This window comes from Mya arenaria, chromosome 5 (genome assembly GCF_026914265.1).
Source record: "Mya arenaria isolate MELC-2E11 chromosome 5, ASM2691426v1".
NCBI lineage: Eukaryota > Metazoa > Mollusca > Bivalvia > Myida > Myidae > Mya > Mya arenaria.
This window is the reverse complement of record NC_069126.1, coordinates 70,722,817-70,794,905: the sequence shown is the minus strand read 5'-3', so window position 1 is coordinate 70,794,905 and position 72,089 is coordinate 70,722,817. Positions and strand designations below refer to the sequence as shown.

The following is a 72,089-nucleotide window of genomic DNA, read 5'->3' as shown; positions in this document are numbered from 1 at the left end:
TCTTTTTCTGACTTTTGAGCAATACCATGTTGCAAAATATATTTTCAAAGCCGATTAGCTAAAGAACGATGGTCGATTGTTGACCGTTAATGTTTAAGGTCACAGGTACGTGATTACATAATCAGTATATATATATAGTATATATATTATTATTATATTACATTTATTTAACCTTTAAGTGGTATTATTGTTATATTAACATTATATATATATATATATATGTACTATATATATATATATATATATATATATATATATATATATATATATATATATATATATATATATATATATATATATATATATATATATATATATATATATATATATATATATAGTACATATATATATATTACATTTATTTAACCTTTAAGTGGTATAGACAAATTATGGTCAGGTTGACGTATCATTGAGTGTTGTTATCTTGATCCTTCAAGTCTTGCTGCCATAAGCAAGTGGCTCTACCGACTCTTCCAATATCATGGTGTATAAAGTTATCCTTTGTATGATTTTTCAACTTTTCCTTATATGACCTGATTTATATAAATGCAGAGCGTCTACGATTAACTAAAAACATAAAAAAATAATTAAGAATGATGAAAACATGTGTGCTTTAAAATGCTTGTTATAAATTATTTGAATTTAGAAACGCGACGTTATGGTTGACTACAGGCACTGTTAATACTCTTTATTTCGACACACATACGAGTCAATCAAATATTGTAATGATAACAGTGCGCAATGGTTTACATGTTTAGCAAGAACATCGGTAAAAATGCTATTGCTTATTACGAATAACAAGAAGAATATAAATGAAAACAAATAAATATGCATTTAGTATCAGCACACTTTACGTTGGCGTTGTCAGCTTACTTCCCTTTAAAAGCGAAAAGAAAAATATATAAGGTACGAAACATTTGGACATGTGTGTGATTTAACCTTTTTTGATTGTTTGCACAGAAACCTTTGGCCAGATTTCAAAATAAGTTAACAGAAATATTCATAAGGTGGCATTTTATTAAATTATTTCAAACCATGTTGGTTCGTAAAATACTTGGCCGACTGGGTGCGAGGCTAGTTTAATAAAATGGCTATATGGACAACTTTCAAATTCGACTCCTCAGAAGCCGCTGGCGGGATTGAAAAAAAAATCACAGCAATGCCCCTTGGGAGCCCTTGTTCCTCTTGATTTTAGTTATTGAAATACACAGACAAACACAGTTTCTAGATAGTCACTTTTCGACACTTCAAATTTATTTCTTTTGCTGGATGTTCTCAAAATGGTATGCCAGACATTAACCTAGATAGAAGTGTTTTACAGTTGATGGAATTTTGAATAACATGTTTGTTTCTTTTTCCTAATACAAGTTATGTTTAGAGGTTTCAATGATCTAATAATCAAACGGTTAACTTTTGATGAACCATATTTAAATATTTTTTTTAATATAAATGTCTCCTTTCACTTCGAACACAGATAAACTAAGCTCTTTTTAGCGTCACCTTAGACGCACACATACAAACGGTATTTAAAGATAAAGTTATAAAGTTATTATTTCCATGTACATGACGTGCAACGCAATAGTATAAATGTATTACTTGTAAAGTGTAATGCTTTTTTAGATGGGGCGGAAAATTTGGTAATACAACTCAACAACGTTTCTCACGCATCTGTGAAAATCGACGAACATTTATCAAACCATCTGCGATGTATGCTAGAAAGTGACCCCGGCTCGGATATGACCCTTACAAAAGACGGTAAAACGATAATTACAAGATCCGGGGTACATCAACTTTCACATGAAATGCAGGTTGAATGTTCGGACGCGGGAGTGTATACGTGCTCAGGACACAACCAGCATGGAGCGGCGGATAATGCATCAATGCATTTATTTGTAAAATGTAAGTGGTTATGTTTAAACGTGGGGTAAAGACAGTTGAACCAACTCTGTTTTTCTTGGATTGTTTTGCACGTCGTGCAATCGATGTTGTATAAAAGTGAAAGTGTTTATGCCGTATATTGGTAGTGAACTACATAGGCATTCATTATAGTTTCTGCTTAGGTTTGTCAAATACGTCTGAAACTTTCGTCTTTAAATTGGTATCAAATCCCGAATAAAATCCTGTCGGTACATCGTTGACTGAAACAGGAACGAAACCCTGTGTCTTATCTTACTCGTTTCTTACTAAACCTTAGCAATAAAATGCTCATTTAATCCATCCGAAAAAAAATGGACGCTGTAATAATTCAGACATTATGCAAACTAGGTTAATTTTATTTTTGCTATTGCCAGTACAACAGTTGAACTTGTTAAGGGAAAAAATAAAGGAAAGTTTGCATATCTTATTTATCTATTGTTCGATGATAACACAGCCGATATGAGACTGATGTGCGAACAATAAATAGAGACTTGTTAATATATTAAATTCTTCCTTTGTTATTGGTCAACTGGAATTGTTAATCAGATACCTTAAACACATTGTTACATTAATGAAAAGTTGCTTTGCCTTGTCTGTATTATAATGAACGATTAATGCTTATGAATGATTGTGCGTATTTCTTTCTTAATGTTTGAAATAAATGTATGCACATTAATATTGACATGAGATAATACTACTGCTTCCCAAAGTGAGATGGTTGGTTTTGAAATAATCCGGCAAAGGTGATCCACAAATGACAATGACCCGTCGCGCGTTAAATCCGGGTCTGTTTCACTATGCGACTCAGAACTCAGTCAGTTTTGCCATATAGGTCTAATTGTTGATAGTGGCTCGTTTTCAGTCCACATCCTTGTTGCTTATGGTTGGATTTCGGAAAACAATCATTTAATACCACCAAACGATGGCTACATGTCGCGCATCGTACAAGTGTGTGTAGGTTCAACGTCAATGTCACTACCACCAAATATTGTAAGATTTGCTATATAAGCCTTACTTTATGTCTGGTCTATCACTGCCATGCGTTTCTGAATTTCGGAATAATTTGGCATACGTAACCCCCATACGAAGACGACATCTGGTTCTCAAGCTTCAAGCTCAGGGTCACGGTTGCTCGCATGACTTGGCCAATTTCTCTGTGTGAGATTGAGTTAAATGAGCTTGAATATCACTTTTACACTGGCCTATATTGAAAAGAGATATAGTGACATAGTATGTGGACATCGATTGTTATTTTTATATCAAGTTTAGTTATATCACCATTTTTCAAGACGCATACTGTGATAGCTCTGGTTTGTCTTATCAATAAATTATTGTCTCATGTGCATGTCAAAGTACATTTCATGTCTATATAGACATATTATAAATCCATATATTTTATGATGCTGCATTCAACTACAACTGATAATTTTTATATGCAATAATATTCCAACGATATTTGGATGTATTGCATGCATTGATTAGTTTATACAGTTTGTCGTCATTCGTAAAAAATAAAGCTATATTTATATATCTATTTATGCATATATTTATACTGTAGACTCTTGTCTGACAGAACTTGTACGCTGTAAAATTTGACAGAGTGAAGTCGGTGTTTGGGGCAAATGGCATTTATGACCTACGTTATGCATGTATGAGTAGGCTCGTTTTAACAGAATGCCTTTACACATACGATATGACTGTATTCTTTGCTTTGTACCTTTTCTGGGCTTGGTCACGTTCTTTTTCTTTGTATAAGTGTACGAGTACCTACAAGTAGAAATACAAGTAGTGTTACGCAACCTATCTATTATTTCAACATTTTAAGCTTCTATGCTTATTCCTGTAGTTTCCTTTATATCTTTGCTTTAACACTTGACGTCAACAGTGTTTATACATTAAACATTAATTACGACCATGTGAAGTTTAAGTGATGTATCATAATATCAGCGCTACTACGAAAAACATTAATATTAGACGGTTAAAATCATTAGCACTGTATTTGGGGTGAGTTAGGTCAAGGTTATGTTCTCTAACAGATCATTGTGTTTTTTTCCTAAATGAGTTAAGAATGACATAAAGTGCTGAAACTTGGTATGCAGCAAGGTAATCTAAATGTGTGTCTTTTGATTGCTTTTGAGGTTTATTTGTATTAATAGGCACCCACTTCGTCTGAGTCACTTTTTATGTTCCTGTGTTCCTCCTATATTGTTACAAATGGATTGATTGTAATATCTGTGCTCTATAACATACGCACAACTTATCAACTACTTGAAAATTTATTCTAGCTGTATATTATGTCATATCATATCGGCATCGTTTGACAACTATCATGATTGATGATGTGAATTTTGTCTGTATATTGTCAATATTGGAACGAACATACCTTTTTTAAGACCTTGTTTATCTTCAACCAAGTCTTATTAACATTTACGACAGCACCTGTTCAGGGAATGGAAATGAAAATCATAACACAAATATCATTTTCCGTTCCGCCTCCTGCCTCCTAGATCAATGACTTGATGCTCATTTTTGTTCCAGTTTATTCCACAATTTTCCTTTTATATTGAATATAAAAATACATCAGATCGTCCGGTTAAAACATAATTCGAATTGAAGCACTAATTACCATTTGCGATGCATATAGATGTTCGTATTAATGTTTATTAATAAAAAGTACATTTTTAAGCAGTGAAATCAAATTATTTCATACACATTTACTAAGCAAAAATCAACAACATTTCTTTTAAACGTAAAATGCGTCGTGTTTAATTTACGGTTTCAGTTCGCTTAAATTGCAGGAATACCGGATTCGCCAACGAACTTCAACGTTATTCAAGATACAATTCGAGAAACAAGTGTTGTATTGGCCTGGAATCCCGGATTTGACAACGGGTCTCCTCAGGAATTTCACATCTCCTATGGAAAGGTTGCTGATAACACTGGTTATATTACACAAACTGTAAAACATGACAACAGAGTCGAGATGAATTACACAGTTGAAAATTTAAAACCTGGAACCGAATACGTTGTTTCACTCTTTTCGGCAAACGAGGAGGGTTCTTCTGCACCGGTGAACGTTACATTTTTAACTCTAAAACGTATTTATGGTAAGTGAATTTCATTTGTGTTCACACAGCAGTTTCTAAGCACAATGTTTAAAAGCATGCTGAGATACAGAAGATGTTATGTTAGAATTATCCGTTTTTACATTTTCTTGACAGCAAAACAAATCATTTTACACATAAACGCCCTTCCAGATATAATTCAAGATGTTTAACAGGTATCTTTTTAATAACTTATGGGTTCCATTACTACATGTTAGGAAAGTAATGGATATTTCACTTTACTGATGTATCGACCTAAAACTTGGTCAGCTTGAAAAGTAACTTAATTGTTTAATGTTATTGTTTTCATAACCTCAAAGCTTGAACTCTATTTCCCCAACAAAATCTGATTTTAACAAATAACCTTTACGATTGTCACTCATTATTCTGTTTTAAATACTTAAATGTAAATATGCAAATACAGGACAATACATTCTAGTTGGTACTAATTTTCTGAAACAGGCGCGAAATTTGTGAAAATGCAATTAATCTTCTTATCATGTTGTATTTTTTATTTAGTATATTCGTTAATAAAGCTTCATCTTGACATGGTCATATAACATTCTAGATGGTTTTCATGTATGGCACAATAATTTATTTCCCGAAACGGTATTGAAACAAACTCAATCTCGGTAGATCCACAGTACGACGTACACGTTCATGTTTAATCGCTTTTTTACTTTTTATCATCAGGATGGCTCGGATAAGGTTAATACGGTATTAGTTTACAGCTAATGGAAGCCCAGGGAAAGTAGCAATTTATTTTGAGATATCTTTATGACTAATGCTATGTTTGTTTTGTCAAATATTGATTTCAATTTATGAATAACAATCGACAAGAGGTTTATATAGAATTAATTTTATCTGAATATATGCTTGAGTTATATAATATCGAGCAAATCTAGCAAACATAATTATGTCGGGAATAAAAACAAATGTTATAGATGATAAATTTATTGCTTTAAAGGACAATTTTGGTGAGGAAATTGCTCCTTCATGACTGTTGACACTAAAATTACCAAATAGGTTCGTTGTGCGATTACGTTATGAATCATTATAATTATTTGGAAAATCAAGGTATTTTGCCAGATTATATGCCCGACAGGGTACTACCGAGAATCTCTTTGATCAAAACGGTCGCTTAATGATATATATAATGATATGTTTGTTTTGTCAAATATTGATTCCCATTTATGAATAACAATCGGCAAGAGATTTATACAGAAAATTAGTAATCTTAATATATAATTGAGTTATATAATACCATTCACATCTAGCAGAAATAATTATGTTGGAAATATTTTTTTGACGTTATAGAGGATAAATTTATTGCTTTAAAATACAATTATGGTGCGGAAATTACTAATTTATGTTTGTATGACACTGAAATTCCCGAATAGGTTAATTGTGCGATAACGTTATGAATCATTATAAACATTTGGAAAATCAAGAACTTTTGCAAAATAATGATATGCCCGACAGGGTACTACCGAGAATTTCTTAGATCAAAACGGTCGCTTAATGATATATATATATATATTTTTAATTCAGACAGGTTTAAGAACAGCGAATGGTCAAGTGTGCGATGATAAATACATATGCTCTCATACGTTTGTTAGTAGCAATGACTCTAGCGTGGTTGATTATTGCATTGTTGTAGAAAGATCTTTGCATGATTTTACAATTTTTAAAAACGTTGTCAAAAGATTTTATCGGATCGTTGTTTCATGGAATTTGGCATCAAGTCCAAAATAAATAAAGACAATACAGTACAAATTAATGACGGTGCGATACTACTACTACTTCTTCTACTACTACTACTACTACTACTACTACTACTACTACTACTACTACTACTACTACTACTACTACTATTACTACTACTAATACTTAGAAGAAGTGAAAGAAGAAGAAGAAGAAGAAGAAGAAGAAGAAGAAGAAGAAGAAAATTATAATAATAAAAATAATAATAATAATAATAATAATAATAATAATAATAATAATAAAATAATAATTATAGAAAATGCTTAATAAAGCTAAACTAAAAAATGCCTTGGACTATCAGAAATTATTGAAAGAAGGTAGTACTCGAAAAACGCTAAACATCGGCAGGGTCACATTTACGCAATACTTCCGGGCAGTAAACGAAACAAACGATAGAATGTTTAAGCCTGACGATAATGTGACAATTTAAATAACTTAAATGATAAGATCAAGAAATTTGATATTCCATTTCAATCCAATGAATTGCTTTCGGGTATGTTGAAATCAAATCCTGGAAAGAGTAAAGGTTCAGATATAATTTTTTCCATCGTCCAATGTCTTAGAAGATTATAAGTATCTTCCATGGCCGAGGGTGTAAGATAGGTTCATCCCGAACCGATCTTACACGAGCGGCTATGGTAGATGCTTTTGCTAGAATTCTTAGTGCGTAGTGAACAAATCGCGTATGAATATATGATAATTCGTTGTTGTTATGGATATGCGCGCAGTGATTCCGATTATATAAATCGGTCTTTAAATAGTTCAGAGGAGAGTGAAGCATTATGTCGTGAAAGGTGCGTGAAAAAAAATTATGGCGACATTTGAAGCAAGAAATAATTAATTAGCATTCTAGATATTGTCACAAGACAAGGTTTCTATTATGCTACAGACGACAGTTTTCAACAATGGGTGGGGGCTGGGGCTGTAATTACAATGTGATGACCATTAAAAAGGAGTTTCATACGGGTACTTGTTTTATGTTTGCCCGTGGGCAAGATAAGAATTTTTAGCATGGTTAAATTTTTGGATCTACTTATCTGAGTTGGGAGAAAATTTCCTCTTCCTTTTTGGATGTATGCAATATCAAGAAGGTTAAAATCCATTGAACTGTTAAAGTCAATGAATGTGAACATCGTTAGAAACCTTGCCGTGTTTGTACATGTATAATAAAATTAAATGCGTGAAACAATTTTTCTCATGAAATAGTGGAGTTACATACATATATAGATATGTGTGTGTAGTGCCTTATTATTTTTATTATACCTTAATCATCAACAACCTATCATATATGCTTATAAACGATTGTCTAGCTTTTAAACGAATATCCTGTTTAGTGGCACATGATTAGGGCCTAACAGTTACTTCATAAGAGTAAGAAAATGCCACAAATTACCAAAGACAGGCAACACTTGTTGGATACGCCTTTATTAAGAAATGTAAGGTTCTCCCTTAGATCAATCAGCGTGCCTGGAGTGCACTAACTAAATGGTCAATAATCACACGTCTCAATATTAGCCCATTCGGACACTTGATCTTTTTGATAACAATGAAGGATAATTAAAACAATACATAATATAAACTGATAATGTATCTATACAACCGATACCAACATCCGAATAAATCCAGTCGCAACAACAATATCAGCTCATCATTGGTACGATACTTTCATACAAAGATTGCGGCTGCGATATCTCCCTTTAGTAAATTACACAGTTTCAAAGTATACGGTCAGTTCATACATTTCCATACTGATGTATCAGGGTATGAACCAGGAGATTAAACAATATAAAATACAAAATAAATATGCTGTCGGAGCTGTCCTGGCTAAATGTTTACGTCGATAAATGTCCTTAGGTGTCTGTTTGAAATTTGTTATTTGTCGTATCTAAAGGTTCAAAGGAACTGAGAATAAAAATGTATCTGAATAACCTCTTTGTTATTAATATAAACCATATTGTATAATTTCAGATCATACTGAGACTAGTCCACATACTGGTCCTGTTATTGGAGGAGCAGTTGGCGGAACTGTTGGTGCAATAGTGGCAATAGTTGTCGTCGTTATTATTCTCAGGCGGAATTACGCACTAAATTGCCACGTTACCTTAACAAAGAAAACTGGTATGCTTATTTCAGTTCTTTTATTGAAATTTAACTTTCTTTATTTAATGGTGTCTTGTTAATCTGTCTATCAGCCTTAAGACCTTGTAATGTCCGTCAATGAATTATATGGTTGTCTATACAAGGATGTGCGTGTACTTTTTTAATTGGTGGTTTCTGTCTAACATATAAGATTTTAAGTATTTTAATTAAAACAGTCAGTTTGATAACACGAATCAATGAGTCTTGCCAGAACTAAAAATTAATAAATGCCGGAATCATATTAAATGCATATACAGCTCTAAAAAGGTATCTAAATGTATATATTTTTATAATAAAACTTTTGTAAAAAATTGACTATTTACCATTTACACAGCTATTTGTCAAATAAAAATGCAGCATGCTTTTTAGCAAAACACAGAATGGTAGACGCATTCGCTTTGCCATATCATAGTTTCCCTTTCACCTTTGAATCGAAGCGTTAATCCTTACCGCTGAATATAGGTTGTGGCGTGTATCGGATTTTAATACTAAATTATATAACATTTTAAATGGATCTTTTAAGTTAATACTCTTGTTTGTTTCATTTTCTTGAATTGACCTGATTAAAGTGTTGATTTTATTTCTAATCTTCTTTAGTTTATGTTCAGTTTTTATTGTTTTTTTACCGATTTATTTATTTCAGGCGATCCTTCCGATGATTCCATATAAGTGTTAGCAATTTCGCGATGAATGACTTTCCTAAGTTTTCTACTTAAGCATATATTGAAAGTGAACTATTTTGCTATATCTGTTCATGGCATGACATAATTCGTGTTTCAAATTTGCATTCTTTTCAACTATAAGTACGGTTTAATTGGCTAAATTATGAAACAAGGGATGTTATTCAATACAAAACTTATTAATAAAGTTATTTGAACCTCAAATGTTTCATTCATGAAGAGGTGTTGAAACTTAAATGGTCATAAAAATATTGTACACACACTTGTTCGGACATATTTTAAAAACATTAAAAACAAAGCTTGTTTAATTTTCAAGATATTTTCATTTGTGTCGCTTTACTTCTGGACTACATCATAATGGAGCAAACTTGTATTAAACAGTATACTTTAACATATATTACCTCCTAAATTATGCTTGGCAGGTGAGTTTTCACATGAAAAGAAGTCGTCTTTTGTTAAAACAATATCAAAACGGAAATTTCTGAAAAAAATAATAATCTTGAACCATTTCTGGATTGTTTTAATAATTAACATAATCCAAGAAACACGCATGTATGAGCTTTAAATGCTTGTCTAACAAAGCTTACGCCATATTCCTAATCTTATTCGAATTTACATGTATATATTGAGTTTTGAATAAAGTTTACATACTTAAGGGTGAAACAATTTAATCGTTATTAAAATAAACGTGTATCTATATCATGTTCACAACAGAAAGAGGGAAGTATTATTATATAGGGCTGAGTACAAGAGTTGCCTCATGTTATAGATCCGGAAAAGACAACCCCGGATATAACGCAGCCAAGACGTACGAGATCGTGTCAATGACAACGAATACATCGGTTTACGATGATCTAAGTAAGTAATTCAACATAATTTTGTAATTTAACATTTTCCATAATTTGATTAATACAATCATTGGTTCTGTCGTAAACAGGAACTGTAATAGTAACCACATTGTTCGTTACATAGCGTCAGAAGCGTGTATCATATATGCTACATTTTAATGAAGACGTTGTTCGTGATAATAAAGTTGTATGCCATCGTTGTTCATGTGTTTATAGTTAAATGCCATATTTCCGTTCACGAAACCGGGTCTAGACATTTTAATTCCTCACATGTTTAAAACAATTCATTATAAAATATGTATTGATTTTGCAAGTATTCTTAAACGCTGATATACATGCAATATTTTTTATTGTTTACCATTATATTACCTTTCAGAAACTAGTGACAGCGGGTAAGATTAAAGCATGAAGACAATGCATATATCATGTATATAATATCTGTGACATCGAAAAACCAGAAGCCAGTTGTAAAACCTTGATAAGTTGTCTACATGTTTAGCCATTTTTTACATTGAAATGGTTATTTGGTAGGTAGAAATTATTTTATTACTGTTTTACAATCAATATATTTGTCTTACTTTGACCAAATCAGAGAAGTACCCATACTTTTAGCAATTGACTGCTGATATTTCGTCTTAAACATCCTAAGTAAATAAAAGGATACATATTCAGTATAACATAACGTTTTGATAGGGTTTTAACTTTCACTTAGTTAGGAATATAGGTATTTTTCTTTCGGCGCAAGTGAGTAAAAAACTATAAAAGGCCATAAAGTTAGGTAAATGTTTTTCTAAAATAGCATACCAAGCGCATTATAAACGTACTAAAGTGCATGATAGTATTTATCAGTACATGTATTCATTGTTGCCTATAAAACAGTGTTTCATTTTGAAGAGTTTGCATTCAACTACAGAATACCAACGTATATGTTTTAGTTCATGACCTTGTAAATGGTCTTTAACTGTTTATTTTGTTTTGGTAAACCTAAAGAAAGCACAAAAACCATCGCGTCGTGGGAAAATAATATTACCGTTATATTTCAGAGCCGATAACTCGCACGAGTATACTTCGTTGGAGAAGTCAAAGTCAAAGGCACACGTATACTACGAAAATATAAAGAAAGGTATAAACTATGCAGGTGTATTCCTGAATGTGTGAGTACACGGTGGATGATGGTTTAACCCATCAAAGTATGGAGAACCAAAACGATATCACAATAATGACATAATTACAAAAAAAAGTTCTCAAGGCACAATGAAGACGAAATATTAAAAACAATTACACTGCAATGTATCTTTTACTTAAATTTGATATTTTCATTATTTGGCTTTTAAACCTCAAGCTCAACACTTTAATAGCTTGATTATGATTTGTGTGAGTAGCCACACTTGACATAGTGTTCTGAATCCTTTTTAATTTTTTGCAGATGATCCCATATACAACAATACTGCGCTGCAGAATCCGGTGCAAACAGTGTTTTAAATGTACACATCCATACAACAATGTGAAGGTATGGCATTTTACAATGCCATTTACTTACCCAGTGAAATATCAAATAATAAACCAGCAATATATTAATGAAGTATGAATTGCATAATATTTTTTATCAAAATGTTTCATACTTGATAAAATTATATTGATTTGCGCTTTTGTAAATATTAAATAATGTACAGCTTAGCTTACTATGAACATTAAAATAAACCGTATATAATAATCGCTTTCCTAACTGAATTGTTTACTGAGACAAATGCGCAGCAGGAACGCAGCAAGGTTTCCCCGAGGTGGCCTTGTAATGGTGAAAGCCATGTGTTAAATATGGACTGAATAAAATTCATGTCATATAAATGGTTGTACCTGAAACAATTATTTATTTTTTGCGACTTTTTCATTTATTTGATATATGCTTTTACACAAGTACGTGATACATTTCAAGCTATAGCTGAGACTCGACTTATTGTTATAGCATCGGACCCCATTAACATTTCAGTTTGACTAAGACATTTTCGATGAGTGCAAAATGATATGGTTGACGCGCGTGCCTATTATTCTGTTCAAGCATCATCAAACTCCGATTAAATGTAATAAGGGAACAACAGAATAAATAATTGAATTGTTTTACTTTGAAATCTAGGGCTAATCATAGGGATTAAATGAGGCTACCCAGCACGGACCATCCCGGATTAATCAGGACCACCCCGGGTGGTCCTGGTGAAATTGAGTAGACGGTCCCTTAACGGTTTCAGAGCATCGGACCAGCCCAGACTCAACACGACACTACAGTATAACTAAATAAGGATTTATCTACTTTCATTTTGAGCACCGGTTATTGCAAGTTTTGAATAACCTGAAAGAAGACGTTCGTAGGTGTCCGCTTTCGCTACTTCTGTTTAAAAATGTATTCTGTAATACAAAAATACAAGTCCAAAGTTAATCATTCGGTGCCAGCAAATCTGTCACTGATTGCTTACAATAGCTTGATGATGTTTATTTGACAGATATGTTCAATAGTCAGAAACACAACATGTTGTCACATGCAAGTATAGGGACTAACATTGAACACATGTGAGCCTCATGTCTGGCAAAAAAAACACCTTCGACAAATGCATGAATGTATTCGTACACCAAACACACAAACAGACTTGAAACATATCTGGCCGGCTAGCCACTACCCGCGTCCGCAAACAACGTATACCTACTCACACCAACGCCCCACAATGCAAATTTCTCGTGTGATGTTCTAAGCATGCTTTGATTGTGAGTCGCATAGCACCCAGTGGAAAATAAGGGGATATAACATACCCAGATTGTAGTAATAAGCCTGTTAATTTATTACAAATACATAATTCAATATGTTCTTAATTGATAAAGAGTGGTGAAACATTATATTTGGTATCTATGCTATTGCTATTATTCCTTATCATAGTTTGTATCTGTTTTCTGTCCGCTTGATTGAAAGGGAGTCTGCAATATATATATAATATATATATATATATATATAAATTATATATAGTATGTATGCACTGTGCTGTTTGTAGAGTTTTGTGCAGTTCTATGTTTCTTGTTTGTGATTTTGTGTTCTATGTCTTTGGCGTTTGCCCAGTGCCACTAAACCGGGTTTATGTTTAAACTTTTTGCTACTGAACTTGTTTCTGTAGCTTTTTGCATAAATATCAACAGGGTTTGTTAGAGTATGCTGGATAAAGAAGCTGGACTTATGATATGAGCCCAGTAAAAAACAGCAGGCAATACAACTGGTAAGAAAGTATCAACAAGTTCACTTTTCTGTGTATTGCTCTAGTACAGAGGTGAGATGACTTGGTGGGTTCAATACATATGGTACGTGCCGGCTGATATTATGGGTGCAGTTCTAAGCGCTTTCTCTGTTATTCTTAAATAGAGAGAGCAAGGGTTGCCATGATGGGTAAGCGGAGTTGCCTTTTGGTGGGAGTAGGCTCGCGCAATGGTTCAGGAAAGGTAGGGGGCTTTAATCAATTGCCTGAGTAACAGTGTGCACAAGGGTTCTCCATGTTTTACTGGTGTTTGGTGAATGTTTATTTTATTTTGTAGAGCGTGTAAATGAAGCCCGGTAAACCAAGTAGACATGGCGTGGCGATAGAACAAATAACCATAGCCATAGGATACAGATAGCCCCGTGCAGCGATTGTATACCAGTGGTTGGATAACAATACACGCTGTACAAGTATGCTCGCAGTAACGTTATTAGATTAAAACAGAAGCACGTTTCCTGTTGTTGTTTTATTTAGTTCTGACGATAAAGATGTAAGGGACTACTCATTCACGTTACCACAGTTTTCAATGCTAACAATATAATTTTGGTAGGCTATATGCCAGCCTATGCAGAGCGATAATTGGCCATCGAATCACACATACCCTTAAAATTTTGACTTTTACAATGTACCCAGCTGGTAGATAACGATCAGCTGGCGATCGACGTTCCGATAAATTAACAAGGAAGCTGTAATTCTACTGTAATACTCAGAAATTACACATTAACCGGGATTATTGCTCCGACCGTTTTCGGGACGATTGGTTTGGAAAAAATAGCAGTCGTAAGACTTAAATTACGTTATTTCATGAAATAAATACAAAATGCACACATGACAGTAAATTGAACGGTATTGGTGAAGTGTCAAGTCATTTGTATAAAATGTTGTTTTTTCGTGTGTTTTCAATTTTACATGTAGATCATACAAATATTGATCAAGTATACAAATGTCATGTACCGAAATAAATCATGAGAAAGTATTTGAGTTTTCTGTTTGTGGGTGTTAGTTGAGAAAAAGGATTTAAGGAAAAAGGAAATATAAGTAGATAGTAAAAAGCAATGTGGATGAAAATTCTACTCTTGAATTGGTGTGAACTTGCATGTTAGTAAATTATTTAAATGATAACACCAACAATAACATTTGCAGCAATAAAGAACTTATATTATAGCTTGTTAAGTGCTAGGGTCTATCTATGATGAAATGTATGCTATTATTTTTTGGCCATGACTATGGTCTTTTCTGTTTGCAATCTCTTTGAAAAATATAGAACGAAAAACTCAAAGATAGGTGTATTTCTTTCACACTTTGATTTGAAGATGAATTATTTGCAAGTATATTTTGCAGGAAGTATTACAAAATCAATTGCATAATCATGTGTCCCGTTAAATGACTCAACGTTACATAAAGTGTCGTCGCTGTAATAGATTGCCTTAGTAGCAACCTCAAATATGCTTGTTAGAAAGCATGTTACTTTGTTCCCAAATATTTGGGTCGTGTGGCAGTCCCAAAACATACGTTTGTTTCGAATCTATATACATTGAGCAAAACAATCATAAAGACTACGATAACTAATATTGTATTGATATAATTTACTGTTATCAGTCAGTATTCTTACAGGCAATTTGTATAGAAATGCTGTTTTTTTATAAATCAATGCAAAGTTTAAATGATTGGGTATAGATATGTTTTCCAAGTTGAAAATGAGTTTCTCATATATTTGCTTGCATAGCTTAGAATTTTCATTTACCTTATTCAAAACAAATGTCAGTACATTGTAGTTCATTGCCTTTAGTTTTAATCTTTATTTCCATTTTTTGAGCAATACGCTTCCAAAGCGTAAAAACATTTCGAATGACCATTTTGGTAAATTTCATATAGTCTTTATAGGTCCTAAAAATTGTAAAACTTTTTTTTTAAATTATATAGATGCTCAATATATTGTACACCTTTGCAGTACCAATCCTCATAGAAAAACGCGTCATCGTTTAGCTATAGTTTACTTCACTGTTAAACGTTACGAGTGTCCATGATTTGATAATATCACAAAAAATTTCGAATGAGTTCATGCCAATCATTTTTTGGGGGGGGTCTAGATACATTTGAAAATGAAGTATTTTCCAAATCTATTTATTATATTTTCATATATCTTAACCCATTTTGTATCTTTCGGAACAAGTCATTTAACCCAGCTTGATTTTATTGCACATTCGAATTTTAGTATATCTAGAATTTTTTAACCTCAATTTTCATAATTTTGCACAATTTGATTTCGCGAAACTATTAGGTTTATTGTTCCATAAATATTTTTTGTTTTTTGTTCAATATCATGATTTAAAAATTATTGGGAGGTGATTCTAGTACTGCTTATGGGTAAAATAACTTTGGAATTGCAAACGTTTTAAAAATGTCATTTTTCCATTTTTGTTCCATTTTTCTAAACAGGCTTCAAATTCAAGCATTGTTACTAAATATAATTCCTAGTGCCTGCACTTGGTTTATGTTCCATATGTCTGAGAATCTTATTTTGTTATCTTTCAATGATCCTTGCCTTAAAATTAAACAAACTGATATATATTTCCATGAAGTTTTAATTTCGATCTTTTTTATCCATCTAAAATGAAACAAGCATTGTTCATAAATAGTGTTTGTTTTAGGTCAATATTCTTTACTTTATAACCTTTAATATTCTCACTTTATTTGATTTCAATAGACAATAGCTCGATGCAACAAATGAATAAATATGGCGAAATAGGACAGCCTTGTCTGACACCTTAACGTATATAAAAGAACTCTGATAAAAAACACACTTTATTCTATCTTTTTTTCTATTGATTATAGATTTTAGAGCTTTTGTAAGAAATTTGTAAGAAAGGTTGTTTTGATGATTTCTAGCTCAAGTATGAATATGGGTCATCTGGGGTCAAAAACTAGGTCACAGAGCCCAAATATGGAAATACCTTGTTAACACTCTTGAGGAAACATTTTCAGCCCAAATATCCTGGAAATATGTCAGAAAGGTTCTTTTGATGATTTCTAGCTCAAGTTCGAATATGGGTCATCTCGGGTCTAAAACTAGGTCACAGAGCCCAAATATGGAAAAACCTTGTTAACACTCTCAAGGTAACATTTTCAGCCCAAATATCCTGGAAATTTGTCAGAAAGGTTGTTTCAATGAGTTCTAGCTCAAGTCCTATTATGGGTCATCTAGGGTTAAAAACTAGGTCACCGAGCCCAAATACTAGTATAGAAATACCTTGTTAACACTCTAGAGGTAACATTTTCAGCCCAAATATCCTGGAAATTTGTCAGAAAGGTTGTTTTGATGTTTTCTAGCTCAAGTTCGATTATGGGTCATCTGGGGTCAAAATCTAGGTCACAGAACCCAAATACGGAAAAACCTTGTTAATACAGCCCAAATATCCTGGAAATTTGTCAGAAAGGTTGTTTAAATGATTTCTAGCTCAAGTTCGAATATGGGTCATCTGGGGTCAAAAACTAGGTCACAGCGCCCAAATATGGAAAAACCTTGTTAACACTCTATAAGTAACATTTTCAGTCCAAATATCCTGGAAATTTGTAAGAAAGGTTGTTTTGATGATTTCTAGCTCAAGTATGAATATGGGTCATCTGGGGTCAAAAACTAGGTCACAGAGCCCAAATATGGAAATACCTTGTTAACACTCTTGAGGTAATATTTTCAGCCCAAATATCCTGGAAATATGTCAGAAAGGTTGTTTTGATGATTTCTAGCTCAAGTTCAAATATGGGTCATCTCGGATCTAAAACTAGGTCACAGAGCCCAAATATGGAAAAACCTTGTTAACACTCTCAAGGTAACATTTTCAGCCCAATATCCTGGAAATTTGTCAGAAAGGTTGTTTCAATGAGTTCTAGCTCAAATCCTATTATGGGTCATCTAGGGTTAAAAACTAGGTCACCGAGCCCAAATACTAGTATAGAAATACCTTGTTAACACTCTAGAGGTAACATTTTCAGCCCAAATATCCTGGAAATTTGTCAGAAAGGTTGTTTTGATGATTTCTAGCTCAAGTTCGATTATGGGTCATCTAGGGTTAAAAACTAGGTCACCGAGCCCAAATGTGGAAATACCTTGTTAACACTCTAGAGGTAACATTTTCAGCCCAAATATCCTGGAAATTTGTCAGAAAGGTTGTTTTGATGATTTCTAGCTCAAGTTCGAATATGGGTCGACATCTGGGGTCAAAAACTAGGTCACAGAGCCCAAATATGGAAATACCCTGTTAACACTTTAGAAGTCAGCTTTTTTAGAACTTTGCTGACCAGGAACTAAGATGATATTTAATTCGGAAATAAAATTTTAAATCCGTTCAATGCATATATCCTACAATAGATGGATACATTTGATCATTTGTGAAACTTAAAGACAAAGTGTATTAAGAAACATGTATTTCTTATCGCTGACCAACCTGGTCAGCCTTATTCGAAACCCAACTGCTGGTCAGCCTTTTTCAAACTTGGGTTGACAAGGATCTTAGATGATGTTTAATTCGGAAATAAAATGTTTTCAAAGTCGTTTAATGCATATATCTTACAATAAATACATTTGATCATTTGTGAAACTTAAAGACAAAGTGTATTCAGAAACATGAATTTCCTATCGCTGACCAAACTGGTCAGCCTTATTCGAGTCCTTACTGCTGGTCAGCTTTTTTCGAACTTTGCTGACCAGGAACTTAGATGATATTTAATTCGGAAATAAAATGTTTTTAAAGGCTGTTTAATGCATATATCTTACGTTATTATTTTTTATTTTTCTGGTCAGCCTTTTCTGGCCTGGTCAGCCTTTCTCCTCTATATCTATATGGTCAGCGCTCTGGTCAGCCTTTAAGCACGACCCAAAACAACGGAAGTTGCGCAAAATAACAAAATAGTTGACATCATGTGAGTACAGAAAACTTATGACAAAAATGCAAGAAAAATGATATCGAACTTGACCTGTATCTTCTGATGTTACACCTGTGTACCAAAAAAATGTTCAAATCTGTCAAGCCTTTCATGAGTTATCGTCCGGAAACCATTTTTCTATTTTTAGTTACAGTGACCTTGACCCCACCAGCCCCAATATCGAACATGATCTGTATCTTCTGATGTTACACCTGTGTACCAAAACTTGTTCAAATTCGTTTAGCCTTTCATGAGTTATCGTCCGGAAACCGTTTTTCTTTTTTTAGTAACAGTGACCTTGACCTTGGCCCCACCAGCCCCAATAACGAACTTGACCTGTATCTTCTGATGTTACACCTGTGTACCAAGTTTTTTTCAAATCTGTCAAGCCTTTCATGAGTTATCGTCCGAAACCGTTTTTTCTATTTTTAGTAACAGTGACCTTGACCTTGGCCCCACCAGCCCAAATACTTAGTATCGAACTTGACCTGTATCTTCTGATGTTACACCAGTGTACCAATTTTTTTTTAAATATGTCTAGCCTTTCATGAGTTATCGTCCGGAAACCATGAAAACCGACAATCTCACTCCTATATACCCCCTCAAACTTCGTTTGTGGGGGTATAAATATATAACAATCACACTGCCCTGTTGTATCATATAAATAATATGAATTATTAACATGATGGATATATGTACAAAAATGTACATTAATAACAATAGTATCGATATGATAAGCGGAGTGCTGCTAGCACCAGCATAAAGCTAATATTATGCCGTACTAATTTAATACTATTAATTGACTTTTCCTTGGGCATATATTGCACCGATTATTGAATCATGAACAGTATCGGTTAAGAAAATGGTGTCAACACTGGTCTTTTGTATTTAAGTTCCCCCCTTTTATATCTTTACAATTTGTAGAAAGCAGGAAGTTTACTGCAGAGGCACTTTATGCAGTCAAAATAATCTCCTTATTCAAGTATATAACCTGTCAATATTAATGTAGGACAATAAGTAGCACTTTAAATCAGGAAGTAAATATAAAGCACCTTAAAATGACAAACGCACAAGTTTAACCTCAATTTTTATAACGGGTTGTGAATAAAATTTGCGATTTTGTCAAACAAGTTCATAACCGTAGTATGTATAACATCATTATTTAACACAAATAGTAGGGTATAGTTATGGTTTGCAATGCACCTTGTCATTTCGTTTCGAGTCAATGATTATTTAATAAAGTTGTTATAATGTATTTCGTCATGGTCCCCGGATATGAATTGTCCTGGATAATGTACACATATATTTAGCGTGAATCTTTAGAGGGGACAAAACTCAAACTACTTCGATCCGTAACTATGTCTCCATTTAAGTCCCATTGCAAATGATGTGATTGTAAGCGTGTGTGCGCTCCCCGAAAGGTTACTACGGTATCCAGGTAAGGGTATAATTCGTATCCGCTTAGTTTAAACATATTTATTTTACAACGATTGTGGAACAAGTTAATACAACATTATATTAATCACTCTCGTTGGCACAATTTTACCCGAGAGTGTGGTCTTGTGTTGTGGTTGAAAACGGAGAACCCAGAGAAAACCCGCTTGTCCGGCTTGGTGACCACGAACCAAACTCACATGCGCCCAAGCAGGAAATCGAACGGGGTCGCCTAGGTGAGAAGCGAGTGCGCTAACCACTGCGCTAACCGGACAATCCGCTTGTAATAACTCTTGAAAACCACGAAGGATTACAAAATACCATTGAAAAATCCTTACAACCTCGAAATGACGTTTAGTGTTAATTTTTCCGGCAGATAACCATCGAGGTTAATGTTACACTTCACACATCAGTATTCTACTTGACTAAACTCATAAACATAATAATTCATTGATTTTATCAATACAATTTCAATGTCAATATTTTTGTTCTTATTTTATATTGTATGCGTTTCTCAACATCCTTCTTTGTGTACATATGTATGTTGTATGCAAATGTGAAAACCCCTCTTTGCCTATGTTGTATGCGTTACTCTATTTCTTTGTTGTATGCATTTCATACTGCGCCGTATTCCACCCAATGGGAAATAATTCACGAGCAACAACGCAAGAACTTGAACTATTGTTATGTTAAATAATATGCAATTTAAATGAGGACAAGATAAACACACCTGGTTTGTTTATATAGTAAATATATGAACTGTGTTGTGCTGTTGTACCATGTTTCTGGTTTGTGATTGTTTGTTTTTGTGTTCTATGTCTTTGGCGTTCACTCGTGCCATTAAAATGGGTTTATGTTTAAACTTTTGGCTCCTGAGATTGTTTCTGTAGTTTTTCATGTAAATAATGTAAAAAAGCTAAGTTTATCCTTAAATTACGATTTGAAAAAACAACACAGAAGGACATAACTATTCAAGATCTGTAGCACTACAATGTCCTAGGAATGCCAACAGTGAATTTACAAGTACTGCACACAATCAAGTCAGTTATAAAACAATACACGCGACTTTTAATACCATGTGCTTTCGATAGGTATGAACAATCATACCCTCGGGCACACTGCCGGAAACACATTCAATATACTTATATTCTTGTACATTAAATTGTCAACAGTTTTTTTGTGACACTAATATGACATTGGTTATATTTCCCGTTTACTTTTTTCCACCATTTTGGAGTATAAATCGTTCAGTTATAGCTATGTTTTCTCTTTCGTAATAGCCAGCATGGTATTTTTATCGTTTTTGCTCATATAATTTATCTAGCAATCAAATTGTCTGGACGTTTACCAATCTGCACGTCTGTCTGTCGGAATACAACAAGCAAATATGTGTATGCACTACCATCAAACTGTATAATGTTAGAGATTTACCCAAATGGAAGGTACTAACGTTTCTCGCTAGCGTCCCTATGACCAACAAGGACACCGGTATGAAATTATAAAAACAACAAACTAATACAATATAAACAATAAGAAAACTAGAGATTGCTTTTTGTTCTCAAAATCAATAGGGGCCATCTTCTAGTCATGAACAACTAGCATACCAAGTATGAAGTTCCTGGACCCAAAGGATCTTTAGTTATTGAGCGGAAACCGTTTCTTCACCTTAAGGTCACGGCGACCTTGACCCTAAACCTAGAGATCTCAATATCAATAGGGTTCATCCACTAGTCATGACCAACTAGCATACCATTTAGTATGAAGTTCCTGGGTGCAAGCGTTCTTTAGTTATTGAGCGGAAACTTTATTTTCACCTCAAGGTCACTCTGACCAATAGGAGTCATCTACCAGTCATTACCAACTAGCATACCAAGTATTAAGTTCTTTGGTACAAGCGTTCTTTCGTAATTGAGCAGAAACCATTTTTAGCTCGACAATTCGAAGAATAAGGAGAGCTATACTACTCACCCAAGCGTCGGCGTCACCCCTTGGTTAAGGTTTTGCGTGCAAGCACACATAGTTTAATATCTCAGCCACTACTTGAGGTATTGCATTGAGATTTTATACAATGGTACTCAATCATCCAACCTACTTAATTAACCAAGTTTGATAACTCTACTTTGCATTTATTGCCAATAATAGGCCTTCATTATTTGACTTAGAAATTCGGGTTAAGGTTTTGCGTGCAAGAACACATAGGTTAATATCTCAGCAACTACTTGAGGTATTGCATTGAGACTTGATACAATGGTACTCAACCATCCAATCTACTTAATTAACCAAGTTTGATAACTCTACTTTGCATTTAATGCCAATAATAGGCCTTTATTATTTGACTTAGAAATTTTGGTTAAGGTTTTGCGTGCAAGCACACATAGGTTAATATCTCAGCAACTACTTGAGGTATTGCATTGAGACTTGATACAATGGTACTCAACCATCCAATCTACTTAAATAACCAAGTAAGATAAGATAACTCTAGTTTGCATTAAATTCAAATAATGGCCCCTTTTTTATTCAACATAGACATTCTGGTTAAGGTTTTGCATGTAACCACTTTTAAGTCAATGCTTCAGCAAATACATCATGTATTGCATTGAAACTTTACACACAGGCTCCCAACCATTTAACCTTCTTATTTAATTAAGTAAGATAACTCTATATTTCATATTATACAATTTTTGCCCCTTTATTTTGTGACTTAGAAATTCTGGTTAAGGTCTTGCATGTTAGCACACATAGGATAATATCTCAGCAACTACTTGATGTATTGTATTGAGACTTTATACATTGGTATTCAACCACCCACCTAATTGAATAATCAAGTTAGATAACTGTGTTTTGCAAATAATGGCCCTTTATTATTACACTTAAAAATTCTGGTTAAAATTTTGCATGTTACCACATTTATGTTAATATCTCCGCACATCATGTATTGCATTGAAATCTAATCTAACAGTGAACCATGCATGTTTCGGCAAAACCTTTCAATACTTACACTGAAAAGCGGCGGAATAGTCGAGCGCGCTGTCTCTGTGACAGCTCTTGTTAAGCTTAAGGTCACCGCTATCATATCGTTTTTTACCTGAAGGTAGCCTTGACCTTTGGATCTCAAAATCAATAGGGGTCATCTACTAGTCATGAACAACTAGCATACCAAGTATGAAGTTCCTGGACCCAAATGATCTTTAGTTATTGAGCGGAAACCGTTTCTTCACCTCAAGGTCACGGTGACCTTGACCTTTGACTTAGTGATCTCAAAATCAATAGGGGTCATCTTCTAGTCATGACCAACTAGCATACCAAGTATGAAATTCCTGGGTGTAAGCGTTCTTTAGTTATTGAGCGGTAACGAAATGTGACGTACAGATTGACAGGGCAGAAACAATATGTCTTCCCATGAATGGAGGAGACATAATGAGTACATTTCAACACCCGTTGACATGAACATTCTACCAAGTAAAACTAAATGGTGCTGACATGCACCAAAGTATCCCAGCCAACAGTTTAGAATGTTGTCACAGTTATTAATTAATATTATGTCATCTGCGGATGCATGGGATCTTTTGCGATTTTGGGTGTGCTACAGAACGGGGAGGTTTCCATTATATAAACATTCAGACTCATTTAAAAAGATACATATCATGGTTGCCCGCTGGTCTCTAGGTTCTGCACGTGACAGCAGAATGGAATAAGCACCTTTCCATTAAAGGCTAGTTTAAGGAATGTTTGGCCTAATAATCCCCTCCTGTGCATCTCCTGCTAATTGCACTGGTGTCACAGTAGGGGCCAATTTCCTACATATATTCGTTTATTAGCTCAGGGCCATTTAGGGTCCATTTCTATATTTAACAGTAGTCAATCATGCCTAAGTAGACTACAAAGCACCCGGTGACCCCTTCTTATTATATATAAATGATGCAATCGCGTTCGAAGTCAATTTTCAAGCTCAGTCAAGTGTGACGTATTTCCTCCGCTTTCGACACAGACTTTTGGTAGACGGGAATCAATGTTGTTTTATAATTCATATGAATGTACATGTAGTCGATCGATATGTATATTAACCCGTTGTTTTTAAGTACTGTTTCTTTAATTATGTTCAGTCTAATGTGAACAAGTTTGTGATTCCGCGTTATTGTCAATTTAGCTTATTATATAATGAACAGTATCGTATTAACTAGTTTGGAGTTTTAGGTCCGCAACCTTTCAACAGCAGAACAATATTTGTAGCAGATTTTTGACAGCGTAGTGAATTAATCCTATACTATAATCATTGTATCTTTACACCTGTATTTACCCGTGTCTAGACGATGAAATATGCGGGATCCCAAATTTGTATTCAATAACCATGACGTAATATGTGCGCCAAAATTTTTATTTCGAGTACAGACACTATTCGGCTCGTGTTAAATTGCTGCTTATGGGATAGAATAAAGGTAAGGTCCACTTTTTAATTGACTGTTCTTTCTACTATAGATTGATTAGATATTAATACACACATATACATGCAGGTCTTAGCGAATGCTAGTTAAGTAGAATGACTGAAATTTCATTTGAATCTCCCTCTCGCTGGTAGAAAAGTACGCCATTGGTCGTACATAATGTTTCGTATAGAAAACCGCTTCGTTGCTTTTGTGGTATGTGTATAGAATTATCATATTTGAAGCAACTTTATTTCAAATGATAGTTTGATAAAATTTACGACCATGCTTGATTCAATTGTTTTCGAAAACTACAGTGTTTTTTAAAGCGAAATAGCATTGAACATGATACTAATTAAGCCAAAATGTCGAAATTATGTTATAATACATGACTTACACAGGTCGTAAAAATCTTTTGTATTACACAAGTAGTATTTTAACTTTCCCCCTATAATTACTAATGTGAACTTTCTTTGTGACACCAATTTGTAACGTTTATAGTGGTTAAAAAACGTTACCAGTACCAGGTATACCCAGTTCATTAATAAGTATTTCAAAACATCGTTAATATAATTTGATAAAAACAAGGTTCAATTTGTTCTGTGTTAGACATGTATATGGAATATGCCAGTAAATAGGAATAAAACGTACCACGCCAGTTCTTAGTTCCTCTAAAAATGTATTTATACCAGTAATAAACGCAAGAGAAAAAAACAACCACATTAATTACTGGTAATATACGCTCCCAATTATTCCTACATATCCGTATTAAGAGGGCAATATTGTATGTCTTGAAATGGTCGAAATCACTTCAATCTTTCACACAAAGCAACAGATAATTTTAGTATATTAAATTTGCTGTTCAGTTTATCATTATTAACACAGAATATCCCAGGATTTATTTCTAATATTCCTCAATTTCAACGGTCTTTTGCTAACATGTTAAAGTCAGAGTACATGTAAACTTATTTAAACTATGTTATTGTTAGCCGATATGATAAAATCGCATAGTTGTGCGACTGAGTCATGTATATTAAACTTCTTTGGTTGAATAAAACTAGGCCAGTATTTACCTTATGGCTTTAAAGTGGCGCAAATATTTGAATGGTTTTGTGATATTGAAACTTAAAAAAGCGATATGTGAGATGCATATTAATCTTGTAAGCGTGCAATTATGTGTCCATCCAAACATTTAATGAAATGTGATATACCTTGATTACCTAAGGCTTCATTTGAATTTTGAACGTTCGTTTGGTTGTTAATCATAATGTGTCTTTTGATTGTATTTCAGTCATTATATACTAAGGTCATTGTATACCTCTCGAGCAGTAAAAAGGTATATTCATCCAGTTCAAAAGCCCATTGGTGTTCTATAATTTGAACCATTTGTTCTGTTCCGCATTAGGAAAGACTCTTTTAAGAAATGTAAATGAATGTTTAAATAAGCAAAACCCAATCAGTAAATATTTTATTGGTCTGTACTATTTAGATAATACGATAAATGTGCACTTGTAAATGTAAGTCGTCTGAGTAAAAGACAGTTCATTGATTGAGGGTTCAATAGTTAATAAATAAACTATAACTAATATGAGGTTAACATAGTTTATTTACAATCTTTGATGCAGTATACACACATAATCTTGAATAGAATTTTGACAAGATTGATATTCTACATAGGTTAAAAGTTCGATATCGTACAGCTTATTTACAAAAGTTAGAACACACACCTTTTACACATGTATGCTATTTTGCAGTTCTTTTATAATTGTACAGTACAGTCAACACGGAGTTATAATAATGACATATGTTTATATTTAATGCTAATGACACAACACAGTCGGGAATTATTCAATGTCACTAGCATTTATCCAGCTATTAAACTTTTTAAGGTAATACTTCCACTTCACAAAGTTTTGTTTATTACGTCCTTTGCCTCGGCGTTTTAACACTTTTTCCACTTTCCACGTCTGATCAGCATCAACGTGTACATTCTGCAGCTCACTTTCATAAAACGTTCCTTTAATCTCATCGCCCTGCAGATCTTGTAGTCTGTAGATTGGTAGTATGCCTCTATGGTACCTTGTATATACGCGAAATATCTCTCCTGAATACGTTTGATCGTAAGCTCGAGTAAACACGGTTTTCAGATGACTGATGCGTACGTAGGCACCGACTCTAAATTTAAAAGGCTTCAGTTTCGGCAATAGTTTCTTTCTCTTAGGGTTTTGTGCAAAGTATGTAGTTAGTCTCACTTCTTCCTGGTTATTTTCCTTGACATCGGCCGGTCGCATGTCAATGGTTCTATGATAAGTATGGTTGTAACTATCGGCGATGTTTTGCAATACGGATATATAATTGTAACTGTCTTTGTGATTAAAGTAGCGATAGAGTTTCTGTTTGATAGTTAAAATTGCTCGCTCTGATGTTGAGACCTTGGTTTCGTTCTGTGTTGGAAAGTAATGCACGTTGAACTTGCGCATGAGGTCCTGAACACGTTTTGCTTTAAACTCTTGTCCTGAAAATGCATACAGCAAAGTATAAGTATTGGAATAGACCCCTTTTACGGATAATGTAAACACAATGTTAAAACGTTCACAAATGTTATCCTTCGTATATACATAGGTGTTCTGTTAAAAAACATACCTTTATCCGTGATCAATTTTGCTGGATCTCGGCCAGAGTTTTGAAATATGTCTGCAAACGCATCTGCGACCTCCGGGCCCGTTTTCCGTCGCAAAGGTCGAAGCCAGATGTACTTTGAGAACGTATCTATGACTAGCAAAATATACTTGTAATCGTCGTTCCATTTTTCAAACTTGACCATATCGATGAGGTCAGCCATCCATAAATCGTCTTTCCCCGCGCTTATAACATGATTTCTTTGAAAGCGCCGTCGCACGGGTTTGTGAAGACTGTACGATTCTTGGTCATGCAAAAAAATTGCCGTATTCTGTGCATGCCTAGTTTGTATTTACCCTCTCTTTGTACCGCTTTGTATAATTTCTGGGGCCCGGCAAAACTAGCAGGGTGTGATGGATCGTAATAAATGGTCTTTAAATATTCCTTCCAAGGAGGCATGTCTTCACTGGTCGAATCCATGTGTATAAATTAAGTTAATTGCGACAGTTTATTATATTCCCGAATAAAATGGCTACATTTCAATTTCAAATCATATTTTAATCTGTCATCTTCCGCAGTGAATGGTTTTAAGTTCACGAGCAAATACCCGTCGGGGTATTTTGTTGCTTTTGCGAACGCATTCATGAATTTATCCGTGTGTCCCGGGTACATTTGACGAGCCAGTGTCATCAAGGATTGGCGGTCTACTGGATTATTAAAAAGTACCAGTTAATGACAGTTGCGTATCTGTGTAGGATCTTTTGTTGGCAAATATGTTCTGATTGATAGACACAACCGACAACGATCTATTGTGGGAATCCTCCGTAAATAAATCAGTGATACGTTTATCTTCCCCAACTTCAGAAAAACAAGTCGTCCAAAATGAGTAAATTATTAATTCTGGAATCAAAGAAGTCGTCATCTGCCAAGTCATTTGGAATACCTTGCACAAATTCTACTTTCGGTAACACGGTATTTTTGATAATCGAATACAGCGGCTGCTATCTCTTGAAAAGCCATACTATTCTGTGCACACTAGGCTGGATCCTAGTGTTATGATGTTGCAGCAAATTCGTTACAAATGTAGTTTTTCCACATGCTGAAATAAAAAGAAAAATTGTGTCAGTTCAGCGTTTCAATACTTTGGTATTGATAGTATATATCATTATTAAAAATATATTTAAACAAATACCTGTAGGTCCCGAAATCATCATAGTAAATGGATGCTGAAACGTCATATTTTGGTGAAATCATATTTTCCTCTGGCGGTGGTGGTGGTGGTGTCGTTCCCATTGGTGGTGGTGGTGGTGGTGTCGCTCCCTGTGGTGGTGGTGTCATTCCCTGTGGTGGTGGTGGTGGTGGTGTCGTTCCCATTGGTGGTGGTGGTGGTGGTGTCGCTCCCTGTGGTGGTGGTGGTGGTGGTGGTGGTGTCGCTCCCTGTGGTGGTGGTGGTGGTGGTGGTGGATACGCTTCATTGAACACTATTTTTTTGCTCAAGTTCCTCCGTATTATGCTTGTGTTTTGATGTCTCAGCATAGCATCCCTTCTTGAAAAGCACTGGTCACAGTGTGGACAATTAGCTGAAAGCGGAGGAACTTGAGCAAAAAATAGTGTTCAACGAAGCGTATCCACCACCACCACCACCACCACCACCACAGAGAGCGACACCACCACCAGCACAGAGAGCGACACCACCACCACCACCACAGGGAGCGACACCACCACCACAGGGAGCGACACCACCACCACCACTACCAGCACAGGGAACGACACCACCACCACCACCGCCAGAGGAAAATATGATTTCACCAAAATATGACGTTTCAGCATCCATTTACTATGATGATTTCGGGACATACAGGTATTTGTTTAAATATATTTTTAATAATGATATATACTATCAATACCAAAGTATTGAAACGCTGAACTGACACAATTTTTCTTTTTATTTCAGCATGTGGAAAAACTACATTTGTAACGAATTTGCTGCAACATCATAACACTAGGATCCAGCCTAGTGTGCACAGAATAGTATGGCATTTCAAGAGATGGCAGCCGCTGTATTCGATTATCAAAAATACCGTGTTACCGAAAGTAGAATTTGTGCAAGGTATTCCAAATGACTTGGCAGATGACGACTTCTTTGATTCCAGAATTAATAATTTACTCATTTTGGACGACTTGTTTTTCTGAAGTTGGGGAAGATAAACGTATCACTGATTTATTTACGGAGGATTCCCACAATAGATCGTTGTCGGTTGTGTCTATCAATCAGAACATATTTGCCAACAAAAGATCCTACACAGATACGCAACTGTCATTATCTGGTACTTTTTAATAATCCAGTAGACCGCCAATCCTTGATGACACTGGCTCGTCAAATGTACCCGGGACACACGGATAAATTCATGAATGCGTTCGCAAAAGCAACAAAATACCCCGACGGGTATTTGCTCGTGAACTTAAAACCATTCACTGCGGAAGATGACAGATTAAAATATGATTTGAAATTGAAATGTAGCCATTTTATTCGGGAATATAATAAACTGTCGCAATTAACTTAATTTATACACATGGATTCGACCAGTGAAGACATGCCTCCTTGGAAGGAATATTTAAAGACCATTTATTACGATCCATCACACCCTGCTAGTTTTGCCGGGCCCCAGAAATTATACAAAGCGGTACAAAGAGAGGGTAAATACAAACTAGGCATGCACAGAATACGGCAATTTTTTTGCATGACCAAGAATCGTACAGTCTTCACAAACCCGTGCGACGGCGCTTTCAAAGAAATCATGTTATAAGCGCGGGGAAAGACGATTTATGGATGGCTGACCTCATCGATATGGTCAAGTTTGAAAAATGGAACGACGATTACAAGTATATTTTGCTAGTCATAGATACGTTCTCAAAGTACATCTGGCTTCGACCTTTGCGACGGAAAACGGGCCCGGAGGTCGCAGATGCGTTTGCAGACATATTTCAAAACTCTGGCCGAGATCCAGCAAAATTGATCACGGATAAAGGTATGTTTTTTAACAGAACACCTATGTATATACGAAGGATAACATTTGTGAACGTTTTAACATTGTGTTTACATTATCCGTAAAAGGGGTCTATTCCAATACTTATACTTTGCTGTATGCATTTTCAGGACAAGAGTTTAAAGCAAAACGTGTTCAGGACCTCATGCGCAAGTTCAACGTGCATTACTTTCCAACACAGAACGAAACCAAGGTCTCAACATCAGAGCGAGCAATTTTAACTATCAAACAGAAACTCTATCGCTACTTTAATCACAAAGACAGTTACAATTATATATCCGTATTGCAAAACATCGCCGATAGTTACAACCATACTTATCATAGAACCATTGACATGCGACCGGCCGATGTCAAGGAAAATAACCAGGAAGAAGTGAGACTAACTACATAATTTGCACAAAACCCTAAGAGAAAGAAACTATTGCCGAAACTGAAGCCTTTTAAATTTAGAGTCGGTGCCTACGTACGCATCAGTCATCTGAAAACCGTGTTTACTCGAGCTTACGATCAAACGTATTCAGGAGAGATATTTCGCGTATATACAAGGTACCATAGAGGCATACTACCAATCTACAGACTACAAGATCTGCAGGGCGATGAGATTAAAGGAACGTTTTATGAAAGTGAGCTGCAGAATGTACACGTTGATGCTGATCAGACGTGGAAAGTGGAAAAAGTGTTAAAACGCCGAGGCAAAGGACGTAATAAACAAAACTTTGTGAAGTGGAAGTATTACCTTAAAAAGTTTAATAGCTGGATAAATGCTAGTGACATTGAATAATTCCCGACTGTGTTGTGTCATTAGCATTAAATATAAACATATGTCATTATTATAACTCCGTGTTGACTGTACTGTACAATTATAAAAGAACTGCAAAAAAGCATACATGTGTAAAAGGTGTGTGTTCTAACTTTTGTAAATAAGCTGTACGATATCGAACTTTTAACCTATGTAGAATATCAATCTTGTCAAAATTCTATTCAAGATTATGTGTGTATACTGCATCAAAGATTGTAAATAAACTATGTTAACCTCATATTAGTTATAGTTTATTTATTAACTATTGAACCCTCAATCAATGAACTGTCTTTTACTCAGACGACTTACATTTACAAGTGCACATTTATCGTATTATCTAAATAGTACAGACCAATAAAATATTTACTGATTGGGTTTTGCTTATTTAAACATTCATTTACATTTCTTAAAAGAGTCTTTCCTAATGCGGAACAGAACAAATGGTTCAAATTATAGAACACCAATGGGCTTTTGAACTGGATGAATATACCTTTTTACTGCTCGAGAGGTATACAATGACCTTAGTATATAATGACTGAAATACAATCAAAAGACACATTATGATTAACAACCAAACGAACGTTCAAAATTCAAATGAAGCCTTAGGTAATCAAGGTATATCACATTTCATTAAATGTTTGGATGGACACATAATTGCACGCTTACAAGATTAATATGCATCTCACATATCGCTTTTTTAAGTTTCAATATCACAAAACCATTCAAATATTTGCGCCACTTTAAAGCCATAAGGTAAATACTGGCCTAGTTTTATTCAACCAAAGAAGTTTAATATACATGACTCAGTCGCACAACTATGCGATTTTATCATATCGGCTAACAATAACATAGTTTAAATAAGTTAACCTGTACTCTGACTTTAACATGTTAGCAAAAGACCGGTGAAATTGAGGAATATTAGAAATAAATCCTGGGATATTCTGTGTTAATAATGATAAACTGAACAGCAAATTTAATATACTAAAATTATCTGTTGCTTTGTGTGAAAGATTGAAGTGATTTCGACCATTTCAAGACATACAATATTGCCCTCTTAATACGGATATGTAGGAATAATTGGGAGCGTATATTACCAGTAATTAATGTGGTTGTTTTTTTCTCTTGCGTTTATTACTGGTATAAATACATTTTTAGAGGAACTAAGAACTGGCGTGGTACGTTTTATTCCTATTTACTGGCATATTCCATATACATGTCTAACACAGAACAAATTGAACCTTGTTTTTATCAAATTATATTAACGATGTTTTGAAATACTTATTAATGAACTGGGTATACCTGGTACTGGTAACGTTTTTTAACCACTATAAACGTTACAAATTGGTGTCACAAAGAAAGTTCACATTAGTAATTATAGGGGGAAAGTTAAAATACTACTTGTGTAATACAAAAGATTTTTACGACCTGTGTAAGCCATGTATTATAACATAATTTCTACATTTTGGCTTAATTAGTATCATGTTCAATGCTATTTCGCTTTAAAAAACACTGTAGTTTTCGAAAACAATTGAATCAAGCATGGTCGTAAATTTTATCAAACTATCATTTGAAATAAAGTTGCTTCAAATATGATAATACTATACACATACCACAAAAGCAACGAAGCGGTTTTCTATACGAAACATTATGTACGACCAATGGCGTACTTTTCTACCAGCGAGAGGGAGATTCAAATGAAATTTCAGTCATTCTACTTAACTAGCATTCGCTAAGACCTGCATGTATATGTGTGTATTAATATCTAATCAATCTATAGTAGAAAGAACAGTCAATTAAAAAGTGGACCTTACCTTTATTCTATCCCATAAGCAGCAATTTAACACGAGCCGAATAGTGTCTGTACTCGAAATAAAAAAAATTGGCGCACATATTACGTCATGGTTATTGAATACAAATTTGGGATCCCGCATATTTCATCGTCTAGACACGGGTAAATACAGGTGTAAAGATACAATGATTATAGTATAGGATTAATTCACTACGCTGTCAAAAATCTGCTACAAATATTGTTCTGCTGTTGAAAGGTTGCGGACCTAAAACTCCAAACTAGTTAATACGATACTGTTCATTATATAATAAGCTAAATTGACAATAACGCGGAATCACAAACTTGTTCACATTAGACTGAACATAATTAAAGAAACAGTACTTAAAAACAACGGGTTAATATACATATCGATCGACTACATGTACATTCATATGAATTATAAAACAACATTGATTCCCGTCTACCAAGTCTGTGTCGAAAGCGGAGGAAATACGTCACACTTGACTGAGCTTGAAAATTGACTTCGAACGCGATTGCATCATTTATATAGAATAAGAATGGGTCACCGGGTGCTTTGTAGTCTACTTAGGCATGATTGAGTACTTTTAACCTCCAAAACTGCACAGCAGGATAGACGGATACTCAGATCGGAGATCTAATAAAAGGGATCAAGGCAATTAGATTAAGATCAATAAACAGAGGTTGTGTACTGTACACATAATTGGGGGGGGGGGGGGGGAATGGGGGGGGGGGGGGCTAAGTGGCTAGTAACATCTTCAGGAATGGACGTTAATACATATTTGTATAGGTATCATCTTCAGGGGTAAACGCTAATATTTATACAAAAGGGGCCCATCAGTATGAGTACATGTACAAGTTAGTGAGACCAGCTTTTTGATACATTTTGTCGGCAACAACAAGCCATTTCCTCATCGCTGCCTCTTGGAGCCGCCAGCTGTGGGCGGACTTCCTTTTCTACAAAACGCATAAGGGAGTTAACCACAAACTAACATCTTCATATATAATTGAAATGTTCGGTTTTATTCCCTTTTCAATGAACTATCAGGAGGGGCCATTTTCGTTCAGATGCTACGGTGACATTTAACGTCTTCGTATATAATGTTAAGAGTTCATTTTGGCGATCTACAGAAAATGGAGGGAGCACCATTTTATTTGGTGTTTGTACGAAGTTGAACCACTAGCTCTGCCCTTTGTGTAGTCATGTTGTATTTTGCCGCGAAAGTTAAACCACCCGGCCCCAATTTCTGGAAACTTCTTAAGCTTAACAGGCTTAAGTCGCTTATTTCAATTAGCCAAAATACATACTGAAACTGGATTTTGATAAATGAAAAATGGTTTATTCTGATAATCATACCGATTAATCCTACATAGTTTCTAAAAATTCTTGAAGAAGTAAATATAACACATTTTATAGAACAACAAAAATAGTGAGATTAGTTTAATCCTATTATAAGGGACTTAAGAAGTTTCGAGAAATTGGGGCCCGGGTGTTAGTTTTATTAAGAGCGTTAGGCAATGGTTAACATGTTGCAGCTTATTGAATGTCTTATAAATGCAGTTAAATTGATAAATGTTTATCAAAAAATGGAAGCACTGAAACATGAACGTTTCTGATACTTTTCGTTTAAAAATAAAAAATTAAACTGTTGACAATTAATTTATTAGAATTACCTGGTATGTTTGCATAGTACAACTTTACTGGGATGACCTCGTTATTCATAATGATAAACAAAAGATTGCAAGTTTTGGTATTGAATTTGTTTGATTGGTTGTATATTATAAAGAGCATTTTAAAGTGGTAAAACATAACTGAGATTTGTATTTGAATTTTATCTGACACATAAATATTTTAATTGTGCACTAAATAGATGTCAATACGATCTGATAGCTGATTACACATCTATTTTCAAATTTGGGTTCATAAGGTAAGCTTCAACTGCCTTCAGAAAATGGCACCCTTAACTGTCAAAGGATAAAGGAATTTGATACAGGGTCACTTGAAATTATGTTGAAATCGGGCGAGCAGTTTCTGAGAAGAAGAATTTCAGTTTTACCTTTCAGTTGCCATGGCAACCAGAGTTCTACATGTAACCATTTTTATTGAAAGGAATCAGGACAAGGACCACCCAAGGAACATTCCTGTGAAGTTTGGTTAAATTGACCCAGTGGTTTAGGATAAGTTGTATGAAGGTAAATATTGATGATCGACGGATGGACAACGGACAAACACCCTATCACAATAGCTCACGCAGAGCACTTTGTGCCCAGGTGAGCTAAAAAGAAACACAAAGAAATTACAAACAGTCGACTTGTATATTCAATTATTGTTTAATCTGTTTCAGTGCTAGGATCAAGTATGTAATTATGGTTTACACAATTAGGTCCTTTAACTTTTCAGCTGTCACTTATTTTCACATTTTACATAATTTTATATATTAAAGTAACAGACTTGTATTCAATTATGTAAACATGTATATATATATGTCAGCATTTGACCACATCCTTCAAGGCCGCTTGATGTCTGCATTAACACTAATTTAGTTTATTTAAATAAGAGGTTTACTTTGATGATTGCGTATGTGACGTTTTCCGATAAAGAATGATCTGCTCATCCAGTAGGGCTCTGAAATTAAGCCTCTTTAAGCTTAATGGGGCAAAACTCAGTTTTCCTTAGTTTATAACTTGACCACAGCACACCTGCCTTCATTTCTGTCAGAGCAATTGGAGGTACATTGTTAATTGTCTATGTGCAATCACAGATGAAAGTTGGTCTCCCTCACTGGTTGTGTAGAAGCTGTTGTCTTAAAGATGGTCACTAGGACCGTCCATCTGTCCATGAACTGCTGTAAGGTGTGGTCATCTACAGTCATCCAGGAGACACCGTTCTGGCTGGGCTCCAACCACCTGGTATAGAAAACATGGTCTATCACATTTCACAGTTGAAAGTAATGTATAAACATGTAAGTTGTAATATAACGCACGAAAAGAAATGGTACTGTATTTTTATGCTCTTTAAATACTGGTAAAAAAAACTCATAACAGCATACTGATCTGTGCATGAAGTTGATGTCATTTGTTTAACAGTAAGGTTAAAAGCATCTATTTCTATTTTCTTTTTTCGAATTGTTTTAACCTCAGAAGACAGCGAAACCTAGCAGAAGGTACAGCAAACATCACATAATCATCAGGCTTTTAGTGCTTAAATCTAGAAATTAATATTCAACCAAGACTGTACTTCTGAATGGCAGTAAAAAAAAAAATAAGTGCTCTGAGAAACATAGGTTTCATAGCAACACTTCTCCCATTCTAGTGATTTAATCCATTTAAAAATCAGCATTTAAGACATGAATGGTAATCAAGAGCTCAATATTCTTAATTATATTCTTATTTAGCATGTGTAAAGATACATACTTAGTCTCAAACATTCCAGACAGTCAATGTACATTCAATTACATAGGAAGAAACATAAGTTTAAAGTTTATGACAATTCCAACAGTATATAAATAAAAGTAATGCATGATGATGTCAGTAACGCCAAGTCTATTTGTAGAATACCTTGTTTGAGTTATTAAGCTGTAACTTGGATAAATAAAAAACAATACCTGGATAAATCAACTATGAGTGTCTCAAATTTGAATCAGTGATGGGTGAAATACATGTAATCCGTGAGACTGTCTTTAAGCCTGTGACAACAGGGGTCCTTGCCTTTAAAGTGTGTTAAGCAAGAATATATAACTCCATGGTATTTGCAGGATAGCTCCCCCAACTAGAAGTATTATATTGGTGATAATAACAGACAAAATATTCCAATCAAGAAAATACAATTTAAGTGTTTAGTTCATAATATAAGTTCTGTTGAGTTCATTGGTCACAAAAGCTGATAACTTAAAAAATCATTGCCAAGTACATTATCTGGATAGAAACCAACACTGGGGCCATGAGCAATTACACCTGTTGGAGATAAAACCAACATTCACCATCTTATCTTCTTTGACACAATACTCAGCCTGTATATATATGTAAACTATTCTATACCAGTCGTCCGCTGCCTGCCTGGCATGTGTACAGTTGTCTAGGGCCTGGTTGGTGCAGGAAATCTCCTGTAACCATGGTAATGTCTGTCGTAACTGTTGACTGTCACTCTCACGTGCAATCTGCAGGAAATATATTATTAACATTAACAAAGTTTTGTAAACTTAAGATGTGAGTAATGTCATTACTCACATCTTAAGTTTATAAAACTTTGTTAACAAACAAGAGCACTAGAGTGGATCAATATTCAACTAACAAGAGCTGTCACAGTATGTGACGAATGCCCCCGATTGTGACATTGACCTATGAACAAGGTCAGTACATGAAAAGTTGATCTTGCCTTTACATGTCAAATACATATGGCAAGTTATTTTAAATTGCCTCTAAACATAAACAAGAGTGACACTCACAAAATACGCCCATCAATAATTTCTTGGATTCTAAGACAACTTACTGTCACATTGGCCCTTTGAGAAGCAAGCTTTTCAAGAAGCAAAAGATTTTATAGCTACAAACATTTTCAGCAAGTTTGGTGAAGGTCAGATGAGAATTGTTCAAGTTAGAGAGTAGACAAAGCTTAAATGGCAAGGGCAGTAATCATGAAGTGCTTCGGGGCATTTGGCTGATTATCATACTTGACCGATTTATTTTACCAACAAATATTTTCAGCAAGTTTGGTGAAGATCAGATGATAACTGTTCAAATTAGACAGTGGACAAAGCAAAAATGGCAAATTTTGACCAATTCAAGGGCCATAATCCTGAAGAGCCTGGCTGGTTATAGAACTTTGCCAAGAATATATACCAACAAACATTTATAGTAGCAAGTTTGGTGAAATTCGGATAAAAACTGTTCAAGTTTGAGAGTAGACAAAGCTAAAATGGCCAATTTTGATAAATTCAGGGGGCCATAACACTGGAGTGCCTAAAGCGATTAGGCTGGTTATCGAACTTGACCTAGATATTTCACCAACAATCACTTTCATGAAGTTTGGTGGAAATTGGATGAGAAATGTTCAAGTTAGAGAGCGGACAAAGCTAAAATGGACAATTTTGACAAATTCAGGGGGCCATAACTCTGGAGTGCCTAAAGCGATTTGGCTTGTTATTGAACCTGACCGAGATATTTTACCAACAAACACTTTCATGACGTTTGGTGGAAATTGGATGAGAAATGATCAAGTTAGAGAGCGGACAAAGCTAAAATGGCCAATTTTGACAAATTCAGGGGGCCATAACTCTGGAGTGCCTAAAGCGATTTGGCTGGTTATCGAACTTGACCTAGATATTTCACCAACAAACACTTTCATGAAGTTTGGTGGAAATTGGATGAGAAATGTTCAAGTTAGAGAGCGGACAACATTGTGGAGCCGCCCGCCCGCCATGGGTGTTCCCATAATACGGCCATCGTAAGATGGGCGTATAAAAAATACCACCCATAGTTGACAACCGACACTGTTACATACTTATATATGCAGCATTCCATTGTGAATAAACACCCAAGTGTGACCTTGACCTTTTAGATAGGGACACGGGTCTGTCATGCGACACGTCGTCTTGGTATGTGGAACACATGTGGCAAGTTATTTTAAAATCTGTCCATACAAGGGAAAGTTAGAGCCTGGACATGACAACCTATACTCTATGTCCTTATATGCAGCACTCAATTGTAAATAAAGACTAAGTGTGACCTTGACCTTAGAGGTAGGGACACGGGTCTTGCACGCGACACGTCGTCTTGGTATGTGGAACACATGTGGCAAGTTATTTTAAAATCTGTCCATACAAGGGAAAGTTACAGCCCGGACACGACAACCTATACTCTATGTCCTATATGCAGCACTCCATTGTGAATAAAGACTAAGTGTGACCTTGACCTTTGAGGTAGGGGCACGGGTCTTGCACGCGACACGTCGTCTTGGTACGGTATGTGGAACACATGTGGCAAGTTATTTTAAAATCTGTCCATAATGCCTGTTACACAGAATAATGAAAGAAAGCAAAATTTTCATGATGATAATTATGATTTTCCTTTATGCTACAATTTACACTAGATAAGTATTTAGTTGAAGTTAATCGGAAACAGAAAGCAGACATAACTTTTGAACATGAAAAAAAACAAATTAAGGCCAGAATAGTTAATGCCATGTTAATGTAGTTACATACCATGGTAGCCGAAGTCAGTGTATACGAACTTGATTTATTCAAGAATAGTATGGAAGCATTAAATACAGGCCTAGTTTAAATATTCTTCAAGTGACAATTCCGGGTATCGCAGAAAGTTAGTGTAAGCATTTGTATTTCATGAAGATACATTAAAACAGCAAATATGATGTTTATATAATGTATATGATAAGTTACGGGGCTAGTAGGTGACACGATATGGGAAATACAGGGCAAAGGAAACCATATCAGTTTGGAGTGAAGTCTGAACCCGAATATATAGTTTCCTTGGCCCTGTATATCACAATTCGGGTCACCTACTAACCCCGTAACGTATATGTCACGTCGACAACATGTTTACATGTATATGTTTCATTTATTCATCGGAATATTCATCGGAATCGGAAAATAGACGCCATTTTGGTACGATATAAATTTGGTGACCCAAGATGGACAAATATGGGGTCACGCGTGATCAGTCCTGAACCAATGGCATTGCGTCATTTATGTTGGAGGCTTGATATATATATATGAGGTAGCTGGATGCTAATATAATTACACCTCTAATTTTTCCTTCTTTCGAAATGAGCATAACACAACGTTGTTTATTGGTCCTAATTGTTATTGCCGTCTGGTGTCTGTTCTCTGTTAAATGAATATTGCTCAGCCAAAACACAACCATTACAGCCCCTTTTCTATGAACAATTCCCTTAGTTAGCGATTAGCGATTAAACAACAAACAGGAAATATAGCACCCTGCTGTGACACCAAGGCAATACATAGGGAATGCACAGCTGGAGATTAACAAGCCAGACATTCCTTAAACTAAGCCATATTTATGATAAAGACTTGATGAACTATAATATTCACAATAAATTTTTCAATTTTTCGAGACTTTTGATACTTGAGGTTAAAGCTTAGAGCACTGTAAGGAAACGCCCACGATTTATGGGGGGTTTCATTGAAAAAGGGGCATAACTCAATTAGTAACAGCAGAGTTATAGGCCCTACTTAGTATGGCACATTGTATTGACATCCAATGTTATACAGTTGAAACTCGTTGGCTCGATATCGCAAAGATCGATATCCTCGTTGGCTCGAACCTGATTAAAAGGACCGATTTGTTTTACTCTATGTTTATACAAATTTTAAGCAAATGGGTCGATATCTTGAGGGTCGATATCTCTCCATGCTCGATGTCATTTTCACGGTCCGTAGTAAGAACTTCACACTTTGTTTTGTTTGCTTTGCTCGATGTCATTTTTGCGAGATCAGGTATGAATTTCACACCTTGATTTGTTTGCCTGACTTAATGATCATTAAGCTGAGGCGCTGATCGATTAGATTTGCTTGATTGGTATCAAAATTATTATGAAAATTAAATGATTAAACAGTTTGAGCAAACATGCTTTCACTTTAATTTCAGTCTTTAATTGGCCAGAGTACATACGTCAAAAGTATACATTTCATGTATAATTCTCAATGCATTTTGATAAGGCGTCTTCACATAAAAATACTGCGCTGAATGTTTCTCCAAATGGAAGAATTCATACAAATATCAAATGCTGAGCAATCTAGAGAAGGACCCAATACAACCTAAGCTATTCGTATGTGTTCTTAACTCAGTGTAAAGATTGCTTGTATATTGTTTTTATATGGATGGGTTTATATTTTATTGCGTAAATAAATGATTTCATAGTATCAAATGCGGCATGTTGTGAACTGTACGAAGTGTGTACGGCAATAAATACTCTTGCAGATATAACGTAGCAAATAACAAACGAGGTTAACAAGTCTTTCTTTAACGCATTAAAAAATACACATTTAATAAGCAATCCCGCTTGGCTCGATATTCTCGAGGCTCGAAGTATTTTTGCCGGTCCCTCGAATATCGAGCCAACGGGTTTCGACTGTTCATTATTTGTGTATTTATGTATACTGCAATATGTATGTGGCAGTGGAATAAATGGTGGTCATTGCATTGACACTGAACATGTGCACTCGATTTCATGTGAACATCTTGAATATTTTTTAGTTGTGGTCAAGGTTAAAAAACTTGGACAAAAATGCCAATGACAACAATTTAAAAAATATTAAGGTTATACACCACAAATCGTTTCAGCTGATAAATTACCTGGAATATTTTAAAGTTGAGGCACTCTAACACAGAAGACTGTTACACAAATCAGGTCTGATATGGACAGAAGAGGTCTGGTGTATAGACTGGTCCATTACAGCTATGTTCAGGATACTGTAACAGAAGAACAGGGCATTATAATCGACCTTTATTAATCAACTATTACACATTTGAAGCAATACTGGGACAATTGTAATACTAATACTTGACAATTGATGACAATATATGCCAAAAGTAGCCCTATTTCGACAAAGTCGGCCAATAAGAGCTTCTGCTGTTTTTATTGGCAACTAAACTCGCTACATACAAGATAGGAAAAACAGACCGTTTTCATTTGCTGTCAAAACTTGCACTTATATGAGATTGCTGTAAATAATTTTACAAGGCAGCCATTTTTTTTCAGTTTAACTGACTGTTTGGTGATGAATTTCCATTTTTCAATCGTACGTAAAAAACTTATTGTTCCTTATTACATTTGTCACCACAACTTTTTTAAATAAGATGAACATATGGATTGTAAAAATAGATCTAAATTAATTAAGTTGGCATTGTTCTGTAAAACTATCTATAAATACTGAAATTCAGATGTCTCATTCTCCATACTCCGATTAACTACAAGAACTGTTCATAATAACAATACCATTCCATTGTGTCTTATTACTTCATATTTTCACTAATATTATTTAGTTAAGGTTTTTTCTTTTCTTTTTTTTGTGTTTGATATGTTTGTTAACTGTTTTATTTGATATTAATTAATATATGTTTCATTGTTTTGTGATATCACATGCATATTATATGTCATGATGAAAATAAAACTTGAAACTTATTTTAAAAATTGTGTGCCTTGTTTAAAACACATTTGGAATTACTAGCCTAAATACTTCAACCACTTTGTACATTTTGATATTACATTTGTATTAAACGTGTTGGTGGATTTTATGACTATTATTTTTTTTAATACTGACAGATTGGACAATGAAGGTGAAAACAATTTTGAGCCTTGGCAAAAGATTTACAAAATAATCACAGAAAGATTGGTTTCCTTAGACTATACAATGCAATCGGCTTTATTTATAAGTCTGTACAATGTCACTTTAAACAATAAACAGGAAAGTCATGTCTAAAAAAGAAGAATCCATGAATGAAAAACGGAAATAATAAGGTAAGGTCTCAGAATGTTTTAAACCAAAATGGTGCAGTATATATATATGTATGTAATAGTTAGATAATTAAATACTCATTAATTAGGTGATTTCATATTGGCTGAGTTATTTGCCCCAAGTCAGCAGTATATGCCTTCCCCATCAGGCTAAGGCCAATACAGCTGACCTTGTACAAATAACTGGGCTAATATTAAATCACCTAATTAATACCATTATAGTACCATGGTGCATACATACTTAAGGAATTTTCTAGCAGAATGGACACAGGAGGTCTGATATGGACAGGAGATGTCCAATACAATTTACTTCAGGGCACTAACATCATGCACTTGTCAGTTTGGATAAGTCAATCAAGGGGCATAATTTAACAATTAATAAAAGATTGCTAAACATGTCCATATTGCCACTTGAAGGCTTTTAGCCAGGTTTTAGAAAGGAAAATGGGTCCTACATTGTATCGGGCTGTTTAACATCATGATTTTTTACAGAAAATAATAGTATTGTTTTTCATTGAAGTAATATTAGGTTTCAACAAGCAAATATGTTAAGTTTGTTTGTGTTATCATATTAAAGTTTTAATCAAAACAAAACACTCGACAGTCTTTTAGCTGCACTCTCACAGATTAACTGTTTTGACAACTTTTTTTTATTTATTGTCTTGGAATGAGCCAATTTTTGTGAAAATGTTTGGAATCCAGTGATATAGGACTGCTGACAAAAGAGCAGATTGCAGTTTTCATATTTTCATTTGAAAATTGATGTTTTTTTACTAAAAGTGTTACTAATGCTTTCAGAAAATGAGATTTTCTACAGTCTACCTCACAACTGAGATCAGTACCCATAGCAGAAGAGTACCCATGCTGTAAAAATAGTCTCCATGAAAGCAAAGGGTGTTACCAATAAAGGACCCTTCCAAAACTCTTCAGCTAAAACCATACCACTAGCAAAAACATGTCGAAGTTTCATGTGAAAATTTTAAACAGTTTTGAGTTACAGTCCAGGATAAAGAATATTTGTCAAAACAGCAAAGTAAAACAGGTGAATGGTCGGTGCTTCTAAAACCCATACACCAAGCTTGTAACAATATGAGAATCTGAATTTTGAGGTCTGAATCATGAAGGGAATCATAATACTGATTGAATTAGATAATGTCAACAAAAACATGTTTTTATCATCAACTACCTGGCAAGTTTCAGGTCTGTAGATTTCTGTGAGAAGAGTTTGTGAAGTTTCTACTCAATACATGACTTCACCATGGAAACAGACTGCTCTAAATTCCGATCATCGTTGACTTCAGACACTGGACGAAACTGAGGAAGTGTTCCTTGTTCCTCTCCTGAATATGTACATTGTGAAACATTGGTTAATAGATTCTTGACATGTGAATTCGTAACCTGTAGATACTGTAAGTGAGCAATTCTCTAATTAAGTTACACAATTCTGTTATAAAATCTTGAAAACATGCAGAGAACAAGATTCATGTTCAAAAAAGGCTACAATTCATTTAAGGGTCGACAGGCTACGCTCCAAGAACCCCTTAACACCCAATGAGGGAGGACCCCAACACTCCCACATACTTTAAGGGATATACTCTCCTACTCCAAACAATTCTACATCCTGATTGTGTATCTAGTTACAGAATAAAAATGATAAAAAAAGTTTCATGTGAATATCTTGGTTATTAAGTTTTGGACATGGGCTATTTAAAAAAAAAATGGTTAGAAAAGTTGAAAAATGGTCTAAATTTAAATCATCGTTAAATACAAGGCTGTATGCCTAGTTTTGATGAACAATCTTTGTAGTGTACAAAATCGGTTTTGTATAGAGAAAACAACTTATATTAACATTTTTATCAAACTTTTATCTAACTAAACATGGAATAAAATCACACAATACATGAAAACTTTCAATGTCATTTTTTCTTGAAATAACCTAAGTTAACATGTCTCCCAATTATTCTTTTATGTCAGCATACATTTATAGAATGTTGAATTTACTCAGTCGCTCAAAATTTCAGAAGAATTTGATTTTTTGTACTTTTTTACTGATGAAATGTAATATTCAAAGGTATTTTTTAAATTTTCTATTTAAATTGTGCAATTAAACTAAAAAAAAAAATACATTTTCATAGAATTCAAACAATAACAAGTAACATTAACAAAGACATCATAGGAGGCATTATGATTTCACTTCACGCAGCAAAAATTAAAACAGGAACAATATTTTAAGAAATTGTTACACTCCTGACATATGTAGATTACAACCATTAAATAGATTTCACTTAAAATTTCTCAGTGTAAATAAAAAGGAAATGCAATTACAAAGTAATTGATAGCCAGTGAAACATTATAATACAAATTAAATATTGACACATTGCGATTTTACATAATTTGAGAAAGGTTTTTCAAAACCATATAAAAAGTCTACAGTTACTTAATTCTTGCTCAACTTGTAAAAAATTGCAAAACTCAATTGAAACAACAGTAAAGCACTACAACAGTAACACTTTTATTTCATTTTACTAATGGTATTCTGTGTAAGTAACTAAATACAACTGTTTCAAATTGTTACACTCCTGACGAAATATTTCATGTTCAGGTTACTATGTATCAAATTTCAATTTTAACCCAACGCTGAGATGTAAGTGTTGGCAGAGATAGTTTTCTTAGTATATTATGCTTGGGATGGCCAAGATATATCATTTGTATTTGATCAGGTGTACATCCCATTCAAGGTAGCAAACAGCATTAATCTAATCTAAATATCTGAGCCATCCACTTTTAAGACATGTTCATTAGAAAGTCATATTTCACAACATGTTCATAAAATATCTGTCCTATCATATATGGTGATTAATATACCCGGTAATAATATAAATTTATTGCACATCTACTGTTGAATATTTATTTTACCTTTGCTACGTAAAGTCAGACTTATACTAATACAGTGGCACTGACATGACATTCGCAACACTTTGAATATATTAAGGCCGCATTCATTTAAATGTTGCAACAATTTAGTTACTTGTGAACACAACTAAGTAACTACTATATATTACTATGTTATGGCCACGATTTAATAAGTCATGGCCACACGTTACTAAGTTGTGCCCTCAAGTAACTAAGTTGTGGCCACAATATAAATAAAGTGATGTCACCTCTGTGTCACTGTAGAGACTTCTTCTTTCTGCATACTGTTGAATTATCAGTCACAAAATGATCCAGTACAAATTGAAAGTTATGGCTCATACAGATTATGAATATAGTCCACACCCCAATTCTCACAGTCCCAGGTATAGTGTCAAAAGGACATTGTCATATTGATATATGTCAGGCAGCTTTCTGTGGTCTGTAAATTTGCCTTGGCTGCCTTTTTCAACACATTTATCTGCTGTTCTAGACATCAGTTTTGAACTTAGCAAATTGGGTTTAGGTGCATGACTTCCATTTATATGCATGGTGTCTTTTTTGTTGGGCATGATTCTTGAATTGCTTTCAAGGTATACAGCTTATCTTCCCAAGCTGCTGGTTTTGACAGTGTACTTTTTAATTGAGTATCTTTCTTTTGTATCTATTTAGACATGACATTCTTCTGGCCTGACTATTTTTCTTGTTTGCAGATGCCAAATTATTTTTGACATTTTTGTTCTCATACTTTTGGATGGCCAACTTTGCTTACTTCAAGTGTTTCCTCCACAACTTCATCTTTGTCAACCAGCTTTGATCGTCTGTTAGCAGTTGCCTTATTCAATAAAAGCTTTATTGTCTTGGCCCAAGCTCTGGGGTTTTCTAAAAGATTCTTCATGACTTGGCTATTTTTCTGATTTTTGCTTGCTTTTTGTGTTTCCTGTGTTTTCTTATTTCATTTTCATTTTTTAAAACTTCATATTGTCATTTTTAAGATTTTATCCGTATTACCTAATTCTTTCCTCTGATGTTCTTTTAGTGACTTTCTTCCTCGTATTTATACTTTTCTTGTTTCTTATTGCCCCTTTAAAACCTGGAAGGCTTACAATTAATTTGTCCCTATTTCCTATGATATTTCCTCTGTAAAAGAATAGTATTCACACTCGTAACCAATATTTGGTCAGGAGTGTACCGTAACATTGAAGGACATGTCAATAGTCATGCTGGAAATTGAAGTCACATAGTTTTAAATAAATTAAGTTATAGAACAGGGTCATCAGTTTGCCTCATTGTAGCAAAAAAAAATACCATTTGTTGATTAAAGGTCACTGTATGATTTTTCTATTAGATGCATAGTAATTAAGTAATTTTAAATTCAAACATTTTTGATAACATTTTTAGGCATGAAATTGGTTTAAACTTACCTTATTTACATCAGATTGAAATTGTATCCTTCACTTCTCATTTGAAATCTTAACATTTGTACAAATATACTGTAATACTTCTGAAAATGATGATATAATAATATGCCAAAAATTCGCGAAAAAAAGTTACACTCCTGACGGGCACGTATCATCTACATGCTCAGTAACCATCCATTATTTTCACTAATGATAATTTCTTATGATCACTCCAAGACATAGACTTCCAGGAAACCCCCTAATTAGTACATTTGTTAACAGTGTTCGCCCACACTGTGTTTCATTTTATACCAATTGTTACACTCCTGACATTTTTATGCCAGCTTCTTTCTAGAAAGCTAAACATCAAAAAGAGTAATAACACACACAAAATATTGTACCCATGTTATAATGATATATTATCCTAAACTTTAAATAAATATATTGTAAGTTATATGATAATTCATCCGAGCTATACTTTAAAAAGAGTTTTTTAAAGAAAAAAAAATGTGGAATTTAAATAAAAATGTGGAAAAATTCCTAACACACATTATCAGTATCAGTAATATTTCATGCATAAATAATGGAATATTGCTTAAATTTTTATATTACCTTGAGGTCAACATATGTGTTTTTTTGGTTGATAAGGTTATTACATTGTCATTCACCAATGTTGTTTACAGTAATGCTTTGAATTGAGTGCTTTTTGTAAAGTGTCACGTTTTTTTGTTACACTCCTGACAATTTTGGCATGTTTTTTGTGCATAACTTTTTTTCCGCTGAAGCTAATTTAGTCAAACTTCCCAGACTTTTAGATGACACAGAAATACAAGATATGGGAAAGAAGAAATTATGTTAATTTTTATATTATTCATTTTATTTAGGAAATACTCAAACTTGCCATTTTTTTTTAAATAGCCCACATGTGATATTTTTGCAAGACCTTTTCCAACTATATAGGGGCATTACTTTACAACAATTAAAGGGAAAGTTATGGGACTTGCTGTACATGTGGCTAGTTTCTCCTGCAAAATATGTGCCAAGTTGCATTTAAATATCTTGAACATTTTTGGAATTATGACAAAAAGTAAAAAATATATAAAAAAAATGCCAACGACAACAAGGTCATGACAATAACTTGACTTCTTGTTTTTCAAAACACAGATGAGCTTAAAATGATAATAATAACAATAATGATAGCAGGTTATAAATTCTACAGTCAAAGGGAAGTCACTGAGATTTGCATTTTTACCATTTCTCATGATGGATTTGTATCCCTTGCCTTAAATGTTGAAATTCTCACTAAATTATCTTTATTAACTCTACTGTTATAACTATTTCAACACAATGTTGATATGGTTATTTCTATTTTAAATATTAAAAAATAATGAGTTGGTTTATTTTATATAACTAGATTGAACTTATTTTGTCTTCAGATTCTGAAGAGGTAGTTATATTTCCTCTTTATTTCCTGGATGGGCCTCAAATCTGTGCATATATGCACTATGACATAAAGAACGAATAAGCCCATTAAAATGTTGAAGGTAAAAACTTCAGAGTCTTAAAGGAAGTTTGGGTCGGAGTATTTCTCCCTAAAAATGGGCTAAAACTACCAAAAATTAGTCCTTGTAAATGCAAAACTTCCATAAACTAGGATAAACTGCTACTAAAAAGCAGTATTAGATCTAGTGGGGGGGATATATATATATATATATATGATTTTGAGTACATTAATTTGAAATGGTTTTCTTGCAAAATACTTATACAGTCGAACCTCGCTATGTCAACGTAGGATAAATCGACTTTCCGGTTATGTCGACTTTTTTTTCCGGTACCAAATTTATTCCTTTTTATCCTATATAAAATAAATCTGTTTGTGTCGATTTTTTTATCTCGACTTTTTCGCTATGTCAACCTCGTTTTTCAGTCCCAATGGTCGAATTTCACACATTTCCTATGTTCTTTATGTCGAACTGTAGATTGAGACGTAGTTGTGAAAATATTCATGATGGTTTGCGGCATGTCGCAAAATACCGTGCGTGTCAATATAACAAACTGTCATTATTGGAGGATACAAAAATGTAATTGGTAAGTGCGAATAATTTAAGTTGTTTGTTTATGTATTTAATTAAAGAGACATTTATGGCTCAAGCTCTTTGGTATTGTATAAAACATGAACATTTTATTGATTAGATATCAATCCCGAATGGGAACAGAAAGAATAACCTCAAAATGTCAAATGTTAGTTCCACTGCTCTGGAAGACCAATTCAGGGTTCTAAGGACCCAGTATAAAATCTTACAATGTACAAATGTTAGCAATTCTGGTTTTATATGTGTTTTGTGTGATCCATAAACGTAAAAGAAATAAATTTGACACAAATAATTCTTCTTTTGTTTCACTTTATTTTTCAATAATAAGTTTGCTGTTTTCACGACGAAAATATTTAACAAGACCGTTCAATTGTGGATGTAAACATCGTACAATCCAACTCAAACGTGTCAGGATTGGTGATATTTTTTGTAATTCGGATTAGTCGACTTTTCGTTATCTCAATTTTTTTCACTAGGTCCCGAAAAAGTCGACATAACGAGGTTCGACTGTATGTTACACAGGTGGAAAAATAGTGGGGGTGAGGCGGGGGTGGGGGTTGGTTTAGCATTGAGACTTAATCTTTACACAGAGATAATCTTCCAAAATTTACGGCAAGGAAACATGGCCAACTATCCACTATAACACACGTTACTTTACTCCATTTCTCAACACTTACCATGGAAGCAATCTCCAGTGCGAGTGTCTTTTCCTCCATTTCAGCCTCCACATCACTATCTTCACCTGCTGCCTCCCGTCTATAATACTCCTTCTCCAAGCCTTTGCTGATAAAACAGATTTGTACATGAGCTAAAGCAAGATGATTAGAATGAGATTCATTTTGATTTAGTTTAACTGGTTTCAGGCTTTATTGACTAATGATGTTTTATGTAACTTCCACTTACAGTCATCTTAAAGCATTAGTCTGTATGTGTTCAGAGACGGGATGTAATTGGGTATTATTAAAGAATAACGCAGGTTGGTTTGGTTCCTTTACCTTACTCGTAAAGGTAAGTATTTCCATTTTGGCAGGGTTAAAGGAGACAAGCCATGCTTTTTATCAATTATGACTGCTTGTGATTTAAAATTTCAGCACAATCAGCAGGATCATTTACAATCATTTTGGTTTGATTCATAAACTGAGATTTACTGTAAATCACTGTGTATACGAAGCTAGAATAGATAGAACGCAGGCAAAAAAATTGAGAAAAATGGGGAGAAACCTGAAGACCATTATACCATAGATAAGACGCAGAAAAAAATATAGGTTTTGAAAAAATTTGAATCGTGAAAATAGCAAGAGTTATAAAATAGTACAGCACATGACTTTGTTCATAAATGATAAAATATAAATTGATATAACAATGGCACAAGTGGTATAAATTACGTAAATAATTAATTGCAATACTGTAGAGCATTTGGGGCCCTTTCATCAAGACTCAAAGGAGTTGTTTCATACCTTGAACAGCTTTTCAGCTGTAGAAATGCATGCAAAGTACTTCTAGGCAGGGCTTCTAATAACCAACAATTTACTTTTCTGTACCAATTTTTACCAGGCCGGACTGATTTCAGTAACAGAAAATGGCTTAAAAAGCGGCCTGAAATTTGTTCATTTCTATATATTTTCAGTCCAAAACGGCTAAATCATTAAAAATTGTAATACACAAACCTGGTTTGTCATTCACACATCCCCAAACATTTCAATAAAAGTGACAAGATCAGATTTATGCGACCAGCTGCTTTGTTTCACTATCATGAACCCTCGATCTTTTAATTGGCAGAGGCTTGTAATTGGCCCAAACATGTGGTAGATCACACGAAATTCTTCGTATATTGGATGCCTTTTTATTTTTTATTTTTTTCATGTCCGTAAAACCTACTTTTTTTTCTTACCATAAAGCTTTGCGTATATACTACCTAAATTGGTCGGTCGATCACCGTATGATCCCATTTTACTTTTGGCTGGTTAACCAACTTCAGTATTACTACATTTGATTCTAGGCTGATTAAAATATTACATATTGTGTGAAAATGATGAGAAAATTTTGATCAATAATCGTCATCTGAAAACGTTTAAGTCATTGCCGAAATGTTTGAATGGGGGATATTTGATACCATAGGCGAGTTTGATGCAGCTCTAATGCCAACATACATCATTCTTATAAACAGGTTTCACTTCGGTTAACAAAGATGAAAAATGTGCCAGTCAAAAGCAACAAAAAAGAAATGAAAAAGGTCAATCAAGGGACATGATTTGTATTTGGGCACCATTTCAAACTATGATCAGCTTGATAATTTAATAATATATATCATTTCCTGGACTCAAAAACAAAATTTAAAAGAAATTTTCCTTCAAATAACAATTTAATTTAAATTTGAATTACCCTAACCACATTTAAGAATTGTCAATAAAAAGGACATCACCCGAGAGACAAGAACAATCCTTTATTTCATTTATTTTTCAACATTTTGGTAATGATTTGGTATCAGAGTAAAAAGAAATGTACTTGCTTTCAAAAATAATACAATATTTATCAGACTCACCAATATAATCATACTATACTAAAATAGCCATATGGTATTTCAATTTTAACATACTGTTTTGACTGCGTGAAATTGGAACATGGATGTTTAAAAGCAAAAATAAAAAGTTCTAGAAATACTCATGACCTTTTCTTTAATAATTATTATCTTTAATCTTTTGGGAACATTATGCTAAAAAATCAAAATGTTTTACCATCTCATTTTAAAAACTAGAACTGTAAGCCATAGGCTAACGAATACCCCCCACCCCTCCATGTCTAGGTTGTCTGCCCTGGAGTTAGGCCGGACAAAGCTAATTTTGCCTACAAGGGGAGATAACTCCAGTCAGGGTCATGTGACCTGTACCAAATTCACAGAGGCGAAAGTTTACAACATGGCCATTAATTTCTGAAAGTTTGATAAAGATTTGTTGAATAATAACAAAGATGAATCCCGGACAGGGCTTATTTTGCCTACTTTAACACATCAAGGGGAGATAACTCCAGTCAGGGTCATGTGACCTATACCAAATTCACAGAGGCGAAAGTTTACAACATGGCCATTAATTTCTGAAAGTTTGATAAAGATTTGTTAAATAATAACAAAGATGAATCCCGGACAGGGCTTATTTTGCCTACTTTAACACATCAAGGGGAGATAACTCTGGTCAGGGTCATGTGACCCGTACCAATTTCACAGAGGCGCAAGTTTACATCATGGCCATTAATATCTGAAAGTTTGGAAAAGATTTGTTCAATAACGACAAAGATGAATCCCGGACAAAAAAAAACGGACGGACAGACGGACAGACAGACAGACGGACAACCCGATTCCAGTATACCCCCCCCCCAAACTTTGTTTTGGGGGGTATAACAAGAGCTGTCACAGAGACAGCGCGCTCGACTATTCCGCCACTTTTCAGTGTAAGGATTGAAAAGTTTTGGCGAAACATGCATGGATCACTGTTAGATTAGATTTCAATGCAATACATGATATGCGGAGATATTAACATAAATGTGGTTACATGCAAAATTTTAACCAGAATTTTTAAGTGTAATAATAAAGGGCCATTATTTGCAAAACACAGTTATCTAACTTGATTATTCAATTAGGTTGGGTGGTTGAATACCATTGTATAAAGTCTCAATGCAATTTCTGTCAGCAGGCTACGCCCAATTTGATAAGACCTTAAGTTAAGGCAAAGTGATTTTACAATAAGTAAAGAAAGTTATGAGATATGCTGTATATATGCCTTTCTATACTCTCTCTTACAACATTTGTACCAAGGTCCATTTGAATATCAATATTATTATTATAAACTTGTCTGTATTTTGTAAAACAAAATGTCCTCGCTTTTTTAAGTTATGACCAAGCTACCACAACAAAGCCAATGACCTTTTGTTCTTCAAAACACAGACAAGCTTAAAATAATAATAATAATAATATTAATAAAGATAATAGAGAATAAATTCTACAGTCAAAGGGAAGTCACTGTGATTTTCCTTTGTTCCATTCCCATTGATATATTTGCCTCCCTTGCCTAAATTGTTAAATAATTCTCACCAATTTATGTTTTTTCTTGCTATTGTAATAAATATTTCAACATATTTTTATTTGTATAGAATTCAAAACTCCTTGGAGTATTTTTAGCTTTAATAATCTTTGATAGATACCTGTAATAACTGATGTAGACTCTTGTATAAGGATGGCCAGCTAGCCAGATCCCTCACTTCTCCACCATCATACTTGAACCTGTAAACACAATATTACATTTACCAATGTTAGATGACAACTGATGTACACTCCTGTACAAGGACGGCTGTCTGGCCAGATCCCTCACTTCACCACCATCATACTTGAACCTGTAAATACAATATTACAGTTACCAATGTTAGATGACAACTGATGTACCCTCTTGTACAAGGACAGCTGTCTGGCCAGATCCCTGACTTCACCACCATCATACTTGAACCTGTAAACACAATATTACATTTACCAATGTTAGATGACAACTGATGTACACTCTTGTACAAGGACAGCTGTCTGGCCAGATCCCTGACTTCACCACCATCATACTTGAACCTGTAAACACAATATTACATTTACCAATGTTAGATGACAACTGATGTACACTCCTGTACAAGGACGGCTGTCTGGCCAGATCCCTCACTTCACCACCATCATACTTGAACCTGTAAACACAATATTACAATTACCAATGTTAGATGACAACTGATGTACACTCTTGTACATGGACGGCTGTCTGGCCAGATCCCTGACTTCTCCACCATCATACTTGAACCTGTAAACACAATATTACAGTTACCAATGTTAGATGACAACTGATGTACACTCTTGTACAAGGACAGCTGTCTGGCCAGATCCCTCACTTCTCCACCATCATACTTGAACCTGTAAACACAATATTACAGTAGCCAATGTTAGATGACAACTGATGTACACTCTTGTACAAGGACAGCTGTCTGGACAGATCCCTAACTTCTCCACCATCATACTTGAACCTGTAAACACAATATTACAGTTACCAATGTTAGATGACAACTGATGTACACTCTTGTACAAGGACGGCTGTCTGGCCAGATCCCTCACTTCACCACCATCATACTTGAACCTGTAAACACAATATTACAGTTACCAATGTTAAATGACAACTCATGTACACTCTTGTACAAGGACGGCTGTCTGGCCAGATCCCTGACTTCTCCACCATCATACTGGAACCTGTAAACACAATATTACAGTTACCAATGTTAAATGACAACTCATGTACACTCTTGTACAAGGACGGCTGTCTGGCCAGATCCCTGACTTCACCACCATCATACTTGAACCTGTAAACACAATATTACAGTTACCAATGTTAAATGACAACTCATGTACACTCTTGTACAAGGACAGCTGTCTGGCCAGATCCATGACTTCTCCACCATCATACTTGAACCTGTAAACACAATATTACAGTTACCAATGTTAGATGACAACTGATGTACACTCTTGTACAAGGACGGCTGTCTGGCCAGATCCCTCACTTCACCACCATCATACTTGAACCTGTAAACACAATATTACAGTTACCAATGTTAGATGACAACTGATGTACACTCTTGTACATGGACGGCTGTCTGGCCAGATCCCTCACTTCTCCACCATCATACTTGAACCTGTAAACACAATATTACAGTTACCAATGTTAGATGACAACTGATGTACACTCTTGTACATGGACGGCTGTCTGGCCAGATCCCTCACTTCTCCACCATCATACTTGAACCTGTAAACACAATATTACAGTAACCAATGTTAGATGACAACTGATGTACACTCTTGTACAAGGACGGCTGTCTGGCCAGATCCCTGACTTCACCACCATCATACTTGAACCTGTAAACACAATATTACAGTTACCAATGTTAGATGACAACTGATGTACACTCTTGTACAAGGATGGCTGTCTGGCCAGATCCCTGACTTCACCACCATCATACTTGAACCTGTAAACACAATATTACAGTTACCAATGTTAGATGACAACTGATGTACACTCTTGTACAAGGACAGCTGTCTGGCCAGATCCCTCACTTCTCCACCATCATACTTGAACCTGTAAACACAATATTACAGTTACCAATGTTAGATGACAACTGATGTACACTCCTGTACAAGGGTGGCTGTCTGGCCAGATCCCTGACTTCACCACCATCATACTTGTACCTGTAAATACAATATTACAGTAGCCAATGTAAGATGACAACTGATGTACACTCTTGTACAAGGACGGCTGTCTGGCCAGATCCCTGACTTCACCACCATCATACTTGAACCTGTAAACACAATATTACAATTACCAATGTTAGATGACAACTGATGTACACTCTTGTACAAGGATGGCTGTCTGGCCAGATCCCTCACTTCACCACCATCATACTTGAACCTGTAAACACAATATTACAGTTACCAATGTTAGATGACAACTGATGTACACTCTTGTACAAGGACGGCTGTCTGGCCAGGTCCCTGACTTCACCACCATCATACTTGAACCTGTAAACACAATATTACAGTAACCAATGTTAGATGACAACTGATGTACCCTCTTGTACAAGGACGGCTGTCTGGCCAGATCCCTCACTTCTCCACCATCATACTTGAACCTGTAAACACAATATTACAGTTACCAATGTTAGATGACAACTGATGTACACTCTTGTACAAGGACGGCTGTCTGGCCAGATCCCTCACTTCACCACCATCATACTTGAACCTGTAAACACAATATTACATTTACCAATGTTAGATGACAACTGATGTACACTCTTGTACATGGACGGCTGTCTGGCCAGATCCCTAACTTCTCCACCATCATACTTGAACCTGTAAACACAATATTACAGTTACCAATGTTAGATGACAACTGATGTACACTCTTGTACAAGGACGGCTGTCTGGCCAGATCCCTGACTTCACTACCATCATACTTGAACCTGTAAACACAATATTACAGTTCGCAAACGCTCCATTCAATATATCTCGTAGAAATGTGCCAATCTCTGAACAGGCCTCTCGTACATGTTTCTACAGGAGATATATTTTATAATTTCAAACAGGCACAAGATACTAGTATCCTCTCTTTCAAGCTTGATCTGTTTTCAACAGTTGATTTATAAAGAGCAAATATGATAGTCAGAAGGAATAATAGTACTCGGTTTTGGTGTATACACAAGTCGACAACTTGTGATCATGTGTATCGAAGATTTTTTTAAGATTTTTTTTGTAATTTATCCCAGTCCAACCTTAACTCAGACAGCTATAAGCTGGAATTAATCATTTCCTGGGTTGAAGCCTTTTTGAAATGTCACCAGAATGTTCCCCGTGTTTGGGTCAAACCAAATCTTACTTGGTAAGGAAAGTATATAGAGTTCTTCAAAATCAAAGCTATGATCATCACCTTTAAAACACAAAAAAATGACATTAAATCAAGCTACAATATTATTTGTTTTGATTTTTTTTTGATAAAGCTTATACTTTTATAGTAGTTGGAATTTTTCTCACAACTCACTATGGATGCAGTTTCCAGTGTAGATGTTCTCTTCAATTCATCCTCTATTTCTCTAATCAACCTGGCCATCTGTTCACTACAATTCGACCGCCCACCCACACTCCACCCAACCTTACTTAATGTCACTCAAATCACAGCAGAAGCAGACTTCAATGCGGGTGTCTGTCCCTCCTTCTCCAGCTGTCAATCTTCATATGCACATGCACTCAATCTCACCAACTGTCCACTAAAAACTTTAATACAAATATCTTTTCCCTTTTTATCCACACTAACCATGGAAGCTGTCCCCAGTGGTCTTACCCTCCATTTCCTCCTCCACCTATTCTGGCCAGCTATAAACTATAGTACACATCCCTACCCTGTTTCTCCACATTTACTGTGGAATCTGTCCCCAGTGGGGATGTCTTACTCTCCATTTCCTCCTCCACTTAACCTGGCCAGCTATAAGCTAAAATACACATCCCTACCCTGTTTCTCCACATTTACTGTGGAAGCTGTCTAAAGAGGGTCTTTTCCACAGTTATCATCTCCCCGTCACATTCTCCACCCATCCTGGCCAACTATCCACTATAATACGCTACTTTACCCCATTTCTCAACACTCACCATGGAAGCAATCTCCAGTGCAGGTGTCTTTCCCTCTGTTTCCTCCTCCACATCACTATCTCCACCTGCTGCCTCCTGCCTATGATACTCCTCCTTCTCCAAGCCTTTCCTGATAAAATAGAATTTGTACATGAGGTAAAGCAAGATGAATAGAATTAGATTCATTTTGGTTAAGTTTAACCGTTGCCAGGTATTATTGACTAACTATGTTATAAGAAACTTCCACTTACAGTTGTTTAAAAGGGTTAGTCCTGTATGTATTCAGAAACAGGATGTAATTGGGTATTATCAAAGAACAACCATTGTAACAGAGTTAAAGGAGACGCTCCCATAGATAGGATGCAGGCAAAAGATTCAAGGAAAAAAAGGGAAAATATACTTTATAACACCTATACCATAGTAAGGACGCAGTGAAAAAATGTCAAAATCGGCAGAAACCATACAAGTTTTGAAGAGTTTTAAATCATGAACATAGCAAGGGTTGTCAAATGGTACAGCACAGCATAAATGATAAAATATAAATTGAAATAACAATGGCACAAGTTGTATAAAGCACAAAAATAATTAATTTCAATACTGTTCAGCATTTGGGGCCCTTTCATCAAAACTCCAAGGAGTAATTTCATACCTTGAACAGCTTTTCAGCCGTAGAAATGCATGGAAAGTACTTATAGTAACAAAATATGGCTTAAAAAGCTGAAATTTACTTTACCATTGTATAAGTTTTAATAAATGCCATCTAGTAGTTTGCAAGTTAATGTCTGGAAAAAAAATGACAGCAAAAAAAATAAAGGGCAATAACTCAGTAATAAGCTAAAGTAGAGTTATGGTTCTTGAACACTGCACTTCCTCTCATTGTGCTTTACTATTGTATGAAGTTTCAATGAATTCCATCCTGTACTTTTCAAGTTATACTCCAGAAAAAAAAGTAACAAAGGGCAATAACTCAGTAATAAGCAAGATTAGAGTTATGGTTATTGTACACTGCACTTCATCTCATTGTGCTCTATCATTGTATGAAGTTTAATCTAATTCCATCCAGTAGTTTTTAAGTTATGCTCCGGACAAGGAAAATTGCAATGGACCGCCCGACAAACCGACCGACCGACCACAGAGTGACTCCAGTATACCGCCTTCAAACTTCGTTTGTCGGGGGTATAAATATTTGATACTATAGGTGTGTTTGACATGGCTCTCATGCCGGCTCGCCCCAATGACATTCATCATTCTTATAAACAGGTTAAAAATATAAAACTGTGCCTGTCGAAAGCAACAAAAAAGAAATGAAAAAAAGTCAATTTGTATTTGAGGGTAATATGGAGTTTTGTTACCTAACTATGAGATGGCTGTAACCAAATGTATGAGGTATTAAGTAATTTTTGAAGGGTAATGAAGTTTAAGTAAAAATCCCAACTTGCCCTAAAACTTTAACCTGTCCCAATGTGCCCTAAAACTTAACCGAAGTCCCTAAGTCAACCAGGGCCATAATTTGTATCGAAGATAATATGGAGTTATGAATCCACATTGTGTGATGGTCCTGAACAGCTGTGTGAAGTATTAAGTGAATTAAATGAATAAGTAAAATGCCAACCTACCCTAAAACTTTAACCGGACACCAACGCCTAAGATGAGGCGAGTAGTAATGCCTCCTTACTGTTCAAATTGTCTAAAAAGGCTAAAATTCATTTTCAATCGGCAGGCTACACCCTGCTCCCCTTGACTCCTGATTTGATAAAACCCTCCTACAACCATTGATTTTTGTTTCTAGTCACAAATTAAAATTATATAAATATCTTGAATGGTTATTAAGTTAAAGCAGCACTCTCACTGATTGAACTTTTTGACAACTTTTGCCTTGAAACAAGCCAATTTTTGCGAAAATCCATGGAAACCAGTTATATAAGACTGGTGACAAAAAAATAGAATGCAGATTTTAATATTTAAGTTAAAAACTTGATGTTTTATGCATTTTTCTTAAACTGTTAGTAACAGTTTAAGCCATAAACCATTAATGTTCGAATGGAAATATGAAAATCTGGGATCTGATTTTTTGTCAGCAATCTTTTATCATTGGTTTTGCAGATGTTTATGCAAAAATTTGACCAAAAATAAAAAAATTGTAAAAATGGTATATCTGTGAGAGTGCAGCTTTAAGGCCAAGTGACTTTACAATAAGTAAAGCAAGAGTTATAGGGCGTGCTGTACATATGCCTTTCTATACTGTCTCATGTGTACCATGTTCCATTTGAATATCAATAATATTATTATAAACTTGTCTGTTTTTTGAAAAACAAAATGTCCTCGTTTTTTTAATTTATGACCAAGCTAACGCTTACCACAACGACACCAATGACTTTTTGTTCTTCAAAATACAGACGAGCTGTTAATAATAATAATATTAATAACAGAGAATAAATTCTTCAGTCAAAGGGAAGTCACTGCGATTTTCATTTTTTTCCTTTTCCATTGATATATTTGCCTCCCTTGCCTAAAATGTTGAATAATTCTCACTTACTTAATGTTTTATCTTGCAACTGTAATAAATATTTCAACACTGTTATTTCTACATGTATAGAAATTGAAATGTTAAAAAAATGAGTTGGTTTAATTCATAACTGATATTCCCATCTTAATTTTGTCTTCACATTATGAAGTGGTAGTATTACTGGTACTTCCACTATTTTTATGAAAATAAATAAATACTTTCAATGTTTTAATAAGCCTGGAAGCAAGCACAATTTTGGCATGAATATAAAAAAATAAAAATAAACACAAGATCAATAATAGTGGATTTTAAAGTGTTCAATGAGACAAAAACTGCAGATTTTAGAGAAAAACTTCAAAATTTGATGCCAAGGAAATTCATACATCCAGTTTTAAATTCTTTATGGGATATATCTCTTAGTTGAAAAACTACTCTACTAATTTTGGTGAAAATTTGACAGCATTGGTATATAAGGGTCTATTTTGATCAGAGATAATCAATACACAATCAGTATTGTGCAAACTAATTTAATGAATGATTACCCATGCTTTGTCAGAACTCAAAAACTTGACCAGTATTTAGAGCAAAATTTGTTTGAGCAATGTCAGGTCATAACTTCCTGGTACATTTATGTTTGAATGCAAAAATCCTTGGGAGTATTTGTAACTTTAATAAGTATATTATATGTACCTGCAATAACTGATGTAAACTCTTGTATAAGGATGGCTAACTAGCCAGATCCCTCACTTCTCCACCATCATACTTGAACCTGTAAACACAACATAACAGTTACCAATAATACGTAACTTCTGTGACACTGTTATTTTGTGGAATTTCATGGTTATGATTTTGCTATTTTAAAAAATAGGTTAAAAATATACAGCCCTGGAGTCACAGCCAAGAAGAAAAGAGTTATTCAAGTTTGTGATAGCAGTTTTGTTTTTCCAGAACACAAAGAAGAAATTTACTTCTAAATGGGAACAATCTATTTGCCAAGTGCCTCTGGGTCAGATTGTTTGTTTAAATGGAATATAACCCTCAAAGGAAATCAAGAAACAATAAATAATATTGTTTGAAAGTAGCAAATGTTATTACATACAACAAGGCCTTATCATTCATGAAGGCTCCATTCAACTGCCTTGTAGAAATGTGCCATTCTGAACAGCTCTCTCGCACATGTTTCTACAGGAGATATATTTCAATATTTTCAATCATTTTGAAAGACAGAATGTTAATGAACAGGAGGAACAGCAAGATATCATTCTATCCCACAAGCTTGATCTGTTCTCAACAGTTGAATCATAAATGGACATAACTCAACAAATATGATCGTCAGAATGACAGTTCTTGATTTAGTTTATGTACACACATGCATATTGAACTAGTTATTAAGAGCATCAAAGAATTATATAAACTTTTTTACACTTTCTTACAGTATCCTTGCTCAATTCAGTCCAACCCTCCACTCAGACAGCTATAAGTTGGTATTAAATCATATCCTGGGTGGAAACTTTACAATTCAAAGCTATGATCAACATTTCAAAAAGATGAACATGACATTGACACAGCCAACAACACCAGAGCTATAACATCTTGATATTTAAAACAAGAGGGCCAAGATCACCCTATATTGCTCACCTGTTTGGACAAAGGGTTCTCGAAGTTATTGATTGGACAACATAATGGACAAATGAAGTTATTATGCATTTGTTTAAAATGTTACAAAGGGTTAACTTTTCTGAGATATTATTACCTACTCACTCTGACCAAACTTGGACACTTTCTGTAATTTCAGGGTGATAACTCTTGAATGACTTAAGCCAAAAGACTGGTTATCAACTTTTCTGAGATACTATGCCCATATAAATTCTGACCAAATTTGTTGTTAATTGGACAATGGCTTGTAAAGTTACTGATCGGACTAGACCAATTTTAGGTAATTTCTATTATAAAAGGGTGATTAATAATCCATATGGCTGGTTATCAAACTTGTCCATCATATTATGCCCACATACATTTTGACCAAACTTGGTGATCTGAAGTTCAGGGTTCTAGAGTTATTGATGGGACAACAAACTTAACGCTGCCTGCCAAAATGCCCGCCCACCCGTACGCCAAAGGTGAATATATCCCCTTTTTTAAAACAGGTGTATAAAACCATGAAAAATATATATTCATATAAATAGTAACAAAGGCTCATAACACTTACAATATTTAATTTGGAGTTAAAGTACTTGTCACAAAAGAGCACATTATTACTGTGAATTATTTCATGAAGTTTTAAGAATCACAACAGGTTATTTTTTTCGGTATTTTGGGAATATAACCTATACCCTTGAGATTGGGAATTTTTAAAAAAATATCTTCATTAGTTTTGTCAGTTTTATTTCAGATAGTATTTTGCGACATATTCAGAAAATTATCAAATTCAATAGATGCTATTTTTCAGTCAAGACTACTTTCCGGCTTCGTTTTTTTTAATTTGAAAAAAAGACAACGTTCTGCAATTCGAAAACTCCTTACTTTAAGAACATTGAATTTAAGTTCTTGTTATAGATTACGCTTAAATTGTTCGTTATTTAATTTGAGTAGACTTAAAAATGTTACAATAACGAAGACAAGACATCTGCCAAAGATTGGCTACTAAGGTATTGGGACCAGCATATTAAACTACTACAGTACTGGGACCTGGATATGAAACCATTGTATGTCTCTATAAATAGACAATTGCATGTAAGAGAAATAACTGTTTTGTTGATTTTTTTCATTGTTTTATTCTTTTTTGCTTCGAAATTTTCGGAACTTCTGATTGGGAATCTTTACTGGAAAATTGGGATTTTTTAAAATCCTTTTTGCCATTGGGAACATGACAAAATATCTGTTATAAAAATTGCCAAAAAAAATCCCTGCACATTGGGGTGAAGAAATTTGATACATGGTCACCAAAGGAACATTTATGTAAAATCATTTTGAAATTGCACCAATAGTTACTGAAGAGAAGTCTGTTCAAGTTTTCCATACCGACAAATGCTTTTTTTACGAATCAACATGGGGTGATAAAATCTGATAGAGGGTCACATAAAGAACATTTCTGTCAAATTATTTTTAAATCAGGCCAGCTTTTTCTGAGTAGATTTTTAAAATTTTCCATAATAGACATATTGTGAAAAATAGCCCCGTCCCTGACGACCATGTTTTTTTTTACAAATCAACATGGGGTGAAGGAATTCGATAGAGATAGTCTGTGAAATTATTTTAAAATTGGTCCTGTGGATTCTGGGGAGATTTTCAAATTTTTCCATATAGACATAATTATATATGCTCATTGCATTCTGTTTTTGAAACTTTTTTTGGTATTGTTTGTTTTTAACAAATTTACTTTTTTGTGAAAGTTTTATGAAATTAAGATATTTTAATGAATTCTTCAATATTACAGGTTATTGAATGTTGAGCTGGTTAACAAATATTTAATATGCTTTAACATGGATAAAATGCTAAGATAACTTACTTGATGCGGTGTGCATCATTTTGCAACTGATGTGCAATTATTAAGATGTGTTGTGTTGTTATGTTTTTTCCTTAAGATATTAAAGACAGAAAAAGGTTATGGATATTTACTTTATTACTGTTGCAAAAAGCATGACTATAGCATCACACGTACTGATTCAAGGTTAAACCATTTAAATAATCATGATGATATTATGTATAAAGAATGTTTTCCTAAATGATATTATGGACTTTTCATTATTGTCTGAAAGTAAATCAAAATACTTGGTCCGATTCTATTTGATTATCGATAGCAAATGGAGTTCGATTTTCAAACACTACTTTTTACCATGTTGCTCCACTCTTAATTTATATGGAAGCAGTCTCCAGTGTGGGTGTCTTTCCATCCAATTCATCCTCTCAATCACCTTCTCCACCCATCCTGTTCAACTACCCACTACAATACAAAGTCCTTTATCCTGTTTCTCCCCAAGCAGTCTCCAGTGCGGGTGTCTTTACCTTCATTTCCTCCTCCCCATCACTTTCTCCACCCATCCTGGCCATCTATCCACTATAATACACACCTGTTTACCTCATTCCCCACTACTAACTTGTTTCCCCCGCTTACCATGGAAGCAATTTCTAGTGGGGGGTGTCTTTCCATCAGTTTCTTCCTCCCAGTCAAGTTCTCCACCCGCTGCCTCTCGACTATAATACTCTTCTGTTTCCAGCCTTTCCTGATAAAACATTGGAAGTTTGTACATGTGCATAAGCTAAATGATAAAGATTAGATTAATTAATGTTTGATTCATAATCTGAGATCTACTTTACTTTTTCATTTCAGCATGACTTCTAGTAGTTATTTCATACTTCGGAGTTATTTCATACCTAAAGAGACTCAGCAGTAGAATGCACTGTGGATAACCACTCCTAGGTATAAAATAACACCAAGAATCCTTGATAAAATGCTCCCAAGGTTTATATATATATATATATATATATATATATATCTGTCATAAAATAACTACCGTAATTCACCTAAGAGTTCGGACACTCTAAATATTCGGACACCCATAATTATTTTCCAAAATAATTTATTTTGCGTACCTAATTTTCGGACACCCAAAGTACATCAATCATAACTTTCACAGTTACCAAGTTTCACAGACGAAGATTATTGATTTTTATCTTTACAATGCCTGGCTCGATTACCTAACCGTATACACCACTGTGACAAGTTAATTAGTTACTACCCATCCTAAACGATTTATTGCCTGTTGAAAAGGAAGTGTGATATATTTATTGGAGGATTAAAGAAACAACAAGGGCAATCAAGGGATTAAGAAAACATAGACATGACATGTTTGTAAAACGATCTGCCAATAAACTTTCATAACATAACATAACTTGTACCTCACTTATAGACTGTAAGAATCAATAATCGTACAGTTATACATTAATCCTGCATAGCAATGTCCATGCTCTCCACGAGATCCTCGTGGGTATAACTGTAAGTTATGTGACGTCACACAGTGTGACTCTTTGATCTGAAGCCGATAGAATGTGTTTATTCAGTTCAATGCATGTATAAAATGGTGTTTTAATTAACTTGATGAAGGATTTACACTTATAGGCGTAATAAATAAGTTTATGACCATTGATTACTACGGATAAATTAATAAATGGTAAAATGCAAACATGAAGGCAGGTTAAACAAACATGTAAATAAAATGTAAAAATGGTAATTTTCTATGTATTTGGACAGCGAAAAAAATAATTATTTTAAGGTGTCCGAACTCTTAGGTGAATTACGGTAGTAATTGAAAAAAATATCAGTTATATTAATTTAATCTAAATGATGCTTTTTGACATTGAACCATTTGATTTATATTTTGTCTATATATAATAGCATATGGCTGTATAATCTAACGGATAACTCTAACCACTTTGTACGAACAACCTTCAAAAGTGACTCAACATGGTTATCTATTAGCATCATGTAAATTGCTAAGTAGTGAACATTCATTGCTGTTTTAAGCATTTAATTTGTTCAAGATATTTGAGTTTTAATGAATGAAATTTCACAAAACATTGAGGAAGTTCAATATGTACAATGTAGCAAAAGAACATACTGCACCCGGGCTTTGATAGCAGCTGTTTTGGTGTAGAGACACCACACACATTGAGGAATCTTAACATGAACAATGTTGCAAACCAACATACTGCGCCCGGGCTTTGATGACAGCTGTCCTGGTGTGAAAATGCCTCACACATTCCTTATACTGACCTGCTGTGTCAGCAGGTTTCAAAGAAAAAAAGAATAAGGAGGACTGGAGTTGGTGATGACTTCCTGAACCTGCTGTTACTTTCGCTCTGTAACATGAAAGGAGAATGAGAATATTTTTATATTAGGCTAGTGCAATTTATGAAAATACGTAATGGTTGTACTACACTTGAAACAAGCAGTCATGTTAAAAATTTCTTCAATACATACAACAGGCATACAACAAAGTTTTTTGACAAATTTGAACACTGTATACAGATGTGCAGCAGGATTAAATGACTGAAAAACTACAAACTTGTACCTCAACATAAAGTAATCGAAATTAGAAAACCTAGAATTTAAGCCAGCCTCTAGTTAAGCATTTAAACAGTGAAGGGCTTGTGGGCTCATAGAACTTTCCTTTCAGATGGACAAACAAAATAACAATCCACCCCACTGTTCAAAAAACAGTCAGGCAACATTTAACAATGTTCTCAATAAGAACCGACAGCTGGCCTAAATGGACGGTTTAAATGGCATTTCGGCTGGTTTCATTTTTTATGTCAATGTCCCTTAGCAAAAAAATCTGTTTTATGCATATACTACAGAACTTGCATCCACTGTATTATGTAATAATAAGGGAATAGTGCAGTTTTCCAGAAATTGTAAAATTTCTGCCTGTCCACCTGGCACGTTGCAGAGTTCCCACTTATTTTTTAAGGGTAAACTTACCCCCTGGGTACAAAAATTGGGGGTAAAATGCAATTTTTGGGGGTATGAAATAAATAAATATTTTTTTTATTTTATTGAAAAGTCACATTATAACAAATTGTTAGTTTTGTATTGAAGTTACAACTTAACAACTATGTCAATCCCTGTCAATCAAAGTCTATTGTCTACAGGTTACATTTCTGAACTGCCCTTTGACATTCAACCAGTTATAAAAACATTTGCTGTACTTTTTATATTCTGTTTTAAGCATTTCAAACAATGCATAAGACTTTTTTCAGAGTCAAATTTGAGCCACGAAAATTTAGCAAACCACTTATTCTAAAATCTTTTTGGATACTTTTTCTTAATCTTTGCACTCGTTGTTTCATCGCCTGAAGTTTGCACAGGTTCATTGTTCGGATTACTTGATGATTTGGATTTGTTTTCTCTAAAACCAAACACTGTCAGCTTCGATTGCATCGACATTTTGGATGCAGACAGAATTCCCGTGTGTAGATTGGTTACAATGTTTCACTGCTTTTCATTCATTTCGCCAGGCGTAAAAAGTTATAACCGGTCTACATTGTAATGACGTCACCGAGCAGAATCTACGGTTTAGCCAATCGATAGTACTAGATAGTATTTGTCATGTCTATTTTTAGAACGCAGTGTGGGATTCCAATGAAAATTAATATTTGCACCCTTGATTTTTGGACGCGCGTGGTCTCGTACCGGGTGAAAAATGTATGCATGAGTTTTATTTTTTTTTGCGTGATTTACGTAATATTTTATGTGAGTGGGAACTCTGACGTTGAAAGTTTAAGCCTGTCCGAAAAAATATTTGTCCATCAGAACTAACGTACCTCGAGGCCATCATAATCAAAGCAAAATGCCTCGCAGTATTATATTTTTTCTTTGAATCACCTGTCTGGGTCACCTCTGCTGTGATTCTCTCCACCTCATGCTCAAAATGGCCAACATCTCTCAATGTTGTTGTTATCTCCCTTGTCAAAGCAGCTCTTCGCTCCAGTAAGGCTTGTTTGGTGTCCTCAAACTGTTCCCCACTCACATTGTAGATCACTTTGTAACCTGGATGAGATGTCTTGCTTTAACTAGCAGAAGTAAAGGAAACAGGACACCTTAGACAGAAAAGATAAAAGAATGTGATCAATTTGGTTTCTTTAAGAATAGTACAAACTGTTTGATGAAATTATTATATATGTATGTAAAACAAGAGCGCAACAAATTACCCCTTACTAATTTTAGGACACCAAGTTTGATAACAAGTGGTTGTACATTAAACCGAATTTAGAAAGCGAACACTTTAAAGCAATTTTTTGCCAAATGAAGGGTCATTACTCTGGAGTGACTGAGGATGGTTACCAGACCCAGTATTTTTGGGGGGAATTATTTTCACCGCTTGTTCCTTCCAAATTGGGATTTTTTTTCAACTTTGGGAAAAATACAAAATCATGCTAAAATAGCAAATATAAAAGCAAATTTACATGTTCATACTTTCATATGCATACTTTATGCTCTAGAAGAGCTAGCTTTATCAAGATTTTGTTTAATTTTTAATAAATTCATTGCTTTTTTATTCATTCACAGAACCTGTATTCAATTAATTGGGAAAATATCATGAATTTTGGGGAAAAATGAACACTTTTTTGCTAGAGGAAACAGCCTTTAGAAGGCAATAAATTGCACCAAAAATACACACTGAGACCTGACCAAGATATTCTGCTAATACACATTCTGCTCCAATTTGGTGATGATTGGAAAAAGGCTTCTAAAGTAATTGATCGGAAAAGACCAATTTTAGGTAATTTTCTATAATTAAAGAGAGATAACTCTCAAGTGACTCAAGCTATATGGCTGGTAATATAACAAGTTTATGTTACTATGCCCGTACACCTTCTGACCCAATTTGGTGTTGATTGGTCAAAGGCTTCTAAAGTTATTGATGGGACAGGACCGATTTTAGATAATTTCTATAATTAAAGGGGGATTACTCTTGAGTGACTAGAGTGACATGGCTGGTTATCAAACTCGTCCAAGATATTATGCCCATACACATTCTGTACAAATTTGGTGATGATTGGACAAAGCCTTCTTTAGTTATAGAGTAGACAACATACTGGCCACCGCTCGACGTATGCTACAAGTGGAACTATAATACGTCCTGTGCTATGAAAAGCCGTATTAGAACAGTTTTTAACTCTAGGCAAATCATACGTTATGTGTACACTGTACCAAACTTCGGCACAAAAATCAGAAAAAAGTCCTAGTTGCATTCTACCTTTAAAGCTAAAAAGTTCCTCACATCTTAACTTACTTACTTATGAATGTGACTTAAAATAAATATTACTGTAACTTTAACTTTTCACAATATGAACAGTTTGTAACAGGGGCTCTTCGGGCTTGAGCTTTGGTCGTTTCGGTGTATGTGTTTCAATCTTTTACGGGAAAAGGACAACTAAAAATATTACCCTTTTCAATTTATAATATTATATCTCAAATTAAGTGTACTATTACAAGGTTATTATAGGCCCTTTTTGCGGCTGTTTTGAAAAAACCAAATGTATAACTTAACTAAAAAAAAGTTTAAAACATATCAAAGTGATAAGTCAAGACCAGAAATTACTTCTATAATTATATTGATAAAAAAGATCATTAGAAAATGCTGGCGACAGTAACTGAGTCCTTAAGATTTGCAGTCTGAATCTGTATTATAACACCACCATAGACAGATAGACTTGAAAGTTTTATGTTTAAACTGAATTAAAAATTGTGGCATTATTTATTAACATTGGACCGAAAGTTGTCAACATTGAAATGAACTTTGTTTTCATTTGAAAGTTTGACTGTTATTGTGTTTTTTACAAAACCTACTTTAGAACAAAGCTTTCATTTTGGTTGAGATCTTTGCTATCAAGTAGAAACCTTGAAGCATATAATGCCACGTACCTCGACTGTCCTAAAAAGAAATAATAACATGTAGTATGAAAAATGACTCTTCGAATTATTTTTTTCTGCAAACATACATGATTTTGTATGATTATGTTATTGAGAAAGTCGAGTTTATTTGTGCGTCTAGCACTAGCTAGCACTAGCGTATCATGGTTTCGCACCCCCCCCCTTTTTCTGCTGGGGTGCTGTGACCCTCATGCTTCACAAATAAAGGGTCTCTAGGGCCAAACAGATTATCTTCATCTTCAGTTATGTTTTACTATCTAATATACATATTGGATGACTTCTCCAAATTTGGTACAACTTCATAGTGGTAAGACTTTGTGTTGTTATAATTTCTTGTAATTTGCAGGACTTACTCTATAGACTTCACAAGCTGTGTCACCCAATGCCTAATTGCAGCTCCTGGCCCTTTACACAACCTGAAAAACAGAATTTAAAAAGTAAAGCACACTTTTGAAATCAGCCCATTTATTTTTAAAGCAACCATATTATTTTTCCAAAACAATCCAAAAAACACAGGTACATCAATACTCTTACTCATTTTTATGTCGAAACAACCCATACTATCATAACATCTTTTCAAGACACATGTGAAAATGTCCTTATTTTTTATTCGTTGATATCAGTCACAAAACACGATTGTTCCGCCTTTTGCTGTATTTTAAGTGAATCACCGAGTGGGCTATTTTTTTAAAAGTATTTTGCACTTCATTGTGTAAGATACAGATAATACAAAAATGTACCATATTCAAGGAAGCAAATTTGAGTTTGATTATGCAAGGCGTGAAGAAATAGCTTTCATCAGTAAAGGGAATACAAAACTTAGGAGAATCACATAAATTGTGATAAGGCAAGCATAAGAATTAATCAAGCATAATGCCTGTACAAATTATGGACTTTATTATACCAGGACAGGTGGCAGATGGTGGGGGAGTATGTTCATTCTATTTAAGGTTGTTATAGTTATTATCTTTTTAATATAATAATATATGAACATCTACTAAATAGACATTGAGTACTAACTATGCATTAAGTATTAGGGTTTGTTCAAGAAAATCTTTATTTTGTTAACTGAAATTACACTACAGAAATTATTATCAACATCTTAGCGGCAATAGGAACATACACTTTTAACTTCTCTGGATATAAAACTGCTGAATGGGATGACTGTAAGTTGAAGTGTATTTCTTGTGTTGTCCATTCTTGTAACTGCTTCAGTAGCTTGCTTTCTCTGTTCAGCTTTGTTCTGAAAGCAATTATAAAAAGTAATATATTATGTGCACTGTATAATGCTTTATTACAATTATGTAATATAACATACAAAAAAAGTTAAAATTGCTATTTAAAACTGACAGTATCTTTTATGTCAATAAAGGGCCAAATTAAACCTTCTTTTTTTCTTAAGCTTCAAATTGTAAAAAATATTAACTTTTTGGCATTAAAATTAGAGATTATAATAACAGCTGAAAAAAGCCATGATGAGTAGCAAACAATAAATGTTCGTATACACCTACAAATAAATTATAACAAATATAAAATGGTTAAACACAGTTCTGTTTACTTCAGTAGCATTGACTACTTATCACTCATACCAAAGTTGTGTGTCAGACGTCAGAATTACAAGAAGCGACAATTTTAGTCATGGAAGCCTTAACAACATTATACTTAGTGAATGAAACTAACATGAACACTATACATCATGAAATTACATAAGGGCGTACAATAAACTTTACATAAAAAGTTATTTGCAGCTAGGATCTGATGTTTACCTCATCTAATGCACCAGTCAATTGTAACCACGTCCCCCCCCCCAGGTCCGGGGGTATACCGGGGATAGCCGGGGAAATGGGCCGTGTTTTTACCTTTCAATAGTGCCGGGTGAATGCGGTGGTTTAGTCTTTGCTTTAGACTTGCTTTTGCTACCTGGGGGGGCTGTGGTTACAATTGACTGGTGCATAATGTCATAAATATATGGGGGCACTTCGAGATTAGCAGCCCCCATAATAAAAATAAACTGGTTACACAAATCTATACAAACAAAACAGATTGCAGGTACTATTCCTACACAAGTTTGTTGATGAACAGGTTACTTATGGGGACCGCTGACCAGTTGAACTGGAATCTACTCGAATTCCATTCAAAAAAATACTCAAATTATATATTTTCCAAAAGGCTTGAAGGGCTATTAATAACTATGCAATCATTATGACAGACAACTTTGGTGTAGCCACAAAAATGCGCGTTTGAGGAACTTTGATAACATTTAAACATTCAACTGTTCAATGATTCATTAGTTTGAATGGTACCACTCAATTCTCTGACAAGCCGGATCATGTTGAAAAGAAATCATAAGAGCGGAATAACGGGAAACCGATCAATTATAAGAAAAAGTGATTTACTGATTTTGTCCGAATTTGCCGCCGGTTTTTTTCTATTTTATTTAACCCAACGAAAAATTACCCCGAACACCGTTAACAAAAAAAAGTAATGTCTATTATGCGGTTATAAGCGGTACCCAAAAACCTCCTGCGTGGTTACCGTTCTTTACAGTATTCCCACTTTTTGCAAAATAAGCTCATTTTTATAAAGAGACTGTAAGCCCTTTGGTTGAATGTCTGGTCAATTGAGTCTTTATATCGCTCATGGAATATACATCAGACGCGCAGAGTGCTTAACTTCATTAACCAATGAAAAATTGAAAAATATGCAAAAATATTAAAACTTATCGCTATAAGCACATAGACAAGCACATAGACGAACATAACTTGGAACCAGGGCACAGGGGGAGCTGAGACGAAACTTTTGTAAATTGGTTTCTTAAAGTAAGCTGGAAATCACCACAATGGTGGCAGCGGATGTCGAAAAGAACAGTTGCAATTTGCGTCCACTCGGAAGCTTTGTGACTCAGCTGTTCTGGATGTGTTCACATTTCATTTTAGCTTGCTTTCCAAGATTCAATGCAATAAAGCTCAAGATAATATATGTCTTATAAAGCTCTAGACAATATAATATGTCTACGAGTATTTTTCTAATGAATTCCTTGACCAACTTGATTGCAATACGTCATTTTTTTGGCATTTTTTCCGAGTTTTGTGATATCCGGTAAAGACAAATTTGTTTTCAAATGGGCCGCCATTTGGTTTCATCGTTCTTATTTTTTACCTTTGATAGTGGCTTGGACTTTTGCTATTTGTTTACAAAATGTGTCTAAAGTAAGAAGTACTGTTGTGAGGTAATTCGGATTTAAGGCCGATTGTTACAAGCCTGTCAATATCAATCA

The 72,089-nt window shown here is 34.5% G+C and overlaps 1 long non-coding RNA gene across 4 annotated transcripts; it reads right to left on the bottom strand.

Annotated features, from left to right (window-relative positions):
* Positions 1-35,145: 35,145 nt before the first annotated feature.
* On the bottom strand, positions 35,146-71,240 carry LOC128234665 (uncharacterized). 4 transcript variants are annotated; one of them, XR_008260997.1, is made up of 14 exons: positions 71,209-71,240; positions 69,936-70,055; positions 69,166-69,228; positions 66,761-66,925; positions 65,086-65,235; positions 63,491-63,599; positions 60,067-60,145; positions 56,892-57,000; positions 52,883-52,961; positions 49,366-49,471; positions 43,472-43,625; positions 41,124-41,240; positions 36,831-36,949; positions 35,146-35,699 (listed from the first exon to the last, which is right to left on the bottom strand). It is a non-coding gene; the product is annotated as an uncharacterized LOC128234665 (long non-coding RNA). The 4 variants fall into 4 exon arrangements; XR_008260994.1 differs by having other exon boundaries at positions 35,146-36,949; XR_008260996.1 differs by having other exon boundaries at positions 35,146-36,949; positions 65,150-65,235.
* Between the last annotated feature and the right edge of the window lie 849 nt (positions 71,241-72,089).